The following is a 71122-nucleotide window of genomic DNA, read 5'->3' as shown; positions in this document are numbered from 1 at the left end:
TGAATGTGTTATAAACCATGGTTATTTGACTATGTGTTATATGCACGACGCACGCACCATAAAAGACTAATACATACACAGAGATGTACTATCGGATATACTATAGAGCCCGTCCAGAAACTCGTCGCTGCAAAACGATGCGCTATGAGTGGCACACGACTCTGCCAGGATTTGATATCCTTAAGATATATTTCTACATTTGTGTGGCGTTTTGAGCTGAAATGGACGTATTCAAGATCATTTGGTGCAGTTCACAGCCCTACACTTCTGAAGACCTAAACCTCTCTTGTTTCTGGGCTACACGCCAGCGAAGAGTGCAGAGTATTTCGGGAGACTATTTCAAGGCCGCCCCGGACATCCATGACGGCATATTAACGTCACAGAAGCATGCCATTCTATTACCCTTGCGGTGATCAAGGCGAAGAAAAAACAAAACTGTCAGGTTGTTCTTATATGACGTTCCTGAGCACGATTTCTAGATGTAAAGACCGTCAACTGGCCCTCAATCTATCATGTGCAGGGTGTGATGACGTAGTCAAACAATGACGCATTGAGGAAGATATTTACTAAACAGAGAAATTGTGCTATCTAGAGCAGTTATTTCCACAGAAAAGTATACCAATAGTTATAAATGAACTTTTTATCATATGTGATGCTTGCTCCAATATTTCCAAATATGAAACATTCCCTTCAAAAGACGCGAGTGACAAGGTGCGGAGATGCGTAGGCAATGGTTGTCATCCGTAAAATCAAGAATGGTTGTCATCATCATCATGTCATTGTCGATAATGGCTGTCATCCCTAAAATAAGAATCATGCACCGCACAGAGCGTACTTAAAATGTCACTAGCTCGGAATCGTTGTTTTCCTGATGTCGATTTAACCGAATTGCGAGGCCCGTTATCTAAGACGCGCAGAATTTCAGTCCATTGGTTGTCGGATGCATGTCAGGAAGCCACCCTAGGCTGAAAACGAGCGTTTAACATTTTATCCATCCAGCCACGACAGTAAATCGTACCGCATTCAAATGGACCAGAGCACTTGCGAAGCACACCATGCGCGAGGCGAAGCGTTCCTCATGGAGAGCGTAGGCACCCACGTTGGTAGTCTTCACTGCCAAACACCCCCCGCTGTAGTATAACAGCGGGGGGAGGGGGGGGGGGGGTGATTTCTGCGACCCGCATCACCAACCAGGCGAACGCGAACAGAGGCGAACGCGCCGCCACTTGATCTTTGGAAATGAAAGATATGAAGGTGTCGCAGTTCGTAATGGTCTCTTAAGAACCTCTTTTTCGATAAAAGTTAAGCTGTCTGGGTTATCATGTACATTTTGGATTTAGTATTTCAACTTTGGTGTTTTGTTTTATGGTGGGACTTCGATTTCTTAACTTGTCTTGGTAATGAATTAATGAATCGTCATGACGGTTTGCAGCATTTTAGGAAGTTTTTGCCGACAATTCCATCGGTTGCCATGGGCGTCGGGTTCGCGATGTGTGTGGCCGACACAAGGATGGTTGAGGAATGAATAGTGAGTGTTAATGGCATTTGCTGCTGAAAACATCGAGGTATTGTTGTTTCGAATGTCTGATCGTTCTTTCGTGGCAAAGGCTGTCAGGTGCTACACAATGTATTGCAGGTTTAGTGGGACATTTGTCTCGAAAGAAGCAATAGCAGTGGAACATTTGTTGTGGATGGGCCGGGGGAGAGGGGGGGGGGGGGGGGGAGCGTAATTTGTACCTTGTCCCTCTCCATGCACCGTCATAGAACTAATGCTCAATATTGCCCCAAGCTGAGGGGGGGGGGGGGGTCGTCGGAAATCGCTCGCCTGCTGTGCCAAGTGTGCCCGAACACCCCTGCACAATATTCAGGAACTGCAGCACGCCCAGACCGATGACATCTCCAGCCAGACTAGCCAAGCAACTCAGCCATCATCGACTGGTCCAGGATCGATGGAGGGGCTAGAAGGTGTCGTCAATGCGCTCCATCGGCCGGAAGACCTACCTACTTGTCCAGCACGTCAGGAGCATCCCCTGCCTTCCAACAGAACGCTAACGAGGTGTCGGCGTAGCTTCCAGCCCGATGCCGGCATCACTCATACGGAAATCCGGTTGCTGAAGCCGACGATGGATATGATGGACCCGCTGGAGTGCATCTCCGGATACTGCGATTGCGAGATAGCATTGCACGGTCGACAGCCGCTTGACTTAATCCTTTTGTTAAACGGGGAATGTTATTGTTAATTGATCCGCTGCATCGCATATGGATAGCCGAAAGTTTATGAACATGGCTTGTGGTGCGCTTGCTGACTGCGTTTGGTTTGGGCTTGAGTAAGCCTCATCCGGTATTTGCTGCGCAAGGGTGGAGCAAAGCAGCGGTACTCTTTGTATCACGAAACTAGCAGCTGTCATGGCCCAGCTTTGGTAAACGGCAAGGCCCCAGTGCGCATTGACTTAGCTGTTCTCGTTAAATGGAGCAGCGCGAATGTGCCTGGCAAGGGCGGGTCGGGGCCTCGGCCGAGGAGCTTGGGGCACCTTAGCTTTTCGCGATGTTATGCCCGACCGATCCTCAGCTATTGCTCAGCCAGGAAGGTGAGTAATACGCGCACACTGACTTTGGTAAGCCGCGCAAGACTACGCCGATATCTCACCATTTTTCGGGTAATCTGTCCAACCGGAATCCTATCTAAATGAAAACAGGGGCCTAGAAGTTCGATGGATTCGCTAAGGGTAAGTTCATCCAAAGGGCGGCAGTTGTGATGCGCAGAATAAACTGGTTCTCCGGGATGTAGTCTTGAGTCCATCTGATGCTTCCGAATTCATAAAGAAGTCCTTATGCCGCATTGCAGTATACCGTATATGCCGTTCTGTCTGCGTTACTTCGCTCCAGCGCCTGTTTCTGGTTTCTGGGTCGAGATCGACGTCGCACCATGGTTAGTATGCTCGCTGTCCTAGCTACAATGATTTAAGCACTATTTATGCCTCTCCAACCACTTTGATGTACAATTCCAAATGAACTTAATAATTGCTCCAAAACGGGGTATTTGAATTCAAGCAAACATCTAAAGCTTACGGATAGATATACCAGGCCACCTCGAGAAAGGCCGAAACACGAGCACCTTACCATATTTAGCCCAGCGGCGACTTCAAACCTCGCACTGCTAGTTTGGTCGCACCTCAACTTCATACAGACGTTCTATAACGCAATCGAACAATGGCGTATTGAGGACGATATTCACCAAATAACGAAATGTTGCCGTCTAGAGCAGTTTTTCCGTTTCGAAGTATACCAATAGTTATAAGTGGGATTATTTCATCATATCTGATGATTGCTGTTATGTCTTTGAATGTGGAACATTCCTTCAAGGCCGGCAATTATAGATGAGCCGCCGCACATGCCTACCATACTCGATTTCTTTAGTAAACAATGTAATGGAAAGTGCATGACAAGTTCATGGGAATACTGACGTCGGTGCAGGGCGTACAAAAGCCAAATGCCAAACGGTGGCTTCCTCAATCTAGCAGTCATACCGATTCGCTCCGCTGATTTGAATGACGCTGGAAGAATACTCTCGACGTGCATGAAGCTTCTATATTTGACTGGAAGATGTTAAATAAAAATGAAATATTTGAGCAGTCTGAACGATTCAGTGCGACAGATTTAGCTCGCCGCCTTAAGTGCCGGGAATTGTGTGGATTGCCAGCGCGCATTTGAATGATCTCGGTACCCACGACGGGCCGCTTGCCTCTGACCGCTGTCGGGCCAGAGGTGGTCGCTTAGTCGATCCGTTGTGGCTCTGCACTGACCAGCCCAACACGGGCCTGAGCGACCCGGGCCTAGACCGCATGGCTGCATCAAGTTCTCCAGTGCCTTGGTTGTGGTGGGACCAACGCCAACGGGTCTTGGCAGCGGGCAGTTTCGTCTGCTGGTGACATTGCTTGATGATGGGTCTGGCAGTTTTCCGTCATACATTAACAAAAAGTAACTGCAGTGCTCCGCACTCTTCACTGGTACCTCTGTACTGGCAGCTATAGACCCACGGTGGCTCTCAGTGGGAACATTAAGGTTACATGTTCCCTTGACTAGTGACCCCGGACTTCTGTTTGTGGGCCCTGTTCTTCTTACCGGTGACCTTCCATTTATACGGGTCCCGCACTGTCCATTGATGGCGTGCATAGTTGTGGATCCCGCTGCGTGTTCTGGTGACCCTTCGCTGTCGACAGCTATTGACCAGACGGGGCTGACCGCCAAGGCCGTGGCCGTGTGCCCGTTTACTGGTCGGCGGCTTGCAGGCTGGACAGTGACGACAAGTGCGACCCCGAGAAGGCGTGCAGGTCGTTCTCGTAGATCCACGGGTCCGCCGCCACCTGGTCCATGGTGGCCCTCCGCGTGATGTCTGGCTCCAGCATGTGTCTGTCGGTGGCAACCGTGGCTTTGTGACGTTCATTCCATCGGAAGACATCGGCCATCAACATAAAGCGCACGGAAAAGCTTACAAGCTACCTCATTTCGGTAAGCTATGCTACTACGACGAGCAAGATGGCATTACGTCACCATCTGGACGGGTTTCTGGTTATGCATATGTCTCTTTCGTGTTACAAATACTTGTAATGCATTTCATACACTGGTCGTCAAACTGTCGTTTGTTATCATACCTGTAACGTACACACAGCTGCCTTACCGCTGCAGACACGGACCACGGTCACGATTTCGAACCAGCATGCTTCACGTAAGTAATCAGATGTTACCTGATCGTGTCTTTTCTTCGCTCCAAAGTTGCTGTAAACTGCAATTAGAAGCTGCGGACCCTTCCAAAAGGGCATATTAGCATAAGCAGACGTTGTGGCGGTGCTATTCGCTGGGATGAGCGCATTCCTCCATTCATTCAAACACTATGCATAGCCCGTACGCAGCATAAGGAGACGTTTTTTTTGTAGGGTCTCGACCCGACTCGGTGGCTCGTTTAACGAGGCCCGTACCCTTACCTGATCAACCGTTTTACCCCTGCGGTCAGTGGCTCTGAATTCTTTCCGTTGAAGCCCAGTCTGCGTTCTTGCTGATATCTCAACATCTTCTTTATGTTGGAGTCATCGAAGGGCATGGTGGCCGTCACCATGATGTATAAAATGCAGCCAAGTGACCAGACGTCGTACATTTTCGGGTTGTATGGCTGACCCTGCAATGGCGTTGGAATGACGCCAGGTCACATCGTTAACATTGACATTTTAACATACAGTAGACCATCAAAAGATGCCTTATGTTAATGTGAAGGGGCGCTTCACATAGCTTATTTTTACCAACAAACATAAGCTGCGTACACTGTTCTGCAACAAAAATAGTAACTTGCTTGCTTTCACTTTGTGATGTCCTTCACACCTTATTTGAAATATTCCAGATAATCTTCACTTAAGAATCGATCGGGATATTTTCTCTTCTAATCCTACCTGCAGAATCTCGGGGGCTGCGTATGCGGCACTGCCACAGAACGTTCTGCTAAGAACACGTTTCCCGCCATCATCGCGGCATCGTCGGCAGAATCCAAAATCGGTCAGCTTCACAGATCGATCGGAGACCAGGAGCACGTTCTCACACTTGAGGTCGCGATGGGTGATGTCCAAGGCATGCAGGTATTTCACCGCCGACACCAGCTGACTAGGCGACAAAACAGATACCGGACGTTACTACGTCATTACATAGCACACACGAAAGTTACTTGCAGTCATGAATCTACAATTGACGGCGAAGTCTGCTATGCAGATTGACTGAACCCATCAGGTGACACGGATATGTATATATATATATATATATATATATATATATATATATATATATATATATATGCTGGCATCCTAACCCAGGGGGCAAGTTCATTTCATGTCATGTATATGCTTAAATGTAAGTCTGACAAAAAGCAGCTGGCTGCCTTACCGAAAATAGTGCCGACCTTTGGGTTCTTTCAGCGCACCCTTGCTTCTGATGTGTTCCAGCAGGTCTCCTCTATCACAATATTCCATGAATATGTACACGCAGTCATTGATGTCAATGATGTCGTAGAACTTGACTATGTTCGGATGATCGATGTGGCGTATGATGTCGAGTTCTCGCGGCAAAAATTTCGTGACAAAATCATGAGATGCCTTCTTTCTATTTATAATCTTGCACGCAATTTTGACATGCTCTCCACCGTCCAGTAACTTGCTTGAGAGTCGCACTTTACAGTACGAGCCCTCTCCTATGACTTTTCCCAATTTGTAGCCCTTCTTGCTGAGAATTTGAGCGGCGGCATCGCCGAAAACACCATGGAGTATGCTGATGGAGCTGAAAACAAAGAAATCAGCACAGGGGACGTGTCGTTATTTATGGCTGAATAAAGATACAGAGATCTCAGCACTGCCAAATTCAAGTCCAAAGCCATGGTCACTTTGGATAGTATTGCCCAGCCACAAGTTTCACAACACATGAAATTACACGATGAGTAATTATCATCTTGTACGGAGTTGCCACAAAACCCTATCTAAAACGGCATCAAGCGAAATTTCTGTCGTAAATGGTATGCCGGAGGTTGTCAACTAATGTAAGGCAGCTATCGATGGATATGAGCGTGAAGGTTAGTTCCTCGCCAAATTTGTACCAAAACCATGGTGATTCACCCCTTCAAATTCAAGATTAATATGAGATAACGGACAATTTCTGTCCCACCTGTGTCGGTCTTGCCGAGACGAACTTCGAGCTGAGGAGGCATGCTGTGCCATAAGAAAACGTACAATTTTCTTTTAACTGAAAGCTATGATCGTTGTATTGATACTCAGTGATTTAAAAAGAAAATAAAACAGCAAGGAGCCCAACGGTGTCACTACGGAATTTAACATCTTTCTACCATGCTTTAAAAAATCATTTCAGAGCTCGAGATACTTGCTGGGATCAGGGCACCTCTCGATGAAAACGTTACAGCTCGGTATATCGGATGTTTGAAAACAGAGCCGCTCCTGAAATTTTGTTCCATACCGAAGCGCAATAGATCATCATCACGCAAGGCGCCACAGGCAGAGCCTGTTTTATCAACCTTCTGTAAACTGTGTGGCTTATGCGGCGCGACCAGCACAGCCAACCTCACGTTTGAAGGGCGTATATATTTGCAACGATCGCTCCGAAATAAAGCTACTTTCAACCTGTCCTACAGTGTCTTTAAATTTGTGCTGCGATCTTCGGAGGTGTATGTATTCAATTGGCTTGTAGTGGTCCAATGGTGTGATAAACAATGAGTGGTTAAATCTACTATATCACTACCGTTTTTCTTCTCGCGATTCGATAGGTATCGCTTTCCAAACGGCAAAAAAACCTCAAGAATGCAGTTGAAACTAAGTCCCAGTAACACGAATAACTCGAGGACGCGACGACGGGAAGCCAAGACTGTTTGACAAAGGAAAGAACGGACAGTTGTACAGGCAAAAGTGTGGTTCGATGTATAGCCCGTTACACGCACTCAAGTGTTAGTCATGGGCCCTCTGGCCCTGAGGTGCTCTTAAAGGAAATGTTTTATAGCTAGGGATATTGAAGCAAGCATCATATATGATGGAACAAGCTCACTTATAACTTTTGGAATACTTTTAAGTAGAAAAACTGCTCTGGACAACACAATTTTGCTGCTTAGTAAATTTGCTCCTCGATGCGTCGTTGTTTGATTGCGTTATCGTGCACTGCGTAGGTCTACTGCTCTCTCTACTATCAATGTCGAGCCTTGCATGCCTTTGATTGAGAGCCAATTGACGGCCGTTATATTTGGAAATCGTACACATGAACGCCAGATATGAACGACTCAACCATGAGTTTGCTTTGGTCTTCATCATCGCACGGCTTATATAGAACGGCAGGATTTGAATGACATTTTTATGGCGTCATGAAGGCCAAGGTAACTTTGATATACTCTCCCACATATTTGCGGACTTTATCATACGCCCGGGTGGCCGGTTGGATATCCTTCGCTCGGATGGGGGTAAATTTGATCCGCTGAGCTGTCAGAAACTAAGAGAGCTAGAGACACCAAATCCACACGGTGCATTGGCCTGTACATGAACTCAGTTATAAATTGGAGGCTCGTAGGTCATGACTTTTGGGCCAAACAAGGTCAAGTAAGCCCGAACTCCAAGGTTTGTCTCTAATGTGCCCCCAGAACCTGCTCCTGTTCTAAGCAAAAGGCAACATGTTCATTTAAGGTCAGTGACCTTGTTAGGCCTTTGGAAGGTCATGGTTGCCAAAATTGCACAAGACCGCTTTAAGCCTTGTATCTGAATATGATTACGCTAGGCAATATGTTCTTGAAACCAAAATGGTGACCTGGGTCATTTTAGGTCAGTAACATGTTCTGACCTTTGAAAAGCCCTTAGAAGATGTATAATGCGGATTACGTTGTCAATAAAATCGAAATGAGCACCAGAAAGTACCCAGCACAGCAAACCTTAGAGTAATTTGAAATGCAGGTTGGTTTTGACCTTGGTCTGACCTTCATACATGAGCCTAGGTCAATTAAATTTGTTCGTTCAATTGGTATGTTGCCTAAGAAAGTACCTCAGGGATGTATGACTTCGTCTGACACTCCGTTGTTGCATCAGATTGAACGATTCCTTCGAAACTGACTTCGCTGAATCCATGGCCTGACTTTGACCTGCCGTAGGTCAGCGACCTGACAAGGTACGTTTAAAGTTTTGATACTGCACGGCCCGCTGTTTAATTGTCTATAGATATACAAATTTTCCCGCGGCTACGCCGCGCTGCTCGTAAACTATTTAGGAAAACCTTGGGGAGGGGGGCAAATTGACCCCCACCCGAGCGCGTGTTAAGCTCAGGAACCAGGGGCTTTAGGTCTTAAAGGGGGCATGGTCGTGAGCTACATCGAAGGGTCTTCAACATGACCGTTTCAGTTCAAAACCCCATTTAAATGTGGAACACCCCCGTTAAGGACGTAAGTCACATCGGCAGGCGTAGAAAATGGAGGATTGCATGGCAAATTGTTTTTAAAACAAATGCGCGTATCACGACTGCACATATCACAACTGCGCGTATAACAGCCGCACGTATCACAACTGCACGTACGCAAAAGGTCACAGGCAGATGTTCGTAATCGCAAATGCCCGTAACGCAGATGTTCGTGATCGCAAGTGGTCATAACGCAGATGTTCGCAAACGCTAATACACACATACGCAAATGCCCGTATTGTAAATGTTAGCATCGCAGATGTTTGTAAACACTCTTTGTCCTTTGACTGATGAGTCCTTTGCACTGATGTTTGTAATTGCAGATGTTCGTAACGTAGGTGTTCGCGACCGCTAATGTACATATTCACAAGTGTTCGTATTGCAGATGTTCGCAACCGCACATGTTGGCAATAGCAGATGTCGTAAGCGCAGAATCGTCGTATCTGGTCATGGTGGCTTTGACCATCCGCTATAGGAACATTAGACTTTACAAATGTTAACAGTTCGAACGATAGTGACACGTGTTTTAGTCGTAAAGAGTCGACGAACAATTGCGGTACGAACATTTACACTTACGATCATCTGCTTCACGAAGATCTCCTAAACGTACAAACGCTCGTTCATCAAAACGAAGACGTAAAACTAACTTCAGCATGCAAGTAAATATATCGTATGCGAAACAATGAGAGAACCAGACACTGTTCGGCCGATATTCAACTAAGAAATGGACCAGGAAGAGCCAGGATTAGCTTTTTGAGACTCATCGGCATTGGTGTCGATTTGTATCCTTTTGGGTGGTCTCCTGTTCCTCCCCCAAATGTCCAGTTCGGCCCCCCCCCCAACGGTGAGTTTGGTACCCAAACCTTCTGGAGCCTTCGGACAAGCAGGACATTAAAAGTATAACCTCGAAATTATGTTCATTTTTACGGAGGTTCCTCCAAATTGTTTCACAGGTAAAAGCAACAAGGAAAATCAGAGCTGCGATGTTGCGTCCAGTTGGGTGTAGCTGACTGAACTACCCACGTTTTTACAGCTCCACGCTCATATCATGCTTACTCGATCATTTTCCGAGTTTTTTTTTTCTTGCATGCTGTACGCTTTTAAATACACTGTTGACTCTGGTTGTCTTCTTGACTCCGGTATAGCCTTGTGCTAGTGCCCGAGTGTTTTGGCATTATTCAGCGATGTATCAAGTTTCAGGCGCCAGCGAATTGCGTTGTTTTCTCACGTCTTATCGGAAAATGGAAGCAAAGCAATCGAACATTAGCACCCAAAACGCGATCAAGTTACTGGCCGTCTACGTTCCGAAGGCCCCTTGAACTGCTCCGACCTTAACTTCGACAAGACAGTTCTGTGGAACAGTTACGGAAACCTAACGATGGACACCAGCCGACTAAACCGATAGGCAATCGTCCGACAACGCCCAACAAACCAACACTTGCCGTGGTGAACACGCCTAACGCGGGTGCTACGTTGTAGTCTGCACCTGGCCTCGCTGCTAACAGTCGGGGTAGGCGTGGCAACCTTCGATGGCCACCCACAACTTGCACTTTTTATGCCACGTCCAACATCTGGAGCTAGATTATCCGAAACTGGTTTTGACGATCGACGCCTAGTAATGTGATAATGATGCCCATTGACTATGTCTTTCGCCGAGACAGAGCAAATAAACCCATAAGAGCAGGACCTTTTTCCTATTCATTTGGTTCATGAGAATTCATTTGGTTCATTTTCCTGTTCATTTTGGGATGCTTTTTTTAGTGCGTTTTACACGCACCCAGGTGTCCGGTTGGATACCCTCCGCTCGGGTGGCGGGTGGGTGGGGATGGGTCAATTTGACCCCGCTGAAATCTCAGGAACTAAGAGAGCTAGAGACACCAATTTACGGGGAGTGTTGGCTTGTACGTGAACTCATTTAGGTAAAAGTTTGAGATTCCTAGGTTATGACCTTCGGGCCAAATAAGGTCAAATAGTCAAACTCCAGGTTGGTCTACAAAGTGCTCCCAGAACCTAGATGCCTGAGCTAAGCAAAAGGGCACTTGCTTATTTAAGGTCAGTGATCTTATTTGACATTTCGAAGGTCATTGTGACCAAAATCATGCAAGACTGCTCTGAGTTTTGCATTTGAATAAGTGACAAAGATTACGCTAGGCTGTACATTCTTCAAGCTAAATGTTAACCTGGTTCATTTTTGGCCACTGACGTATTCTTATCTTTCAGAAGCCCATGGAAGATGCGTAATGCGAGTACTGTTTGCAATGAATTCGAAATGCACACCAGAAGCTATCCGATACAACAGGCTCTCGAGCGATTAAACAGGTTGGTTTGGACCTTGGTCTATTCTTTACATCCAACCCTAGGTCAATGGAATTTGTTCATTCAATTGTCGTGTCGCCTGGGAGCATCTCAGAGATGTATCACTTCGTCTAACACCCCGTTCTTGCATCAGATTGAACGATTCCCTAGAAATTCACTTCGCTTAATTCATGGCCTGACTGACCTGCTGTAGGTCAGCAACCTTACAAGGTGTACCTGATTTTTGATACCAAACGATCCGCTAATCAATTGTCCAGTCAAATTCTGGCGTGACCATTTTGTTCGGAAACCGTTCCGGAAAAACCTTCGGGGAGATCAAATTGACTCCTCACTAGAGCGCGTGTTAAGGTTCGGTTTTCCCCACTCGTTCCTCAGGTCCTTTTCTGCAAAGCTACACCCCAGTGACACGCGACGGATTCGCCACCAGATTACTCCAGTCAGGTCTGTGACCTAGGGCCCATTTCCCAAGCGGGGAAACACGACCGAGGCCGGGCATCGAGCTTCGCATTGGTTGGGCCCGGGCCAATAAGAGGCCGCACCGGTTACGGGACCACGGGACCAAGTGTTTTTATTCGTTCACGTGATGTTCATACGGACAATCTGCTCAATGATGGTGTATCTGTTCTACCTCATAGAGCAAAATTCGCATTTCGTTCCGCTATTCATTGTTTCCAAGGTTGGGACTGACCTTCCTTGAAAGGTTGTGAAGACCACCATGAATGACATCTTTACACAATGACAGCATAGCGATATGACAGCAACATGTGTGACAGCGAATAACGTCCGTGCATCAAAGCCGTTGGCTGTGGTATTTGCCTCGCATCGATGGGCGTGCGCGTTGGCGACGGCGCTGGCCGGTTGACAATGCTTCAGGTGTTCGTGTGACGAGGGCTGATGATGGTCGTGTGACAGACTCGCCGCAATGACGGTTGTTCTGACGACTTTTATCCACTCATTCCAGGCCATCTGCTGACAGACTTGACACCATTTCAAGGCATTCTCAACCAAAGTAAGTGAATGACGCATTCGCCTTAGACCGGGAGGCAGCCAGCGCAAATAACGCAATCCTCCCTTCCACTTTGTATTCATTTGCACTCGTGACATTCGGATGTTGAGCTCGACTTTACGCAGCACCACCGCTTGCTCCGCCCCGGCGTTTTTTCCGCTTCATTTTGCCGCGTCGGACGGCGACTGCCGGAGGCGCCACCGCCTCCTCCTCCCCACTCCCGTCCTCGTCGTCGCGTGACGTCACCAACACGTCATCGGTGACGTCGACGCGGACGGTGGCGTCCTTGCCGGGCCGGCGGGCCTTGTGTGCCTGCTGCTGGTCCTTGCGGTGCACGTACTTGTGCGCCAGGGAGAGTTTCAGCATGCGCCGCCGCTGTGGGACGGACACAGGCTCTCGTCAGCTGGCACACCGGCTCCCACCGCGCAGCAGGCAGCGCGCCAGAAGCCGCCGGCGCTTCACACCTCCCGACACGTCACACGGACGCGGGACATCAGCAGCTGTGACGCCGGCTCCCACCGCGCAGCTGGCAGCGCGACAGAAGTCACCGGGGCCTAAGCCCGCCATTCACGTCACAGGCGTGTTCTGACGGAAGCACAGCAGCAGAACCCGAGTGCAGCAGTCGGCGATTACAACCTGAGCTGCGTATCCGCCTGACCGGAACCGACATGCCTCATGAGCCATGGCGCAGGGCAGGACCACACCAAGGCAGGACTTCCAGATTCTCTGCAGACGTGCACCGAGCGACGTGTTGAACAAGCGACGCTGATGAGGTCGCAACAAATATTGAAAACACAAGGATCTGGTACGAGACAATGCTGAAGAGCCATGCGATTGAATAACTACAGCACCAATCATACTTGTGACAGTGCTGCAGCCAGGCAGATGCCGACCATACCTACTCCACTATGGGTGTGCGTGCGCGCGCGCGTGGGTGTAAGCGTACGCGCCTGCGTGCGATTGGACCTTAAGACGCACTCAGTTGCTGAGGCTATATGGCGTTGTCTGCCTCTCACCCCAGCAAGAAGGCGGGTACCGCGGGGAATCACACCCGTACCACCGGTTCCCCAGACACGCGGTGGTTAACACATACACGTTAACCACTACACTGTCGGCACACTTCTTCACTGCGGGACGTAAAGCTCAAACACCGGACTTCCTCCCAATACACCAGACATCCCCCCAATACTTCTCCCCAATTCCCTCCCAATACACCATAACACATAGCCAAAACAGGATAGTGCACACATTTCAACAAGCTCCGTGACTCAGCCCGAACACTATACATCACGCGCGTCCCCGTGACAGCGCACGTACACGGGGAGGGGACCACAGCGCATGGACCTACCGATGCGGGCGAGATAAAGTGAGGGTTCTCCCAGATTTTCTCTCCCTGGAAGCTGCCCGCGAACAGCTTGATGGGGTTCAGCACGAAGCGGGGGCCAATCTCGGCCAGCGCGCCCGTCTCCTGCACGATCTGGTAGTTGCGGAACCAGATGCGCTGGTCTAGCCAACAGAACGTCATCACGTGGTCGATGAATGGCTGCGACTTGGGGTGCAGCTTGGGCGTGCCGAACACCTGCGGGATGAAAACGATCAGAACTGCAAACAGCCAACCATCTCAACAACAGCGGTGCAAGGTAAATCAACCACACATTCATCCCCTTACAATTGTCCTTTGGCGACAAACCGACGAGACCTGAATGACAGAAAGTTAAATTTTTTACTTCCAGTTATGGAACCAAGAGAACTGGAGTGGACGGCAACTTCTGCATGTATGTGAGGGTGTGGTTTTCCATAGCGTCTAGTAAATGCTACAGTATTGTCAGGATAACAGAACCCCGTGACACACAGACATATGAATGCCAAAACACGCTAAAGTTTAAAGGCAGTGTGCCACCCTTTTTGTATTTCCAACTCATTGCTAGACCAGACGCGTCCGCTTTGCTCGATAATACCAGTTTTCTCGAAATCCTCCCGAAAAGCCCATTATTTCAATTTGAAGTAGCCGCTCCTGCGGCACAAGTCTCACTTTATTTCCCGCTCGCCACTATGAAAGTAATGCGTTTCATTTACCTTGCCTTTTCCAACGGATGCGTTCTGTTGTTTGCAACACACTAATTTGTCAAAATGCTTGTGCAATAAATGCCACGAAAATTTGGAACACTTATTAGAGAAAAAGGCACGCCGAAACAAGAATTTTCTCCCGCGAACCCAACAAAACGTAACGCTATGACTTTGACTTCTACCCGTTGAGAGCGACTCTTTTCGAGGCGCACGTTTGCTTTGAGAATGCAAGTGCACTTGCAGACCGCCGTGCAGATAACAAACATTCATTCACACTGCCGTCATCATGACGACGGCGGTCACGACAGCTGAAGCTGCCAAAGTAGAACGTTAGAACGGGCTGTTACAAAGCGACGACAGCGTAATTTGGACCAGAAAATGATTAAAATTTATGTCTTTAAAAAACCTTGATAGCACTTCAGTGACACTACCCAGTGCTAGTGTAAAATGGAACTAGACGTGAGCTTTCACCAGTACATGTTTTCTATATATACCCCAAAGGTGGGACAATCTCTTTAAGGCAGCTTAGTTTTCATTACTCATATTCAAGCGCTCCTCACTACGACTCCGGCTTTTTTACGACAAATTTCCCAATTTTTTTTATAATTGCTCTGAGGCCTTGAATCGCTGCCGCTTTTTGTCTCCGCCCCGCTGTTTCGACCCATGAAACGCGCGCCTCGTACCGAGGCAGCCTACACCTACGCAGACACCGGCAGACCGCCACACCGGTGGCGTTTCTGCATCGCGCCGCAGCCGCCTGGGACAGCCTGTCATCGCACGTGTGTGATACCGCAACACTGGGCGCATTTCAAACCGCCACACGCGATGTAATTTCGACTATTGGCCACTGATCTGACGCAGCCCATAGCGCAAAGACAGATCTGTTTTAACTCTGACCATTGCTCATATCATCATACTGTATCATTGCCCGTATCGTTTTATTGTATACTCTATGTGTACCTTTTTATACTGCACCTGCACATAATTTGAAACATGGCCTTGACCTCAAACCGTAATAGCTACCATGTGGATGGTTTCCAATGCACTGATACTGATATTGGTACCCCGATAATCACCAAACAGCTTAGAGCAAAACAAAAACACTGCGTGACGAATCACCACTTGCCTTAAATGCACGTCAGCAGCAAAAGAAAAGGAAAAACACAACGGATGATAGAATGCAACAAGAAAGGGCTCACATCTGCATTTTAAGTTAACTACAATCTTATCAATTTGCAAAGGAGTTCCATCGTTTGAGTATCACCTGTGTCAGAAGTTCCTTGAATACTTGTTGGTGGGGCAAAGTGAAGTTCGCGTCGAAAGACAGCAGCGGGCGAGAACCCTTCAGCGAGTTGCCGGTCATTTTCAACTCCTGCATCGTGTGCACTGCAACAAAGGACCAATACCGCACATAACACATCAGCAAGAAAGCGTGGATAATGACGGTAAAAACACTGTCCAACAGCCCCAAAACAAACTTGTTCACACAGAGACAGGCTGTATTGCCATACACTGAGTGACGCGACATGGGAGATAATTCAATGTAAATGACACCCATGTCCACCACAATTCTCCAATTCACCAAATCTTATGATTTCTAGGCTGAGCAATGCTGCAAAATCTCGTTTCTTAACAGTTGTGGCAGCCCGTCTGGTTGGCGGGGCGAAAGGTTTGGAAGAGCGAAACAAACTGACCGCTTTCCACTAGGAAGTAGCCCGTGGGGCCATCGGGTACGTTCGTCATCCATAGGTAGAGATGTTCCTTACGGGGTTCGAAAAACAGGCACTTGTTGCAATTCTTCATCTCGCATATCTGAAATATTGGCACAACAGTTTTTCAAGAGGCCAGACTTGAAAAACGTGAATGACACTGGAGTGTTTCCCTTAAGAAAGCTAGCGGAGGCGCATCAACATTTGACAAGGCTACAGCAAACACCCGAAAATGCTGAGCGACACATGATGTAACAGTGTTAACTCATCGGGCATTTCTGAAAAGATGGCCGAATTTCTGAAGTGGGAAACTCTGGGGAAGCAGCTAATACCGAACAGAGATTGCTGACACGATATTAACCGTACTTCCCAGACGCACAGGCGCACGTCTACACACCCGCCACGTCCGCACACAACACACGGCACACCATCCCAGTACGCTTTTACAAGGCCGAAGCAACTTGAATGAAAGCGCTAAAAAGCAAATGTTCTGCACTGAAAATCAATATATTTTGCAGACTACGAGCCGTGAACACACAACCCATAAAAACGAATATGCGTACCTCGTTAATGACCCGTTTCTCGTCCTTCTTATCCATTTTGGACTCAGATTTGGCATGGGGCAGCATGTCCTTCACGTCAGTCATGAGATGTCGGTAGCGATGCGATATGCCGCGTGATGAGAAAACCAGCACGCGCTGTTTGTTGATCCATTTCTTTGCCTGAAACACACGCAACGAACGAATGGTAAACCACACAAATACCTAAAGGGTCGATACATAGCATCGCATAGCCAAATGAACGCGCCAAGAACATGGCAATATCTGTAAACAACGTAATTTGGTCGCCAAATTATGCAATATGTTGCAAATAACCACCAAGGACAGGGCACGGAGCCCGTGGCGCTGACGTGCTGTCGGTGGCTGCAAACAGGCGTTCAGTTCCAGGTAACCCGGTCCGAGGAAGACGAGAGCCTTCACATCGGACATGAAAGTTGCCCGTGAGCGGTGCACAGGCCGGTGGGCTTCTGCACAACTGTGCAGGACACCGCCAGAAATGTGAACAACTGCAAAAACTGAGCACAAACCCGCGGGCTCTGCAACAACGATAAACATGAGCGCACACGTGCCAGCTAACGAGTGATATAACAAACGTACAACAAATGGCATGCATATTGCTACATGCCAATGATATCTTTAAAATGAGTGCCTTCATTTATTTTGCAAAGGAGCTTCCGCCTGACACGTCCTCTGTAATCATGTTCAATTCATAAATTCAGCGTGTACTGTCACACAAGTATGATTACCTATACGCCCCCACTTTAACGCAGCCGAGACTACGGTACTTTCCACCTGTCCCGACACAGAGGATGGAAGGAAGTCCTTTGGTAAGCCAGAATCCAGTTTTCAGATCGAAAAATGTAAAACTTAGTGTCACCATGGGGTTATGTTCAAAACATGACCTTATCGGCCCTGATCTTCTTATAAAGGAATCACTACAGGGAGTGTACTGCATTTGTATGGGGTTTTGCACCGAAAATTGGTTGACATCCACCTTATCCCCCATAATACAAAACATGACCGCGCCGGGTGGTACTCAACCCACATACATGACAATAGAATTGCGGTGTAGCGCGAACCAGCTGATCGTCAAAAAGGCATGGACTTTACACCGTTCATCCGCTTCAATGACACAACCTGCAGACAAGCGTCTTGAAATCACGATCACCTTGGCTAAACACGCAGAGCGGTTGGTGTCAACGTTCTCTCCTGATATATCACCAGTGCTAAGACTGTGAGAGCTGCCCATTTCAGGGGTACATCCCCGGCCACGCTGCGCTCAGGCCGTCACCAAGTCCTTCAACTTCGACTAACAAATCTCCATGCACATCCAAAGCTGCCTCTTAAGAGAGTGCTGCCCCCTGCCTCTTGAGAAGGGCATGAGTGGAAACAGGCGGGGTGCAGTCGGTGCCAGTTCCTTCGTCAATTCCTCGAGGTCCACTTTTCCGTTCAGAGTCTCTCATAAAATTAAACGTCTCCTTTGTCATGCTACGTGAGTGTCATGTTGTTTGGTTGAAGTCGGTCTTAGTACAACGTGCAATGTCCCCTCTGCGGACTTACACCACTTTTAGTTGACGAAGGTAAGCTCGGTGTCTCTTGTTTTGGTGCTGGTTTTCAGCGTTGCTTTACCTGGCACAGAAGCTTCTTGTTTATGCCGTCCTTAATCACATCACTGCCGTACAGGAAGTCATCATGCTTCATCTTCTTGATGCGGATACGGACACTTCCCACCAGACACGTACCTCTTTCCGTTTCTTCAGATATCTGCTGATCACTTGATGATGCACATCGGCGCTCTTACATGTGTGCCTCTTAGTCAGTTATTTGCCAGTGATGGGTTCTGCTGCCAAGTGATCGTGGTGATCAGCTTGCGTGGGAGCTGTTACGCTATCCAGTATTTGTTTTTGGAGCACAAGAATGTCAGCGCAGAAGGCTACTCGATTCTCATCATGGTTGGGTTGACATCGCCGACGTAACCCCCGTGCATAGAAGTCATGCCAGGTCGCTGCAGAGGTAGCGCCACGTCCGTACTCAAAGTTTATCCCGTCGTGTTCGTCATTGGCCAACTTCATGGCAGCCCGGCGTATGTGCAGATGACTCCGCTGAGGTACTGCGGTTGTGCCGATGCCCATATAGGAGACGGCGTAACTGCCCGCGACGGGGTATAGAGGTTTAGGTCCGAGGTGGCCATGGTCCTGCGTTGCCGTCCAGATCCGAGGCTTTTCTCCCAGTGCTCTCCAACCCAGTCACAGCTCTTTCTAGGGAGCCTGCTCTGAGGCGACCCGGTATTTGCGCTAGTGCTGCGTGCTTGTTTCTTCTCAGCTATCCTCGATAGAGCCACACTGTCATGTCAAAAATCTGAGGCGAGCATCACCCTTGCCATGTGTAGTCTAAATGTCACAGCACAAAAAGGAATGAAGTTCTCCATGCAGGACAACCCTATGGTCTCAAACAACCAAAACATTCAAGCAGACATTCTCACCAAATACATTATGGGTATCCAACTGTAAGGTGATACCATATATTTTGGCATCATATGCAAGATCTTCAAACAGCACAATCTTGAAAAAATGCATTGTTGATAGTCAATATGCATTTGTTGAAACATTCACATGCCAAGTTTGGAGTAGGCTTCAGTAATGGCTGGCAAAATACATGCACAACTATGCTAGACAACTCATACTGTTTCTGGAAGTTTAGAGCATGTGTTGTGAGTGAGTAATGTGTTCTCACTTTACAATACATGCTTTGGAGCAAGCAATGCTGTCATTGAACACACCACAAAAGGACATATTAAATAGCATATGTCCTTTGCTGGTGTCACATAATCACTGTAAACCCAACACAAATGGACACATTTGCTTGGCTACATCCTTTTGCCATTATTCAAGTGCACAATGTGCAGAGCATATATCTTTTGAGCCACTTACACCTCTTTGCTTTGCATCACATGTTTCCTTCACATCACATTGAGACAAATCAAATGATACTACAAATCAAGTTCTGGAAAAAAGGTGGCTACATCCTATTAACATGGATGGAAGAGGTTCATGGGGCAGTGGCTCACTGGGACAACCATTTACCTTTCTTTAAGATCAGGACTATCTCACCCAGTCAATCTAGGGCAAATTAAAATCACCTGTGTCATGAAGAAGGAAAACTGAGCTCTGCATCCTTTCTGAATAAGGTGCTCGAGTTGCTGCACTCTGGTGCATTGCCTGATGGACTACAGTACATGCATGTGCCCAAAAAATCAGGGCCCCAGTCAGATGCCAGATAATACTCATACCAAAGCCAAGCCAGAAGACAGAACCTACCTTTGCTGAATGCTGTTCAGTTGTTGATGTGGTATCTGGTGCTGTATTTAACTGAGGCTGTGAAAGCAGTGCCCTTTTGGCCTTCCTCTTGGACTTCAAAGACCCCAACTTCTTGTGATTAGCCTTGACCTTTGTTGAAGCCTTCATGTCCGTCCACAAAGATTCGAAAAGCTTGAACACTACCTAACTGCTCGAAACGTGGGTCTCGGAAACCACGAGCAGTGGGAGAATGTGTCACATATGACGAAAAATGTTGAACTTGATGTCAAGACACAGACACTGATATATGAATATTCCACCCGCCCCCAACTCGCACACCACTCACACTGCCCCGCCACGGAATGCGCCCGGGGACCGCACCACACGCGCGCCGCCCACGTGTGTACGCCTGGTCGTGGTACTTGGAGGCGTATTTATTCCGGCAGAATGATGACGTCACTGGAGTTCACCAGCCCCGCTGCCGCCGCCGCCGCCGCCGCGTCGCCGGCTAGGTCGGCGTTTTTGTCAGTGTATCTAATGGCTTGCAAAAGAGATATGCCACGACATCTGTGGTATGACTGGCGTATGTGCTTCCTGCCGACGGGGCTTCCCGCTGGCTTGAACTGGCATCCCTCTGGCTTAGCGAGGCTCGCCGGCAGCGATTCATTTGCTGTAAACGGCCTTTTTGAGATGCGTGGACCGGACTGTGTGTTTGACCTATAGTCCTATACTACCTGGGAACGCATGAGGTGAGCTTCGCAAGAAGTCCCGTTAGATCACAGCGGCCGCCTTTGAACGCGAGGCCTGGGATGTTTGTGGAATCTGCTGATGTCATAGCCCAGACCGGTCGAGGCCTCACTGGCCGCCTTAGGTTGCCACCTTGGACCGCAGGAACCACCTTGGAACGCCTAGTCCGGGCTCTGTATGGGGGCTGCTGAGATCAAAGTGGGAGTCGCCTCCCAACTATGCACCGGAGGTCTGCTTTGGAAATATAGCGCCAATCACCGCGGTTCACAACTAGTGCATGCCAAGCTGTCCGGCCAAGCTTAGCGGGGACATCCATATCCGGGATGCGGGACGATTTGACCTTCAGCGTGGCCTGGCTCGAGGGCCGTAAGCACCCGCGGGTGGATGACAGAAACCGGCGACGGCAAAGCTGCGAAAACGTTGAAACTGATATGGCCTGACCTGAACGAAATAACATTTGTCTACAGCGTCGGAATCAATACAGAAACGAACGGATACTCGCTGCAAAGTTTTCATGCAATAGCTGACGTGGCTGAAACCAACAGACGAGCAATGATTTCGTTCGAGATCACGCAAAACTCGAAACCACGCGCAGCGCCCGCTGAGGGAAGGATCCAGTGACGTCATGCTAATCTTGAGTGGATGGGACGCTAAAATCGCTCGATGATCCTACCCCTCACAAGGCCTTAACGTTGTTGGAACGTGCGGGGACAGTGGGGTGCCGGTCGGTCTGGACGATATCGCAGAATTTAAGACATGGGAGATAGTGGGGAGAGTACCGTTCCTCCTTTACAAACTGAACAGAAAGGAGAGGACTTGGAATCAATGTGCAAAGAAGTAAGGCTATTGTTGAATTAGTTTTTGGAGGTTTCGCTGTTTGCCCTTCTGCTGTGAAAATGTAAACAATACTGAATAAAACAACTGAATCAGGCACAGTCTGTTGCCGTACATTTGCAGGCTTTGGATCGGGGGCAGCTGAGCAGTTCTAAGAAATGTCTTAAAAATGTTCAATCTGTCCCAATAGCCCAGATGGTTATGCAACACCTGCAACACCTGCAATATCTGCACTAAACCACCTCCCATTAGGTCAGCCTGGTACTACAGCTGCTGGACATGAACAAATCCATGTGTTAAGTTTTAAGTGACAAATGAGATGAGCAGTGACTTGGCTCAGATACTGTGTGAATAATCATAACACTGCGAATGATTGGGCTTTATAACTAGCCAGGCAGCATCTGAAATTTGGTTCTTGAGAGAGAACAGAAGTGTTATCATTATATCCTGTAGTGAGAACAACAAAAACAGGATTTGTGCACAGATCCAGTCAGCATTGGCAGTATCAGGGCATTTTAAGACAGGATGCCTTTGTAAGGCATATTATGTGGGATGTGGTAAAGATTGAAAGAAGAGCTAAGAAATCTTGTATTTGAGCTGAGCCAAGCAACCTGATCTCTACACCTCTGCTGCATTATAACTATTTGCAGCTCACTCAGTTGTGGAAACTGTAACCTGCACTATCCAAAACTCTTGTAATGCCTTGGAAAGATCCTTCTGCAATCCTCCCTGACAAAAGGACTGCATGCAAACTGGTTGGTACCCTCCATGTAGATATCACTTACTTTTCATGATGTGAATTTTGAGTGGTCCTGGGTAGAAGTAAGCAGTTCCACAGAGCAGTTCAACTCTGACACTGCTGAGCTTTGTCCCATCCATGTGAAATATCTGAAGCAAACAATTAGTATCATTAAAACAAAAAAGCATGCATGCCTTTTGCCTATCAACCATTTTTATCCACAGATCCTCCTCCCCAGTGCACTTGGATTAAGGCTATGTGCAGAGTCTTGGAGGCATATACATTTTTTTATAAAATTGCATGTTTCCAGGATAGTTGATGTGCTATTATGTTGCTTATTTAGGCACTTTTTTGCATTTTAAATACACTGAGCTCTTGGTTTCAGGAGCTTATCAACAAGATACGATCAATGGAGCTGCATATCAAGCAGCTGCGAAACATCATTGCAAAGTCAGGCAGCGTCAAACCAAAGGCCACAAAAGGAAAACAGCGAGAATTCAACTATGGCAAGTATGTGTGTTCATTGTGTTGAGGCCAGAAATGATACCAATAACAAGCTTGAAAATATTGCATGTTTTGGTCTTTATTTGGCTTCTGTAACTCACTTCTTCAAGGAAAGTGTTAGGTTTCCTTTTGTCTGCACATATGAAGCATTTCCTTTATATTAATGTTACTGGGTATTTGCATGCTTCCAAACATCTTTAACTTTTCATTTGTATTTGAAGTATGTCTTGAATGATATAACACACTCAGCAGTGGATACTATGCAGCCTTGTCTGCCTCTCACCATGACAGCATTGTCAAAATTGGGGAGGAATCACTGTTCTTTTCTTTAGGGCACTGATAACATGCACCCTTTGAAGCCCACATGGTCATTCATGGAAGCATGGTGAATGTATGTAAATTAGCTTGAATTAGATAGGTTGGGCTACAAGTACTGGCTTTTACAAAAATGCTTCCTGCTTCCAAAGTGGGCCTATAAATTTGCATCCTTGCAAAAGTTAAAGCAATAATTACCTCACAGCTGCAAACTGTTCTCGCACATTACAGCGTTTTCAACTTTCAGTAACTGTGTATAGCACTGCTGTGATGAATGGCCAGCCTATTGATAGGGTTCAAGTGTAAATGCTGAGGATAACGTTTGATTTCGGCCGAATTGGCATGGCCGAAAACGTCGCCAGACTGGATTAGCGGGCTAGAGGTCTGTCATAACGCCATTTCTGAGCGAAATTCGAAGAAGTTGCGACTTGCTGTCTTGGTTTGATGATATAGCTGTGTCTGCTATGAGCTTTCTCACTGCGTCATAATAGTTTTGACTTTTACATGAAACCGATTGGATGAGAAGCAACTGACGGTACTTGCAGTGTTTCAGTGTTTTAGTTCGTAGCATTACTACCGAAAAGTATGGTCAACAGTGGCGACATTTAAAGTGTTGAGGACTGACAAGGTCGAGAACTGTCAAGAAATGCTAGTGGCAACCCACCATGGATATGTCATTACTTTGTCTTTGATTGCGGGGCGCACAATTTTTTTTTTTGTCTTGAAAACCGTTAAATCCGCAGGACAGACATGTTTTGCAAGCGAGGTATGGTGCTGCGTGGTAGCATGTGCTGCTGCAGCGTCATATTTTCGAAATATATGTCTTAGTTTTATTGCCGTAGATGTGGTCTCTATCACTCATAGATCATTTAGATTACATCCTCTACTAGCTAAGCCTGGGTCACAGGTTCACATGTGACTTCAGCTTTAGTCTTTCGGTCATAGCCGCAAGAACAGGGGTGTGTCAACGGTACCCCCACTTCCCAAACAAGTTTCTTGACCGTGGCTTGCGGTCACGGCCGGCAGGTACCGGCGGCGGCACATTCTGCTGCGCTTCTGCTACCTGGGTTGGGACTACCAGGGCTTCGCCAGCCAGGAGGACACGCCCTGCACCATTGAGGCGGAGCTGTTCCGATGTCTGGAGCTGACCCGGCTCGTGCGCGACCGCCAGACGGCCAAATACCACCGCTGCGGCCGCACAGACAAGGTAGCCGTCATCATCCCCCGGCTCTCATACCGGTGGTCGGCCGTCACTATCCCCCAGCTCTTTTACCGGTGGTCGGTCGTCACTGTCCCCCGGCTCTCTTACCGGTGTTCGGCCGTCACTGTCCCCCGGCTCTCTTACCGGTGGTCGGCCGTCACTATCCCCCGGCTCTCTTACCGGTGGTCGGCCGTCACTATCCCCCGGCTCTTACCGGCGTTCGGCCGTCACCATCCCCCGTCTCTCTTACCGGTGGTCGGCCGTCACTATCCCTCGGCTCTCTTACCGGTGTTCGGCCGTCACCATCCCCCGTCTCTCTTACCGGTGGTCGGCCGCCACCATCTCCCGTCTCTCTTACCGGCGTTCGGCCGTCACCATCCCCCGTCTCTTACCGGTGGTCGGCCGTCACCATCCTCCAGCTCTCTTTCCGGCGGTCGGTCGTCACCGCCCTCCAGCTTTCTTACCGACGTTCGGCCGTCACCATCCCCCGTCTCTCTTACCGGTGGTCGGCTGTCATCGTCCCCCAGCTCTCTCACTGGCGGTCGGCCGTCACCGTTACCCGGCTCTCTTACCGGTGGTCGGCCGTCACCATCCCCCGTCTCTCTTACCGGCGTTCGGCCGTCACCATCCCCCGGCTCTTACCGGCGTTCGGCCGTCACCATCCCCCGTCTCTCTTACCGGTGGTCGGCTGTCATCGTCCCCCAGCTCTCTCACTGGCGGTCGGCCGTCACCATCCCCGTCTCTCTTATCGGTGGTTGGCCGTCTCCATCCCCCGTCTCTCTTACCGGTGGTCGGCTGTCACCGTCCCCCAGCTCTCTTACCGGTGGTCGGCCGTCACCGTTCCCCGGCTCTCTTACCGGTGGTCGGCCGTCACCACCCCCCGGCTCTCTTACCGGCCGTCGGTCAGCCAACTGCCGCCCATGATGCTCCGCGATAGCATACCTGCCTCCGCCGTGCCAGGTGTGGCCATTGGTGACCGTGTGGTCAGGTCCGGTCCGTTTTAGCCAGGTGTAATAAATGCGTATATGAGTGTAAATATAAGTTCGTGGTTCCCGTCGCAATCCGTTCTTGCGCGAGTGCCAACCGTTTCTCCCGGGCATTGTACACTGACACGTTATCAGTGATACCCTGTCGGTCGTCTACACGCTGCCGGCTCGCCGTGGGCCGCCTTGACGTGCTCCGAGCTCCGGTTCTCCCAACGGGAGCCGGGTCGCCTCTGACGTGCTCCGAGCTCCGATGCTCCTATCGGGAGCCGGGCCGCCGCTGACGAGCTCCGAGCTCCGATGCTTCCATTGGGAGCCGGACCACCGCTGGCTTGCTCCGAGCTCCGATGCTCCTATCGGGAGCCGGGCCGCCGCTGACGAGCTCCGAGCTCCGGTGCATCCGCCACTGGTGTGCTCCGTGGTCCGGTGCTCCCGCTGGGAGCCAGGCCGCCGCTGACGAGCTCCGAGCTCCGGTGCTCCCGCCACTGGTGCACTCTGGGATCCGGTGCTCCCGCCGGGAGCCAGGCCGCCGCTGACGAGCTCCGGGCTCCGGTGCTCCCGCCACTGGTGTACTGCGGGCTCCGGTACTCCCGCCACGGGTGTACTCCGTGATCCGGTGCTCCCGCTGGGAGCCGGGCTGTCGCTGACGCATCACCGCCCCGCCGTCCCCAGGGCGTGTCGGCATTCAGCCAGGTGATCTCCTTGGACGTGCGAAGCCAGCAGCTGGCTGAGCCGGGCGAACCGGACGCGCCGGCTACCCTGCCGCCCGAACAGGAGATCAACTACGCCTTCATCCTCAACAAAGGTGCGCCGCAGCCGACCGGCGGCCGAAGCACGCTGGACACGTGCCCTGCGGCGGGCGCCGTGTTCACCTTGGCGTGGTTCGCCTGTTTTTGAGCTGCTCGCATCATGTGGAATTTCCGGAAACACCCGTTCACTGAGTTGACCTTAAGACGAGCACATAAAGTGGTAATCGGGACCGTGCGAAGAATCGTCTAAGTGGCGGCACCTACTCGTGGGAAAATCCTGCTCGTGCCGGCAACTGTTCAGTGTTTTAGTTCAGTCCTACTTCTGCCTGGCCGCTATTCGTTTGAGAATGATATGCCCGCTGTGTCCCGCGCTGTCGTCATTTCGCTGTTTGCCGCTCTCGTGCCTCTCACGCCACTCTCACGCTTTCCATACGTCTCTCGCACCGCCATCACGCCTCCCACGCCTCTCTTACACCTCTCGCACTCCACGTCGGCAGTGCTGCCTGCTGAAATCCGCGTGCTGGCCTGGAGCCCAGTCAGTCCAGAGATGAGCGCCCGCTTCGACTGCCGGGGCCGTACTTACAAGTACTTCTTTCCGCGCGGCCCGCTGGATCTGCAGGTGGGCCGGTAGCCAGCGACTCGCGCGCCATCTGTTCGGATGGCGCGCCGGGCCGGGGAGCTAATGGAGGGAGGCAGGGCCGGCGCGCCCTCTGCTCCGAACGGCGCCTGGCCGGGAGAGAGGGCCGGCCGGGCGGCCACACAGGGGCACGGACACGGCCTTCCCAGTCGTGGCTTCTTCGGAGGCGCACCGCCCCTGGGACAATCTGTTCTGAGCGTTCTCCCTCTAGCGTCCCTTCTCCTGGACGCAAAATGGCCGCACCACCAAACAAAAACAGGCGTCCTCTGTTTTTGTGCACGGAACCATTTGATAGGCGTAATGACATTAAACAAGTTGAGTACAGTTGTTAGCTTATAATCTCGAATTGTTGAAAGCAATAGTAGTAACGGCCTGGGTGGGAACCAATGGATGTCATTGAATGTTTTCCGACGGCATCTCGAAATTACGCATAACATAGACTCCTAGTACCTAACTTTGTAACGCAAAGTCCTCGATGCGTTGTCAAAATCACATTGTGTCGCGAATCGAACGATCGCCGCGTTTATGTTTAGAACCATGACCTTGATGGCAGGCAAAATATGATATCGTGGTCGCAACCTGTGGCATGTGAAATCAGGTAATACGGGTCATGCCTCCTACAAAGGCCCCATCCCGTTACCGAAAGAACCGGATATCGCACGAGAACGAAACAGACTGCGCTCGATAGCGCCCTTCAGACGGCACCAAAGTTGGAGTCATGCTGTCTGAAATATTTCATACCAGATCATGACATGTCAAAAAGTGTTGCCACGAACATTCCGTTGTGTGTGTGTGTGTTATGTGCGCGCGTGCGTGCGTGCGTGCGTGCGTGCGTGCGTGCGTGCGTGCGTGCGTGTCATTGGGGCTTTACGACGCACTCAGCTGCTGAGGCTATATGGCGTCGCCTGCCTCTCACCCTGGCGGGAAGGGCGGTCACCGAGGAGAATCGAACCCCGTACCTCTGGTTTCCCAGGCGCGCAGTGGTCAACGTAGACGCGTTAGCCACTACACTGCCGGCGCCACCCACTCCGTTTTGTCACGCTCGACTCGGGTCGGCGTTGGATGACCCAATGACCCAATTACATTTACATGATAATTTCATCATACAGTACGACGGGCAAGATGCAGCAAGTAATGGCGTAAAGCTCTTGAAACGCGTAATCTAGCGACTAATGTAACGACTAGCTTACGTTACTGGGCGTTTTCACGCGAACCGCCAACGACATGGCATCGATGACCGGCTGGTCACTCGTGGCTTGGGGAAGAAAATATCTTCAGACTTTTCACAAAGCGTTTAGAAAGTGCCGAAACGAGTCACTGAAAGTTACAGCGTCATGCACTTGGTAGTACAGACGATATTCTAGAAAGACTGCGGGGCTCTGAGATCCTTCGTGCAATGGCTAACCAACGAGAACCCCGGATATGTCATGCCTGCCTTGCGTAGAGTTAGCGCTGGGCGTTGGTCTGTCCGTCCTTCCGTACATGATTGTACATACTTCCTTGATGTCAATGAAATTGCGGTATGCGGAAGGAAATGTAAAGAGCTCGTAACAAGAGGGTTTGTCGTTAGAAATGGACGCCTCGTGGTATATATCGCACAAATCTAAATAAGCATCCGCTGTTTCACTGGTTGTGTCCCTGGTGGATGACATACATCGTTAAGACATCGGAAGCGGATGCCCCGCAAATCGACTCCCAATAAGTTTGAATCCGCTCTGACCCGCATGGTTGTGTCTCTGATATTGGCGCTGGTAATTTGCACGGATGTGATCGTTTGGGCTGCTCGGATGTGGGCGCACACCCACGGTAACGCTCACGCAGGCGTGACGCGCTGGACGATGATCCGGGTTGGCCGCCGGCGGTAAAGGTCGCGCCGGTCCCGCCGTGCGGTCGCTGACCTTTGACCCGGCCCGCCCGCTCGGCACCGCGCCTGCACAGCTGACGGCGCGTGTCAGCCAATGCGGGCGTCATCTGGTGTCATATGATAGGGTGTGGGTTTTGTCAGCGCTTGATTGGTTTATCGCGTCGGCCGGGTCGGCTCTCGCGCCTCCCGTTGGCGCCGTGTAAAGCTGTCGATGTCGGAGTGGTCCCAGTTTATGGGGTTTCCGGTCGTGAGAAGGGGTCGGTTTGCTCTAAAGCCGCCCAATGTGACGTGGCCATAAATGATCTGGCCTGCTGAGATTGCGATTTATCTGGACATTTGCTGGTGTCGTGGATCCTCGAGGCATACGAATGGGGCTAAGTTATTAAGATCGAGTTAAGCTTCAATGTGCAGGCAAGTGACGCACGCTGCTCGCGCCTTGTCTGGAGAATGGTCTCAAATGTCTCACATCGAGCAAATTACCAACGCTCAACTACGGCCGAAGCCCCGCAACGTCGTGTTCTTGTTTCCACTATCAAAGGGATGTTCGTGCCAAAGTGTTTTACCTGATATCACTGCATTAGCACATTTCCAGCGCAATCGCGTAGCATTTAACGCCCTGCGGCAGTGGGCAACAAATGACCACCGCAGTCGGAGCGCCGTTAAGCCCAAATCACCACCACTGTGCGGCTTCTTCACTTATCAATTGGGCATGCACGGTCAGTCTTGGATAATGATGCTCACCGCATGTGTATTTTAATCCTGTGTTATCCATCCAGAGCACGTCTTTTACCGGCTGAGCAATCACTAACGGTCTGATAACATCTTTGGGTTAATGCGTAATGCAGACAGTTTACTATCCATTATCCATCATTCATGTGTGCTTCGTCCAGCCCGCCGCAGGCCTAATGTTCGCTTCTGATTTATTGCATACATTACACGCCCGGAGATATCTTTTGACATGTCTTGGAGATGCCTTGTGTCTTCATCACAGCTCACCGTTTGCATGTTAAATCCATCCATCCACTTCGCCGGTTTTCTCGGCATCAGGGTCTTTCGTTTGATGACATGTTCTTGATAGCCTCCTGACAGCCTCCTCAGCTGACACACAATTGTCAGACCCAAGTTTTCCGCACACGGCATGTTCTTTTAGTAATAAAATTGCTAAGTTGACAGCAGGTGGAACATTGCCGTATCCGAGAAGGTGTGTAAGATAAGTTAAGATTGTCTGGTGTTCGACAGGTATTGTATATTTTCGTCATGCATGGGTTCCATATCGGTCTCACGATTGCGTGCCGTAAAATAACTCATTCTGTTCATCTGCCAGAATGTACATGAGACCCAGCGGGCTCCCCACTATGCCTGTCGTGAAGTCAAGCTCTTGTGTTAGAACACACCAGTGAATAATCCTCTGCGATTATTACAGCCTTGTAGACTTACGGCATTTGCATGTGAAGCTCAAGAAATGGAGTCTTCTGTTCCAATGTTCAACTGTTTGCTTCAGTGTGGGGGAAGAAATTATGCTGCATGTCCGTATCTGTTAGCCGAGTCCGTGCCGTCTCCTGACCGTGTCTGCCAGCCGGGTCCGTGCCGTCTCTTGACCATGTCTGTCAGCCGAGCCCGTGCGGTCTCCTGACCATGTCTTTCGGCCGAGCCCGTGCCGTCTTCTGACCATGTCTGTTAACCGAGTCCGTGCTGTCTCCTGACCATGTCTGTCAGCCGAGTCCGTGCCGTCTCCTGACCATGTATGTTAGCCGAGTCCGTGCCGTCTCCTGACCATGTCTGTCAGCCGAGTCCGTGTCGTCTCCTGACCATGTCTGTCGGCCGAGCCCGTGCCGTCTCCTGACCCTGTCTGTCAGCCGAGTCCGTGCTGTTTCCTGACCATGTCTGCCAGCCGAGTCCGTGCCGTCTCCTGACCATGTCTGTCAGCCGAGTCCGTGCCGTCTCTTGACCATGTCTGTCAGCTGGCCGAGTCCGTGCCGTCTCCTGACCGTGTCTGCCAGCCGAGTCCGTGCCGTCTCCTGACCGTGTCTGTCAGCCGAGTCCGTGCCGTCTCCTGACCCTGTCTGTCAGCCGAGTCCGTGCTGTCTCCTTACCATGTCTGTCAGCCGAGTCCGTGCCGTCTCCTGACCATGTCTGTCAGCTGGCCGAGTCCGAGCCGTCTCCTGACCATGTATGTCAGCTGGCCGAGTCCGTGCCGTCTTCTGACCATGTCTGTTAACCGAGTCCGTGCCGTCTTCTGACCATGTCTGTTAACCGAGTCCGTGCTGTCTTCTGACCATATCTGTCAGCCGAGCCCGTGCCGTCTCCTGACCATGTCTGTCAGCCGAATCTGTGCCGTCTCCTGACCATGTCTGTCAGCTGGCCGAGTCCGTGCCGTCTTCTGACCATGTCTGGTAATCGAGTCCGTGCCGTCTTCTGACCATGTCTGTTAACCAAGTCCGTGCTGTCTCCTGACCATGTCTGTCAGCTGGCCGAGTCCGTGCCGTCTCCTGACCGTGTCTGCCAGCCGAGTCCGTGCCGTCTCCTGACCGTGTCTGTCAGCCGAGTCCGTGCCGTCTCCTGACCCTGTCTTTCAGCCGAGTCCGTGCTGTCTTCTGACCATATCTGTCAGCCGAGCCCGTGCCGTCTCCTGACCATGTCTGTCAGCCGAATCTGTGCCGTCTCCTGACCCTGTCTTTCAGCCGAGTCCGTGCTGTCTTCTGACCATATCTGTCAGCCGAGCCCGTGCCGTCTCCTGACCATGTCTGTCAGCCGAATCTGTGCCGTCTCCTGACCATGTCTGTCAGCTGGCCGAGTCCGTGCCGTCTTCTGACCATGTCTGGTAATCGAGTCCGCGCCGTCTTCTGACCATGTCTGTTAACCAAGTCCGTGCCGTCTCCTGACCATGTCTATCAGCCGAGTCCGTGCCGTCTCCTGACCACATTGGTCATCGGAGCTCGTTTTGCCTTCAGGCGATGCAGGCCGCCGCTGACCGGCTGTGCGGCCACCACGACTTCCGCAACATCTGCAAGATGGACGTGGGCAACGGCGTGCTGGAGTACCGGCGCCACCTGCGCCAGGTCACCGTCCGCCCGCTGGAGGGCGGTGCCGATGACGGCTACCAGATGTGCCAGCTGGTGGTGCGCGGCAACGCCTTCCTCTGGCACCAGATCAGGTGCGGGCCCGCTGCCATTCTCCGCAGCTGCCGGCTGGTATCTATGCTGCCGAGCGGTGTTTGGTGTAATGGGTGCTGACGCAGAGTCATGCAGTGTTGTGGGTTTCCAAGCTGTCGTTTTGTGAAGTGCGCAGTGGCCCTGATCTCCAGCCTACGCTGTGTCTAGCTGTAGCTGCTCAACTGCCGTGCCTTGCCTGAGTTAGTGCGTACGCGCGCTGTTTTACATGCACGTAGGATCAGGGTGTGACCACTGGCCCGTGCGCGGCAGGTGCATGATGGCCGTGCTCTTCCTGGTGGGAGAGCACCTGGAGGACGCGTCGGTGGTGGACCAGCTACTCGACGTGCAGGCCAACCCGAGGTCAGTCGGCCAGCTGGAGTCTGCCCCGCGGGGGGCCCCCACTCGGTGTGTGGCCCCACGCGGGCCATGCCGCCTCACGACTCGGCGTCGGCCCGGTGCACCGTCCCTGGCGATAGATGACGCGAGCAGACAACGCAAACAGGAATATCGGCCACAGGACGCGATGAATATCGCCCAGGCTACGTGGCCAACAGGCCGAGGGAAAATAACCCACTGTCCGCATCACGGTAGTTAGTGTCCGCGTAACAGGCTCTGTTTAATGAGAAGTCTGCTCTCAGTCCTACTCCAGCGAATGACGGATGCCACGAGATGTATTTGAGAACGGCTGGAGCGCGCCGCTGACGGTCGGCCGCGCCGCAGGAAGCCGCAGTACAGCATGGCCTCGGAGCTGCCGCTGAACCTTTATGACGTGGAGTACGACAGCGTGGCGTGGCACCACGACCCGGCGGTGCTGCTGGAGGTGACGGAGACGCTGCAGCGACTCTGGACGGAGACGGCCGTCAGGTGAGCCGAGCCGACCCAGGCAGGACAGGAGGACGCGGGGCAGAGGACAGGGCAACGGCAGGTGAGCCGGCTCAAGCAGGACAGGAGGACACGGGGCAGAGGACGGGGCGACGGCAGGTGAGCCGGCCGAGGCAGGACGGGAGGACACGGGGCAGAGGGCAAGGTGACGGCAGGTGAGCCGGCCCAGGCAGGACAGAAGGATACGGGGCAGAGGACAGGGCGACAGCAGGTGAGCTGGCCCAGGCAAGATAAGAGGACGCGGGGCAGAGGACAGGGTGACGGCAGGTGAGCCGACCCAGGCAGGGCAAGAGGACGCGGGGCAGAGGACAGGGTGACTGCAGTTGAGCCGACCCAGGCAGGTCAGGAGAACGCGGACAGAGGCCGGGGCAACGGCAGGTGAGCCGACAGAGGGAGGACAGCATCACGCCAGGGACAGAGAGGAGGGCGCACAGGATAGTGTCTGGTGGTTCAGAAGGCAGAGGACAGGATTGCATCGGATGAAATCACCATGATTTCTCCCAAATCTGTGCCCAACGCAGCGTGCTACCCAATGGAAATTGATGCCCATTAGGTCGTCCAGCCCGTGAAGTCTTGAGCGACAGCATGCAATCTTTTATATATATATATATATATATATATATATATATATATATATATATATACGTTTTGTGTGACTGCGGCGTGCCGTGGCGTAGAAACATCGGAGCAGTGCTGATAGTGACAGTGGCAATTATGTGAGGATAGTGCGTGGGGGGGGGGGGGGAGACACAGGAGTGGTTTCCCTGGTGATACATTGTTATGCGGAGCGAGCTTGCCGCAATCTTCGAGGCGCATGTGCGTACCCGAAAAGGTCTTAAGTCTTGGAAAATATCAGTGTGTGTAATGGTAATAGGTAAATACAGATATCCTGGGAGATGCGGCGAACAGATGACATTGTGTCGTGCCGCAAAAAGGGATGGCTGGACACCGCATCGCATAACTATTAAAGGAAGCCAGCAGTGGTGGTGCAATTTGGGAAGGTGGGCATACGTGAATCTGTCTCACCGCCGGTCCCCTAAAGAGGAGCACAGTAACGGTTGCTGTGTGGATGTGGTCAAAGTCATCAGTTACACCCCAGATCCGAAAACGGCAGGCCTTATAAGGCTTCATGGAAATAACTGAGGGTTAAACAGCCCGTCTCACTAGGAGGAGCTCAGGTCCAACTGCGTTGACGACGTTCGACAATGTGGTAGTTGTTCTTGTTTTGCTTTTGTGTTTGTTGACTGGGTACAGCTGACGGACCCTGTATTCTAAAGTTCATATACAGCCAGTTATCAACACAACGAGAATGGGAGGCTGAGAGAACTGTTGTACGACACACAGCACATGTACGTGCCTGATACCGATACAGCGCATACAGCATGTTGCATAACGCGTTGAATAGTATTTTCCACGTGGCTGGCGGCCCATGTGGATGCTTTGGTCGCCAGATGGATTAATTGTAATCTCTAACGACGGTTGAAAATTCCACTTCGGAAACGAACATGGCCGTGACGAGGTTACCGGGGGTTCGTGGTGTGGGTGGAGCAACAAGAGAACAATGTCACTGGTCATGCGTTCTGCCCGTATGGCACCAGCGTGCAGCGAAGTAAGCGTGCCAGCGTTTGTTGAGGGTGGAAAGACAAACATGCCTTGATTTCCCGTACCGATAGCGTACAAATCACCAACTGTAGTGCAAATGTATTCATGCAAAAGATTCGCCCAACCATAAAGATTTATATCTTGCATCGCAAGCACTATATCACCCTCAATCGTTTAAAGCACGTGCTCCAGTTGAGTCCCTTTCGTAAGAGGCAGAGTTGTGGGGAGTTCTGAGTTAAGAGGCAGAGTTGTGAGGAGTTCTGAGTTAAGGGGCAGAGTTGTGAGGAGTTCTGAGTTAAGAGGCACAGCCAGAGTTCTGTGCGCCTTGCCACTTCATCGATAACCTTGCTGCACATACCAGGGGTGGCCTTGGGCATCTCCTGGCTGAAAGCCCTCTTCAGGTCACCGGGCCTCTGAGACTTCCTGTGGACACGGAATTTCAGGAACATCATAGATAAACATCTAGAGGAGTCGGATCCGGCGAGTGGGCCGTCCATATGCCGTCAGTCTTTCGTCTGATGATGCGTGCTCCGAAGTGGTCCTCCAGCCGTGTCAGGACCGTCTTTGACGTGCAGAGGGTGGGCCGTCACGCTTTAGCCATTTGCTCTTTATTTTACCCGTCTCTCAAAAGCTTCTCACGTAAGCGCAAAATCGTGTTGGTCGAGGGGCGTAGCAGGTTTTTAAGCGAGCTTCGGATGCGTTTACGCTGCGACGATGGATCTCGACCAATGTCGATTGACAGCTGTTATCTTTTGTTCTGTGCGAACATCTTCATTGTGGCAAATATGTTTGAGATTCGTCGACTAAATTCCAGAGCGTGTACTACAAACGGAACGGGAGAACACATACTTGTGAGATATTTGGCGCTGCGAAACGCCTATCACATCAGGTCATATTTTGGTACAGTTATTACGGACGTGCATATCAGCCGAAAAATGTGAGGAGGTCCTGATGTGTTCAGCGGTGGGCGATGACGAGCTTTGCGGTCAGATTCCGAACTTTGGGAATCCCGGTGTTCCCTCGTCGGTGACCTCGTATTCTGGTGTTTTCCCCACATGAAAACGGAAATGCTGTCGCGCCCTTGCGGGCCGGCCGCGTTGCGGGATCTTTAGGGCCCAAGGTCATATAAAGGTCATACTCGGGCTGCCCGTGCCAAAGGTTCTCCTCGTCAATGGCAGATGCGGAGGTCTTTGTTGGGATTCAAGCCCACACGGTCGTCTGCCCTGAGCCCACGGCATCTGCAACCGGAGTGAAAGCTGGTTTTCTGCTTTAGTGTTGGGACGACGGTGTCCAAACACGGTGCAAAGTGAGTCGCTTACGGTTGACATACAACAGAAACCTGATGGGCATGTAAAGCACCGGAACAACCTGAGATGAATGTCAAACTCCGGGAATGTGCCGTTTCCGTTGGTCGTGTAAAAGATTACCCAATGTTTGAAATGTCGACGGGATGTCGACGGAAAATGTCTTTTCGAAGCATAGTCCATGTCGGAACCGGATATGAGGCCTCACTGACTCTTACGTTTGGATCTCGGAGATATTTGGTGTTAGGACAACGTCTCCTCGCGATGGAGCAGATGTGTTCGTGGGAGGACAATGTCTCCTCGCGATGGAGCAGATGTGTTCGTGGGAGGACAATGTCTCCTCGCGATGGAGCAGATGTGTTCGTGGGGGGACAATGTCTCCTCGCGATGGAGCAGATGTGTTCGTGGCAGGACAATGTCTCCTCGCGATGGAGCAGATGTGTTCGTGGGAGGACAATGTCTCCTCGCGATGGAGCAGATGTGTTCGTGGCAGGACAATGTCTCCTCGCGATGGAGCAGATGTGTCGTGGGGGGACAATGTCTCCTCGCGATGGAGCAGATGTGTTCGTGGGAGGACAATGTCTCCTCGCGATGGAGCAGATGTGTTCGTGGCAGGACAATGTCTCCTCGCGATGGAACAGATGTGTTCGTGGGAGGACAATGTCTCCTCGCGATGGAACAGATGTGTTCGTGGGTCCACCCCAGACTCCGTGCGCGGTTACCCAAAACGTCAGCGTCTCATATGTTATGGTCTGTTTGTCGTGGCAGTCCAGCTTTCAACACCCGTGTTTGACGATCTGATCCGTTTTCACGAATATTGTCGCCCTATACTGGCACAAGTAGTACGCAGAAAAAGGAACGCTTGTACCAGTGCACAATAACACAGACCGTGGCAAGTTATACTTCACCGCTACCGCTATCATCCAGCGACTCCCAAAGTATCGCCGCACTGAAACCTGTCCCGTGGCCGGCGGAAGCACTGTGTGCAGAAAACGGCGGGCAGCTGAGGCTGGTCCGTGGGCCGCCACCTACGCCATCCCATGAGAACGGAAGCGCGCCAGTTAGCGGACGTGGACTCGACGGTGAAAACGCATCCTGTTCAGGGCATTATAGATTTATAGGCAGGCGCCGGCGCTGGCGGAAATCGGCCCATTTGGGCCAGACGTCCTGAGGGCGTCGTGCCTGCATCAGATGCGCGGACCAAACAGGCGGCGTTTGCTCGGGACGGCCGCCCGCCTTCTGGCGACCAGATGAGGTACAATGCCGTGCCTGTAATAATACACCGGTCAAGCAAGCTTTTAAAGCGGGTCGCTAGCCCGGCCACGCGCTTGTGCACGAAATGACCGGAGCTGTGGTAAGCGGCGTGTTGTGAACGAAATGACCGGAGCTGTGGTAAGCGGCGTATTGTGGACGAAATGACCAGAGCTGTGGTGAGCGGCGTGTTGTGGACGAAATGACCGGAGCTATGGTAAGTGGCGTATTGTGGACGAAATGACCGGAGCTGTGGTAAGCGGCGTGTTGTGGACGAAATAACCGGAAGCCTATGGTAAGCGGCGTATTTTGGATTAAGTGACCGGAGCTGTGGTAAGCGGCGTATTGTGGACGAGATGACCGGGAGCTGGTAAGCGGCGTATTGTGGATGAAGTGACCGGAGCTGTGGTAAGCGCCGTGTTGTGGACGAAATGACCGAAAGCTGCGGTAAGCGGCGTATTGTGGGCAAATTGACTGGAGGCTGTGGTAAGCGGCGTATCATGGACGAAATGTCCAGAAGCTGTGGTAAGCGATGGTTGTGGACGGAATGACCGGAAGCTGTCGTAAGCATTGTATTGTGGACGAACTGAGGGAAGCTGCGGTAAGCGTTGCTTGGAAATTTCTGATGGAGTGCTAGTTTCATACCGACTTAGCTCATGCTTGGTAAATGCCTATTGGGTGCAAAATCTAGCGGCTTGGCTCGTGTTGTGATGTTTAGCGCTGGCCAATTCATTCATTACCTGTTGGCCGTAGAGGATACCAGCTGGTTTTGTGTTGCGATGTCGCTATGCTTCGGGCAGTTCATGAAACCGCACTTCACGCAGCTGGTGGAAAGCCATGTAACATTTCGTCTAGTTTCTCGTGTTGTGATGGCTTTGGCTCGTGTTGTGATGTTTAGCGCTGGCCAATTCATTCATTACCTGTTGGCCGTAGAGGATACCAGCTGGTTTTGTGTTGCGATGTCGCTATGCTTCGGGCAGTTCATGAAACCGCACTTCACGCAACTGGTGGAAAGCCATGTAACATTTCGTCTAGTTTCTCGTGTTGTGATGGCTTTGGCTCGTGTTGTGATGTTTAGCGCTGGCCAATTCATTCATTACCTGTTGGCCGTAGAGGATACCAGCTGGTTTTGTGTTGCGATGTCGCTATACTTCGGGCAGTTCATGAAACCGCACTTCACGCAACTGGTGGAAAGCCATGTAACATTTCGTCTAGTTGCGGACCCCGTACTTCACCGAACCAGTCTGACAGGCTGTCACGCTAGCAGCCATTGCGGTTACATTTATTTTCGTTGGAACATTAATTTTGAGCGATTCGTGCGGGTGGCTTGGGGTTAAGAGCTAACGCTAAATAGAGCTTACTACTGTACACCTTCACCTTTGCCCAGAGATGTTCTACAATCCCATGGAGTTTTGGTCCCACATTTAAGCCGGGTAGGGCTGTGGAAGATCGTCTCCTTCCTTATAGTGCTGCATCACAGTTCCTGGCACCCAGTGGCGAGTTGTGTGTGGTTTAGTGTATGGCCTGAAAATTTATGGTTGAAGTATGTTGGTGTATGCCTGGATTTTACCACTTTAATAAGTCACTGGGAGAAGGGAAGTGCCGGTGGGTTTTCTTTCACACCATTTCTGGTTAGTATGTTTCCTTACTTGATATATTTTGAGTGTAAAAAGGGAAAAAGTGAGTGTCTCGCTTGACGCCGTGCAGGCGAATCTTGGCTTCTGAGTGTCAATACCGGTCGGCAGGCCTGAGCTTTGACGTTTCACGGCTAATTTCTAGCTGTTTCAAGTATTTTCGAACCGTCTGTGCTGTTGAGTACCGAATGCTGTGAAATAACAAGTAATTGACCGAAGGGTCATGACAGGTTGTGTCGGTTTGATTATGTTGCGATGATTATAGCGTGGGCTATGTTCATTTTGCTTGTGCTATTGCCATTTCGATTGCATAGAAGTGAGCTTTTCTTTCTGACAGCACCTCAGGCACCTCATTGAGTATCAAGTGCTTGGCATAAGATGATACAGTTGAGGGATCATCTACTGCGAGTTCATGCCTTAGGACACAAGGTCCTGCCGATAACCAGGAACAGCTGACATGATTGTGCAGATGTTCAAGAAATGCATCATGGCTCAGTGAGCATGAAGGCGGACCAAATTTCTTCAAAATATGGGCAAGTAATGTATTGCCAGGCGTGCGTCATTTTGGTCTCGCCGGATAATTTTGTATTGGCCTTAACAATACCACATGGGCATGTCATCCTTTCTTCTCGTTCGGCGAGGATTTGGTACCAAGTGCTCGACCCGGGGCCACAGAAATACGTAGCTTTATGAATAGGGGCGTACTTCTTGTATAGATGAAGCATGATAGCGGTGTGATGGCTTCATGCTGTGTTTGCCCTTACAACTCCAGCTGTGCAGCATTTTCTTACTTGCTTTCTTTTTGCACCTCAACCTACTCTCATTCACGGCACATTGTGTGTGATCAAAAAAGATTCAACAGCTGATCGTTTCATTAAACTATAGGCTTCGATGTTGCCACATTTTCGGACTGGACGATTCTGCCTGGTATACAATCTTGCTTTGGAGAGCAAGTGCGTAAACTACCTTCCACTGGTACCTTTCATCAGGCTAGGAGCGTCCGCTTCACTATGTGTGTGGACATTGCCCGTGCTTGGTGTACCATCATTTAAAGGCTTACCAGCGAGTGTCGATTGTCGAGCTGAACCTTTTCCCAGAGCGCCACTTTTGCCAAGAACTTCGACGTGGGCTTAACTCGCGTGGTGCGGTACCATCATGGTGTTGCCATGCCAGCGACAAGGGCACGAAAGAAATCCACTGTGGATAGACCGTACAGTCGTAGCGGGGTGAAGTGTCGTTTGTGTGTGCTAGGTGACTTGGTCTGTGTTGTAAGCCAAGCATTAGCCGGCTCGGACCGGCGGTAAAGTTTCGTGGAAAACGACTTTGCCGCTACGAAAATGAGCTGCGTTTTGCAGGGTCAACTACGGTGGGCAATTCTCAACAAATGGACACTCCGATTGCGTGTATGGCCTTGCTGTGGTCGTTGTGGAGAGAAAGTTCGAAACAATTCAGTTCCACAAACAGAAGTGCAGAGGCAAATTGGAGCCGCGTGTTCGCAATCCATAACTATTTTCGGTATAGCACGGTTTAGCCTCTAAACAGTATATTGAAACCCAGATCATGCATACTAAGTACAGCCATCGACGATTTCACCGCCGTAGTCAACGTTTTTCATTTCATCGACCGAAGTCACGTGGGCTCGTGACGTCATCGTTTGACCGCAGTGTTGGCTTGGGAGCTGCGCCAAGAGGTATGCAGGAGCTGTCTGATTAGACAGGAGTTGATGCCGTCGGTAGAATAAGCGGCCCCATGTTCGCAGAGGGGATGACAGAGGTCTGATCGAAAACAAAGGTCACGGCGAAGATTCATTTGTATCTTACCTCACCCTCCATGAAATCCTTACGTTGTTGGGATATCCTCTCATTCATGACAGGCCTCTCGCAGCACGGTCAGCGTTGACCATAGCCTGGCGTTTAAAAGCTGCGATCCTGTCTCTATTATTACACTGCGTTGGACATGGCAGGAGCTATTGGCAGTGTCAGTGCTGCTGAGCATTTGCACCAGACGCTGCCGGCCCTGCTACCCGCTCTAGCAGCGCCAGCCCTGCTTTGGGAAAGCCTCGGGGGGGGGGGGGGGGGGGGGGAGTCACACCACAGTACGGCGTATAATGCGCCTGAATCGCTCCGATTCAGTACATGACCGTAATAGCTATGTCTTCAGTCTGCGGCGTGCACCGGCCATGTCTCATTTGGTCATATTTCCGCTGACGGTCTTCGTTGGTAGCTCCGCAAATCTGCCTAGCTCGGGTTGGTAAGGACGCGGAAATTTTGCCGAAATAGGCAGGTCATGGGTCTGGCACACTTATTACGCATCCAGTATACCGTGTGATCGCATTCCGCGTATCGTGCGACTGCTGCCATTGTCTGCCCACGGGGATGGAGCCATGAGGTCAGCCGGTGACCTCGGCCCCTGAGCCTGCGGGTCGACCGGAGCCGGCCGGTGCGGGTGCAGTGAGTGTGAAGCCCCGGCGCGCGGCGGCCCTGGTCAGGATGCGCTCTGTCAAACACCACTCGTGGCTTCGTTGTGGCTACTGTGGTTTAAGGGCGCATCAACCGCATTGGTGATTTGCGTGCACTCGTGGCTTCCGCTGTCATGCGAGGTTCCCGGCGTTCGTTCGCGTTGCCGACCTCGCGCTGTTGCGTGCACGTGAGATGGCCGACGGCAGCTGGCGGCGTTGCCCGGACGGCGAGTTGATGCTGCAGCAGGACCCGGCATTTCTCGGTGACCGAATCGGTTGTCCAGCGTCCGTGTCCGCCCTCGGGCTACGTGATCGCCCAGCCAGTCAACGGGACTGTGTCTGTGTCAAAGGCCACGGCCGGGAGCCGCGGCCGCCCCTCACTGGGGATGGCGCTTCATGGTGCCGACGGGATTGGACAGAGACCCGATTACCGGCCGGGCGCCCACGCGCGCGCTGGGTGCCGGCGCCGGCAGCCGCCTCCGCCGCATCCAGCCGCCCCCAGCCGCGACGCCCCCGCGGCCGGCGCGCCCACCTCGGCCCGCCGGCGTCCGGTCCCGTCTCAGTCCAGGTGGAAGCCGGGGAGCATGCTGCGCCGTCGCCGCGCGTTCTCGCCGTGGCCTCCGGCTCAGAGAGGTCACAGTACACATGCACTGCTGCCACACAGCATAGGTGTGCTCTGATGTTGGGTGGGCCCTGGTGCGACGTCTCTGTGCCATGGTAGCGGGACGTGCCTCTTTCACATGTGGGCAGGGTGCTCGCTGACGCAGCGAGCCGCAGCAGATCGTATATGTCAGCTGTGGGCCGATGTCGCGCGCCCTGCTGTGGTTCTGTCGGGTGTGGCCCTGACATGTCATGGCCTGCCTTTGTTTGGCAGGTCGGCCATGCTGCGGACGATGCTGGATGACCTGGCGGCTCAGCACGGCGTGCAGCCGGACGCCCAGACGCGCTGCCTGACGACCGGCGTACGAGCCAAAGTCTACACCCCGCTGCTGCGCCGGCCCACCTGCGGTACGCTCCCCTCCCCCCCCCCTTCTCCCATCCCCACCATCCCCCGCTCGTGCAGCCTGACGTCCAGACCCGCCGCCTGACGACCGGTGCACGTGCCAGAGTCTACACCCCGCTGCTGCGCCGGCCCGCCTGCGGTACGCTCCCCCCCCCCCCCCCATTCTCCATCCCCACCATCCCCCGCTCGTGCAGCCTGACGTCCAGACCCGCCGCCTGACGACCGGTACACGAGCCAGAGTCCACACCCCGCTGCTGCGCCGGCCCACCTGCGGTACGCTCCCCTCCCCCCCCCCCCTTCTCCCATCCCCACCATCCCCCGCTCGTGCAGCCTGACGTCCAGACGCGCCGCCTGACGACCGGTACACGAGCCAGAGTCTACACCCCGCTGCTGCGCCGGCCCGCCTGCGGTACGCCCCCCCCCCCCCCTCCCATCCCCCATCCTCCGCTCATCAGTCACGTGTTGGATGGCGGTCAGACGGACTGGTATTGGTTGCCATGGGAAGTTTTCGGCCCTAGCGGGCGTGTGCGCCTTCCGAGAGTGTGAAGTTCATGGTCTGTTTGCTCGCACGGGCGCGTTTTACACTGGCCGGACACGTGTCAAAAACAGATGACAAGAAAAAGTTTTGGGTGTAATATACCTGAGAGCGCTCACCTTAGAATCCAGGATGGCCTGTTGGCCGTTATCTAAAGCTCACAGATGAGGCAGTAGTAATAGCCTTATTCGTCGGAGAAAAAACAGGTGAATGAAGGTATAGGCTGCGATCCGGCTATATCTTCTTTCTCTTGGTCTTTCTCCAAGGAATAAGGCTATGCTTATGGTCTCATCTATGTGCGTAATGTTCCTCGCAAATGTACTGGACAACTTGCGCTATCCAAAGCCCGTTCACACTTAGCAGACGGGCTACGGAATATGTGGCGGATATCGTATGGGACGGCTGGTGTGGATAAGAGACATTACTTTTAAATCCGCAGGTTCGCAAAGGACCTCAAAAGTAGTTCTTCAAGTCCCCAACATCTCACTACTGCAGAATTTGAGCTGTGTATTATCCAGACGCTAGCTGTGGCGGGCTAGAGGTGCCGCTTTGGAGCTCTATTTACCTGCGCTTTCTGCCTCTTGAGAAGTTGACACATCAAGCAAAAGTATGACGTAGACAGCCGCGCGTCCGACGAGCGTAAAAAAGCACTCGTGAGAGCAGGTTGTTACAATACAGGTCATTACGCTATGCGCATGTGCTGCACGTTGGGTATTTTTATAAATATGTTTCATTTCTTGTTAGATGTACGCAATCATACTGCTAGTCACACACGCTCTCCACGTGCACGGCAGAGGTATCATTTTGTGGCACCCTTTCGAGACGGCGTTGACCACATGCTTGCGCTCCGGCTCCCCAGGTGGCACGCCGTGGGTTTACACTGTTGTAATGACGTCATCCGCGGTGGGCGAGCTCATTATTATATAGCACCATTTGGTCTCACTTTGACATTTGTTCCAACCAGTTTGGAAACGTTTTCCCCGCAGGCTGTAATAATCATGCAGTGTTTGGCCTTCATGCGGTTTTGACCTTAACACAGCGTCGTTGGGGGCGAATCCCACCCGTTGGTGTCTTCACTGTAGCAATGCTTTAGTCCATGACTTGACGGCTAAAAATAGAGCACATGAGCGACAATATGTTAACCCGCGCATGGCCGAGGTTGAGGCTGAGTCCCCCCCCCCCCCAACGTTTGTTTTCGGGCAAAGGTCAGAAACAAACACTCGCAGCGACACGAAATTTGCATTGCCTGTCATCGCGTGAATTTGGCATCCATTGAACGAGTATCAAAATTTGATATACCAAGATCAGTGACCTAGGTCGGGTCAAAGAGGTCGACTTCCAAAAAACTTGGACCACACAACTTTTCTGTAGGTTATTTGCCGTTGTTTAAACTTGGCGTCATAATGGAACATGATAGTACGTGCAAGTTGTTTGTTCCAGGGTCTCCGGAAAATTCGGTGTCATTGGCCGGAATTCGGTAAATTTTTGCCTTTTGTGATGCAAAGCTGCAATAATATAAGTGATAATGCAAGTCTGTACATATTTTTGTGTGGTGTTTGGTGTTATATGTGATGAAAATATTATCAAATTATATGTACAAACCATTACACACAACACATAACCATCATATAACCACAGAGCTCATGACCTGGGCCCAGGTCATGACCCATTTGCATGGGTACCTTCTGCAAGGTACATACTGATTTCAAAATAGGCAGTTTTAATTCAGTGATTTTGGGCACAGAATTCGGATACATAACTTAATTTTTTTAGATATAATTGTAAGGCTTGATGAGGTCACAATAGCTCATACAAGACCATATGAGGTCATCCAAGGTCAATGACCTATGTTGCCAATAGCAGAGAGACTAGATGAACGAGTGTGACGCTTGAAATCACCTCCTTGACGTGTTTGTAAAGCTAATGACGTCATATGTCGTGCACCAACGTACCTGTTTTCGATTTGTTACGAATACATTGACAAGCGTCGAAGGGACTACGTATAATGGAGACAACAGCTATACGATCTTGATTGCCTATATATGTTCAATACACTATTTCTGATCCCAGAAAGTGTTGCACTGGCCACATACACCCGGTTAGCACTTCAAAAATTTTCATCTGGAAGGTTTATACATTTTGCCTAAGCTGACCTCAGATGACACCTAAGTCGCCCTGAACTTGAATTTTTGTGTTTGAAATGCTTCTACCCTCAGCTTCATTTAATAATGACAACGTAGTCAGAAGCACAGTTCTTGCGGGCTCCTGGTAGGTCAGTTTTGAACGGTAACATGATCTGACCGTATCCTTGTGGGGAACAGAAATGGCCGGCATGGACTTTCCGCAGTCCTGACGCTTACTTCTTCGTCGTCAATAAGCGTCTTGACGTGTTAACGCATGTTTTAACTGCATTGATCACGACGATCGTCGTCGATCGACCTCCCGTGGTCTCTGGTTACCACACATTTGATCTGAGATGAAAAATTTGGGGGAATTATTTATGATTTCACTAGACCTTCGAAACAATGTCTTTGTTTTTCATGCGGCGTCTTGGAGTTGGAGATCCCAGGTGAGAAGTTAACTATCGTCTCGGCCGGGCGCCACGGTCTCAGGCCCCCCCCCCCCCCACCGGGCGTGGGTCAAGTGCTTCTTGGGGCTGAAAGCAGCTTGGTAAAATCAGATTCGTCTGCTTGTTGTAGAACAAGGCGAGATGTTAAAGTGGCGTGATAGTACCAATGATTTTTTCGAGGAAATATCCTTTTTTCCTTTGTCAGAGTTGTTAATTGAACGAAATATATCAAAGTGCCGAGATTTTAGCGATGACAAAGGCTTTGTAGAAAATGTTTTAGACACGTCATAAGTCGGAAAGTGAATACTTAGGGAACGTAGTTCGCTGAAGTACCCGTTTCAGCCCTACCGGTTTCTTTAAAGGAGTGTCCCATCCGCGGGGCGTACATCGAAATCATACGCTGGTGAAACCTCAGGACTAGTTACGTCTGATAATGACACTGAGTATTGCCACTGCAGATCGTCAACACACGATACAAATGCGTTTTTTTGTGTTGTTTTCCGAGTCCAAATAACGCTGTTCTCGCTCTGTTACAGCATTGCGTAGTGCTACTAGGCAATGCTGCAGTCGTGACCACCTTCGTCATGACAATCACCGCGCGCTTCTGGTGCGAATAAAGGAGCGTTCGTGATTGGCCCAGCGGGCAACGTTCTCTTGCCGGGGAGTTTGTTGTCTGAAGTTTGAACCACTGAGTCACATTGATCATGTGATACTCTCAAACACGAGGCCGAAGTGCGACGCGAAAGTAGCCACTGTGGTTAACGCCATATATATATTTGATATATTTATATATATATATATATATATATATATATATATATATATATATTTGATATATATATATTTGATATATATATATATATATATATATATATATATTGATATCATGCTACCATGTATCGTCATATAAATGCCGTATAACGTTTCATTGAATTCGCGAGATAATGGCTTCGTGTTTGCATATTTTTGCCTAAACATTGATTCAAACTTTCGTAGCATTTATTCGACTAACTTTTTTACTTATTCGCGTTTTGCAAACATTGCAGAGCACATATTGAAAAAGCAGGGCTGATGAAATGTGTTTCTTTTATCGTGGTGAGTCCATGGTAACAATAAGTGAAAGGTGCGGAAAGCGGGATACTCCCTGTACCGTTTTTTCTGACGTCAGGAAGTGTTTTTCGACGATTTCCTGACGTCAGGAAATATTACAGTACCGCATTTTGAAGGTCTTCTAAAGACCTTGTGGTGTTCGAAAACTGTGTTTTCAGTCAGAAGAGTATTAGGTGTGGTGCCAATGTGTGCAGATGTGTCTTAGCATGTGCTCGGGCGGAGGTCAATATAACGACCCTAAAGGCACTGCCCCACATTTTTTAAATAGGTTTTCGATCTGAGATAGCCATTTTTAAGATCAATCCCTGCAGTTCACAGCTGTGCCTTCCATAAGATTTCAGATCCTCTCGTTTCTGAGCTGGACGGATGCGAACTCTTGCAGGTTATTTCGTGCCGCCTAATTTAAAGTCGCCCGGACATGTATGACGTCATAGAAACGTCAAACGAATTTTGCATCTTCAATAGCCACATTATGTCCAAGGTCAAGAAAAACATGACCATTGACTTATTGTGTCTGAAGCACACCACTACAAGTTTTGTGCATCAACGGCCACCAGTTGACTTTCAACCAGATGAACGCGTCAAATGCAAGTTTTGACCACGAACAGCGTTTGTGATGCATATTACAGACATTCAGGCAGTTCTACTAGTTGTGAAGAACATGAGGATGTGGATCAAATTACTTGAGAATAGCGTCGTAACCCAGAATGCAACTGCAACTATAAAAATTACATTTTGAGCAACATATTTACTACGTGTTGAAATGATCTAGAGTAGCCGTTTGAACTTGAACGTTTGAACTTTGAACTCACGCATAAATTGACAAGCCACCTTGCGATGAGCTGAGTGCTTTGAGTTTGCCGGTCCTTTACAATGGCAATTCCGATGTGACCAGTCTAGCAGCGGCTCTGTCGCGGCACAAATGTTTCATGACGAAATCAAACGATGACGCACTGAGCGATATTTTAACTGTATAGTGAAATTGTGTTATCTGGAGCAGTTGTTTGAAGTTAAAAGTATTCCAATACGCGGAAATATCTTCACATGCGAAACATCCCCATAGAGATTTTCCAAATCAAGTTAAGAACGGCGCGGCCTAACGATCCCAAACTTTGAAAAGCTCCAGAGAGTTGAATAGCCGATCTTTTGGTACCACAATAGATATACCGCTTCCAATCCGGTGTGACAATCGAGCGTAGGATTTATCCTACTGCTGCCATCGAAATGCCTGTATGTAGTGAGTGTTTGGTGCTATCTTGTCGCCTCACGGGACTTTTCAGCGAAGGCATCAGCAGTAAGTGTGGTTGCTCGTGCTGAGAACTCCACGAGCGCCTTACATAGCTTCCCTTTTGTGTATTATCTCCTTTCATTCGATGTTTGCAGCCTTTCATTCGATTCATTCGATGTTAGAAACGTCGCAGGGGAGGTACCCGGACATGGGGCAGTTTTACCTGCTGTGCGCGGCCTCACGATAGCACGTATGTACAGTACCATCCAGTAGCATTCGTGATGGGTAGTCATGTTAAACTTTCACTCCTCTGCTGTGGAGAAATGCGACAATGTATCAGCAATGCAACAAAGTTGCAGTGCTGATAATTGGTGTAACGGTGGTGTAAAGAAGCAGTTGAGTTGCTTTACAACGACGAATGAAATTGTCAACGGTAGCCAGTACAGCCGCGAGACATCACGTTCCCTCCCTCCGCGAAAACCCGCACGGCGCATGTGCCCTTCGAGAGAAGCGTGATGCAGTTGGTAGCCAAACTTGACCTGGCAGTTAGGGATTCTCCCGGATCTACACCGGACGGAGATGTGATCAGGGTTCTCCGCCCTTAGCCAATCGGCTTATGCAAGGTGCTGTGAACCGAGTATCTGCATTCACGGCGTTCGCTTGACCGATGTGCGCCATGGCATGCCGCAAAGGTGCTGCCCGTACCGCCCCCGGGAAGCCATATGGGTCATATTGCACACGGCTCCTACGCCTTTATCAGCTGGCAACTCATTGGATCCCGAAGCGAGTGACGCAATCCTCAAGAAGTCGAGGAGTAGCTGGAAATTATAGCGGCACATTTCTCCAATCTTGACTTGTGATGCTTTTCGGGTGATGACGATCAGTCAGAAGGGAGCTCGCCAAGCGCGTTTCTTCAGACCCGTTCTTTATTTGTGTGTGTGCTATTCCGCAAAGGTTTCGAGTCGATCCGCAACGAGGAAGCACTGACTGACCGTCAGGATGTATTTCCACGAGACAGCACGCGGCTATACGCGCTTGAGAGAAGCTAGATGTACTGTACGTCAGGTCGGCACAAACCACCTTAAACACATGCTACGCCGCGCTGGGGCAAGCTCGCTAGCCAGGTCTGGATGGTGGGGTGGTGGCCGAGCGAGACGGCTGGCCTCAGTCTGGTCCTGGGACGTGCCGGGCGGCTGGATCCGTCGACTGACTGACCGTGCTGCTGGGTCCGGAGACTAAGCCCGACTGCGCTGCTGGGCCCGGTAACTGACACCGGCCGCCCTGCGGGGCCCGGCGACTGACCCGGCCGCGCTGCCGGGCCCGGCGACTGACCCTGGCTGCGCTCCGCTCTCGCCCGCAGACAGCCTGGAGCAGCGGCTCGGCCACTACGTCAAGCGCCGCAAGCTGGACCCGTCCGTGCTGGAGGCGGCCGGCGGCGGCAGCGCGGCTGCGGCGCACACCGCCGGCGCCGAGCGGCCGCAGCACGCTGGTGCTGCCGAGACGTATACTGGTGCCACGTAATACACAGACGGAACAGGACCTAGTGGTTTTTGTGGAAGGTGCTGCATAGAAAAGGAGAAGAGAGAGAGAGAGAGAGGAGAGGAGAGAGAGAGAGAGAGATGAGAGAGAGAGAGAGAGAGAGCCAGAGCCAGAGCAGAGCCAGAGCCAGAGCCAGAGCCAGGAGCCAGAGATCCAGAGCCAGATCCGAGCCCAGAGCCAGAGCCCAGAGCCAGAGCCCCAGAGCCAGAGCCAGAGCCAGAGCCAGAGGCAGAGCCAGAGCCAGCGCCGAGCCAGAGGGTCCCGAGCAGGGCCAGGCCGGGCAGGGGCCAGGGCCAGGGCCAGGGCCAGGGCCCAGGTGCCAGGGCCAGGGCCAGGGCCAGGGGCCAGAGCCAGAGCCAGAGCCAGAGCCCAGAGCCAGAGCCAGAGCCAGAGCCCGAGCCAGAGCCAGAGCCAGAAGGCCAGAGCCAGAGCCCAGAGCCAGAGCCAGAGGCCAGAGCCAGAGCCAGAGCCAGAGCCAGAGCCGAGCCAGCCAGAGCAGAGCCCAGAGACAGGAGACATGAGACAGAGACAGAGACCAGAGCAGAACAGAGACAGAGACAGAGACAGAGACAGAGACAGAGACAGAGACAGAGACAGAGACAGAGACAGAGACAGAGACAGAGACAGAGACAGAGACAGAGACAGAGACAGAGACAGAGACAGAGACAGAGACAGAGACAGAGACAGAGACAGAGACAGAGACACACACACACACACACACACACACACACACACACACACACACACACACACACACACACACACACACACACACACACACACACACACACACACCGTTCGGCGTTATCTTTGCGCCGTTAATGCAAAACGGGGGTCTTGTACCGCCAGCTATATTATTAGTGTGAGACCCAGGGGAGACAACGGTTTTATCATTGGGGGTGTGCTCAGGGCTGTGAATCCGGAGGTGTCTGAGTCAGGGGCGAATCCACGTGGCAGGGGAGGGGGAGGGGGGGGGGGGCACAGGGAGCACGTGCTCCCTGATTGGTCATGCTTTCACTATTGTAAAAAGAAGTTAATTTACGTGCATCATGTTGTCTTCGAAAGGACGGCGAGAGTGTTCCCTCGGTCAGCTTCTCTTGTACCTTGAACTTCCCTTGATCCTTGATTTTGCCCTGATCCCTGATCCTTTCTTGATCCTTGATATCCTTGATCTTCTTGATTGATGATCCCTTGATCAGATTCCTTGGCCTTGATCCTTTGTTTCGATACTTCGCTTTCCCAACGAAAATTATTTAGTTTGTCCAAGGCGTTTTCAGGGTATTGCCAATTCCTCATCAAAGTCGCCCTCTCCAGTCACAGCCAACGCAGAACGACAGTTACTTGCGCATTGGTTGTTTTGGCTCATTGAACGTGGGTCTCCGGAGTACTGTTGCGCCGCAGAAATATGCATGATGTGTTTGCATGATGCATGATGTTTGCATGATGCATGATATGTTTGCCGAGTTGCCCATGTCCATGCATACAGCTTTTCATAAACATTTGTGGCGGTTCATTAGATGGATCTGACGGCTCACTAAAAACATTCCGTACCGATAGGAGAATGTCTCGCTGTGTGGTGTAAACGACTTCAAGTCATATGACTCCCAGCAACTTCCTCTAGTCCGATAAATAACCTTCCATTTGTCAAAAAGACACGCGCCGGATGTGGTCCAGGTTGAATTCCACTCATTTCCAAGTCCAGCATTCAAAAATCAACGGCACTGCCTTAGAATTCCAGGTCATGATTCAGTGATCGCTCGTTATATGTTCCGGTTGACCGCATCGGAGGTCTGTTCCTGAGACCGGCCATTGCAGTTACACTCAAGTAGGGTTGAGCATCAGTTGCGCCGGGAGACGGCCCCGCCTTATAGGATTGGACTCCTTGTAAAAAGCAGCAGCAGTCGAAGGTTTACACCATGTTTTCCTTTATTAGGGCTCTGATGTCTTGATGAGCTGTAGTGAAGTGTTGAATTGGACATTCCTTTCTCTCATGGACCAGTTTTAGGTCAGCCTCAGGTTCCCCCTCCCCACGGAAGATTTGAAACCCCTAATTGTTCAAGCTTGACGGGTTCGGAGTCTCAAAATCAAATGAGGCGCACCGGAAACGTCTTACGTCAAACTCCATCCGTGGATTAAGATGGACTCAGATTCTTTGTGAGTCTGGGCCCGAGTGGCCCCATCTTGTTCGCGCCCCTGCATGCAAGGCTGGTGCTAACTTCCTGTGGTGATGCATACAAATTTGCAAGCATTTAATGCGGCTTCCAGGGTGACCATCAGCAATCTAGGCACCGTGAGGGTCTGCTAGGGACTTAACGTACGAACCTGTGCCATCAGCAGCGGCTTGTAAATAATTCCCTTAAGTGTCTGATCTCATCTGCCGATTCCGATGAAACGCGCGTTTTCAAGTCACCGCACTGTAAACCGCCTGGTCAATACTGCGCCGCAATGCGGCACAGTACAGCGTGTTGGGCTCGAACAGGCGACCCAGACCGTGCCGGGTCACTTCATGTGATGATGCACCGAGACTGCCGTTATATCAGGCAGGCTGCTAGAAGACTTGATCGTTGTACACCAAAAACGCATAACGTGGAAATATACGTGCGTTGATGCATGCATGCGCCATGAACGCGTGCGCCATGTGTTACGCAAGTGTTGTGTAACACATGTTATGTGTTACACATTGAGACATCTACACATTCCTACATGTGTCGATGTACGCATGAATAAATGTCGACAATGGCAAACTGTAGGCAGACACGTAAAACTTAACAGACCAATAACATGTGATGCTGTTTTGCACTGCATAAAAAGTTTCGCGTGCTCACGGCGCGCCAACTTGGGTTTTCAGTGACAATTTTGAGGTTTCCTCTCCCCCCCCACACGATCGCAAAATCTCTCATACCTACGTCCATCCCGTTACCCATTACGGCCTGTAGAGGTCCCATTCTGACCCACAGTGGGCCAATTATTGCCTGTAGAGTGATAATTATGGCCCGTAGAGGGTTCATTCTGTCCAGAACAGGCCCTTACTGATTGTGAACGGCCCATTCTGGGCTGGAGAACACCGATTTCCGCCTCTATAGGGCCGTTATTGACATTCAAGTCTTTACTTGGAATGCAAAAAAATACGACTTTGGTACTGTGTGCGGTACGTAAATAGCCCTTTGAACTTATAACTGATACCAATCAACTGTAGATGTGAAGAAAAAATAGCGCTGCGCAGCATTATGTGACCAGGGGATCGACCAGGATATCTTAATGGGACCCGGTTGCAGCTTCCCTAATGGGAACTGCGGGCGCAGTACCAGGGAAAAAACCTTAGTCAAGCAGGAGTGGCGTAACGTAAGGGTGACATGACGTGAGACGTCACTTTCACTCTTTCAAGCGAGAGTGACGCCTTAGTTGGGGCTGGGAGAGCGAGAGGGTTGAGAGAGAGCCTGTCATGCTTGGCTACGTCCGTGACTGGCTACGCCCTGGATTCTGCAAAGGGTCGGGCAAAATTTGGAACCCTAGAGATCTGTAACGGGCCCATCCGGGTTTGTGGGAGCCAACTATCTAATCTTTGGGGGCCCTACTGTCTAATCTTAGAGAGCCCATTTTGGCATTTGTGAGTTTCGCCCCCCCCCCCCCCCCATCAACCTGAACGTAGTTACCGCGCTCCGCTCCCGTTGTGGGCACCGCGATACCTTGAAAAGCTGGCTTGTACTTTCGGAGCATGCCTACAAATCCATGACAATCCCGTTGTGAAATTTACCGGCTAGTACTTTCTCAGGTTAAGTGTAATGAGTTGAGCTAAACTGCACATTTGCTAAACTCGTCGATCCGCTGCGCCGCACCGCAAAAGGCCAGCTGGATGGCATCAGATTGCACTCAAAACCGACGTCCGTGAACCGTTATACTTGTCGGTGCAGTTAAGCGCACCGCGGGCTTCGTCGACTGAGGCACGGTCTCGGCTTCTCCGTATCCGCCAGAGAACTTCCGGTCTGACTTCCACGCGAGCTGTGCGTGGGGATGCAAGTTTTCAGAACCTCATGCATGGGCTTCTGACACTGCCGGCTGCCGTTTGCCGGGGAGCTTCGCAGCGCGTCCAACAGATGGCTCTGATCACGCGTGAAGCCCTCGAACAGCAGAAATGTGCACCGTTCTTCGGAAGATAACGCTCTGGAATATGCCACAGTTCGGCGTCCAACACATGACGTTCATTTAAGTTCAATCACAAAGACTGTAAATGGTGACGGGGCTTAGGAATCGGGGAGAGTGCGGTCAAGTTTGTACAAAACTAACACCAGGAACATCAGGCGGGGGTCTGTCAACACATGCCATTGCACGAAGCTAGGCGAAATAAGGCCGCACTGGCACGCTTCCTGCCACGCTGTCCAAGGCAAATGGACGAACAAAAAGCAACCGCGCTCGCGCCCTCTCAACTCGCACCCCGCTCTCCAACGTGTCCCACGACTGCTCAGGGACAAACGTGCCACTGATGCACACCCTCAGCGTGCGTCAAACCTTGCCTCCCAATTTGGTACGTGTCTCAAACTATCGGCTAATGGGTGCATCATATTTGGGTCTCCCTCGCCATGTACTATGAAGAGCTCGAGAACTTCTCGTGCTTCCGAACGCTACCGCGTCCCTCTTGTGTCCCGCATCCGTGTTTTCAACTTCATATCGCCAGCATCCCAGCTGGGTGTTGATTTGAAAGAATTTAGCCATATGTCTAATATGCCCTCCACAACCGACGATTTTTAAAACGTTTCGCTTCTGACTCTATGGCTTCGACGGCTGGTGTCGATACCAGCCGATCCTTGCCATTCAAGAGTGCAGCTTTGTTCCCCGCACGAGCATTTGAGCGAAGCCAGAAGCACTATATCGACGCGAGCCGGGTAAGGATCCGGGTAAGGCCCCGCCTCACAGCCCGAAGACGCTCGAGACACCTTATCATGCGCTTAACATGATGAGGCGCCCTGCGAGCTGACACACGTGGCGTGCGCTAAGTCGGCTTGGTCGTGGTCGTCGCCCACGTCCTCTTACCGATAACTCTCCTTGTTCCTAAGGCTCCGAAATGGTCCGACGACGTTACAGAATATTTAAGCGATGCAGATGAATGTTCCAGTGCGTAGCGCAGTTCGGTGTTTTGAATTTGGTAACGCCTTACGGCACGCAGCCTTACACATACGGAACGGGACGTCAGTATTGATCGTTACACATCCGGTGCCGCGGGTCGCCTTTTCCGCTAAATTGGTCCGCCGACCGGGAAGCCGGAGCCTGACATTTGGGAGCCATATGCCTCTCGCGAATGACCGTGGCAGGTCAACGCCAACGCATACATGAAGAAGATGAACTCGACCCAGACAACTTGAGAAATCGTGACTGAACGGGCAGTGGTAAAGCTTGCGTGTGCTGCTGGAAATAGACGGATCGGTGGTCGTGCGGTACATCAGCTACCGAGAACTGTCGGAGACAGACAGAGCGGTGGTCATGCGGCACGCTAGCTACCGAGAACTGTCAGGGATAGACAGAGCGGTGTTCGTGCAGCACACCAGCTACCGAGAGCTGCCGGAGATAGACAGAGCGGTGGTCGTGAGGCACACTACCTACCGAGAACTGTCGGAGATAGACAGAACGGTAGTCGTGCGGCACACCAGCTACCGAGAGCTGTCGGAGATAGACAGAGCGGTGGTCGTGCGGCACACCAGCTACCGAGAGCTGTCGGGGATAGACAGAGCGATGGTCGTGCGGCACACCAGCTACCGAGAACTGTCGGAGATAGACAGAGCGGTAGTCGTGCGGCACACCAGCTACCGAGAACTGTCGGAGATAGACAGAGCGGTGGTCGTGCGGCACACCAGCTACCGAGAACTGTCGGAGATAGACAGAGCGGTGGTCGTGCGGCACACCAGCAAGCAAGAACTGTCTGAGCCGTCACGGGTGTTTTTCTATCATTGTATGGAAACATCTGCTGCTGCAAACAAACATCTGCAAACAAACTGAATTGGACCCACCGCTCTACTATTGTTGAGCTTTACATAACGTGTCAGTTAAAAGCTGCCGCATTCCCTTTTAGTTTTTATAGCATCCTGCTTGCCTTTCCACCGTTTGCTCTGTTCAGTGCAGTTCGTCCTCCAATCTTGACTCAAACATGGCACGAACATGGGTATGACAAACCACGGTAGTACTAGCCCGGTACTAAGGAAACTGAAAGTTCGCCTACAATGACATCAACGTGGAGGACGATGGCGAGAAATATCATAAGCATGAGAAGTGTTTCCTGATGTTTACAGATAGCCTGCGACTGGCTCGGTTCATCACAAGCATACACTGGCAATGAAAGGGCAGGACTCGTTTGCACCGGACATCACTCTAAAAGGTGCATCTTTCTTGGCCAAATCATATAGTGTGGTACAAGAATATGTCAACTACACACCAGTATTCATTTTGATTCCATTTCATATATCAAAAAATTGATTAATGCACTATTTCACGCAGCACTTTTCTGCTTCCAGCTTGATGGTGACCGTAGGCGTACTTTCTCAGTCTGAAGTTCCCAGTGCATTTGCGGCATGCGCTGCAGCGTGCCACCGGCGCATCAGACGGCTGGGGAGGCGTAAATTACGCCCCGAGGTCTCATTCGCCAGATCTCCGCCGCAGCGACCTGTTTTGAAAGACCTTTTTGAACAACATCGTTACAGAAATGATAAATAATTGGTATGACCGGAGCGCGCCCACCAAGCCGCGTGTCTTCTGTGGGCGCGGTTACGCGGTGACCCTCTGGACCTACTGTCCTCAGCCGGCGGGGTCACGCGGTGACCTTTGGAGTATTTCCATCCCGGGCGAACTGGACCGGACGGTCGGTCGCCACAGACGGCCTCCAATTCGGTAGTGCGTGGGCGTGACTCGAGAAGGAAAGATCGCTCTGGCAGCAAGGTGCTCGGAGCTGCGGCCGGGCGGATATGAGAAGGGTGTGAGATATGGTCATGTTTGTGCGGTTGGTGGTAGAGCGGGCAAGTAAGGGTAAGACGTTGCTAAACATAGCGGGCGGGAGAAACTATGAGTGCGACGAACGTTAGTCATTGGACGACCCCTGTCTGTTGCGGCTTGTAGGACGTCAGGATGGCTTAAATTTACTCTTCCCTTGCCTTAGGAAGTCGGCGTGTAGTGACGTATTCTACGCCAGTGCAAAAAAATCGAACCTCACACATTTCATTGGCGAAGGCTACTGATAAAATATCTTGACCGCAGATGGTTAGACGAAAGTGAATTGGTGTAAGATGTGATGCGTTTTTCTGATGGTGGAAAAGAAGCCTGAATGTACTTATTCAACATTTCCGCACAGTTTGAATGAATACTTTGACTTGAACAGGCGCCCGGGTGGCGAGCTGAATACCACGCTAGGGTCAATTTGACCCCTGGAAATCGAAACTAAACTAAAAGCCACCAAATTAATGGGCTGGTTTAACCCGTATGTAAAATCTTATGCGTCGAAACTTGAGCTTCCTTAGATATGAATTTGAGGTGAAATGAGGTCAAACAGGGTCAACCTCAACAATGGTGTCCAGAGTTCCCCAGACCTCCTTATGCAACCGCCTTGTACCTAGACGTTTGTTCTAAGCAAGAGGCCACTGGCGTTCATTTCAGGTCAGTTACCTTGTTTGAACTTGATAAGATTAGGGTGAACAGAAACCTAAAATAATTACGCGAGGCGGCATGCTCCTAAAAACAAAATGATCTGGGTCGTTCCAGGTAAGTAACCTACTCTGACCTTTAAGACGTTCATTGAAGATGTTTCCGCGGTCTATCTAATCAAGGAACTCGAAATGAGCATCAAAACTACCCCATACAGCAGGCTGTTCAGTAAGAACAGTTTGGTTTTGACCTCGATCTGACCATCATACCTGACGCAAGGTCAATGTGCTTTGCCGTAATCCTGAATTCCATTGCCTTATTGTCTAAGAAACTATTTCACAGATGTATGGCTTTGTCTGACACTTTGTTGTCGCATCTGATGATTTTGTTGACACAGCTATTCCTTGCCTTTTGGAGACTGTTTCATAAAAACCTTCGGGGGGTCACATCGACCTCCACCCGAGCACGTGTTCATAAAGTTCTTAAGTAGAACTTGCTGGATGGTGAGATCACGTAGTTGAGAGATCCTAACGAAGTCTGGTCATAAAAGTACGGGTAAACGTTGAACACCATACAGATTATTGACTTTTTCTTTGAGCATTTATCTGCATTACTTGGACTTGAGGGCATTTCACGGATGGGATCAATCCACTAATGACGGATTAATCAACGGGACGTACTGTACCGGATCAGAAATTTCCACTTTAACATGGATTAGCACCGGTTCAGATTCTGTACCTTGCCAGCTCAATGGGATTGAACGAATTGAAAACCAGCCATATGTAAATTATCATCAAATGGCCCCTGAAATTCTGAGTGGTGGCATCGACTCGTAGACCGTACCAGCCTATCTCATAAGTATATCATTACCATTACTCCTGAACCTGCTAGCAATTCTTTTTAACCCTAGTAGGTGACATTACATTTCAGGTTTGAAAACAAATAGGTGGGAACAAGTCTTGTTGCTAGGAGGCTCACCAAGCAAGTCACTAGAGTTTCGATATCCAAGCCCTTGTCTGAGAAAATAAAAAGCTTACCTCACGGCAACAATATGATGGTGTCTCTTTGCTTAGTCAGTCGTCCAAATTTGAACTTAACACCAGCTCAACTCAAGTCTGCTGCTTCAACAGATACCTTTTTCAGGTATTTGCCAAACATAGACTGTTGCATCCTCACCGCTTATTTTCTTTATCCCCTCCCTCCCAAATCAAGGTTCTTCAAAGAATGAGCATGTTGTCATCTACAGCCAGGAACCCAAGGCAACTTTCTGGCCTATCAGGTAACTGCTTGATGTAAGCCAGGTACTCTGCATCCTGTAAAAACTTTGGCATTAAGTAGATAGTTAGTGATTGTTCATATGACATTCACGGCGCAGAGAAGCATTGCACAATTTAGCTAAAATATCGTGCCATCTAACGAACTAATTGTGGTGCCTCCGTTAGCGTGATGAAAAAAAACGGATACGGAGTGGCGTACCATTATCAACTTATCCAGAAAAGTCGTTTTAACTGTGTAAATGTGACTTCATGAAGCTGTGCGATGAACAGTTACAACTAGAAATAGATTTCGGTCCCATTCGATCTGTTGTCATCACGATTGCCAACGGGAATGCGTGACTTAACGCGTGCTGATGGAGCGTTTGATGTTTTGACTGACGGAAAGTTGTTTTAGGCTTACTTTCCTTTCTTCTTTTGCCTTTTACTTAAGCTCACACACTAACGCTGGATTACTGCCACACATGACACAAGGTGGTTTTGGACGTGTGGCTTCTGTTCCGGTATTGCTATCATCTGTCCTATCCGTATGTTGAGGGCTTCTTTCCATTTCTAGTTCATTTCAATTCCGTCCCCTCATTTAAAGTGTTGTCTTACAACGCTTTTACTTTACTGAGCAACGAACCACACATCACACCAATCACCATCACTCACGTTTTCATGGCTGCCCTTGGCATCTCAATTCCCTCCTCATCTACCTGACGTTCGCATCTCCTCCCAAAATTGGAGACCGTGTGTGCCCCACCGCATCACCGCACCTAACGGTGTGGTGGGGCGGTAAGTGCCCCACGGTAAGCGGTAAGTGCCCCACCGCACCTAACGTACTCGCCAACGCAAGAGCTACCAAATCAAACTCCTGCTTCAGGCAAAGTGATTCTTAAATCTGGTAGCGCTATCTCCCCATGCCGACAGGCTGACAAAAATCCCGACATCATCGTCAGCCGGCGCATGACGTAACAGGCCACGTGAGTTTTTGGTCACGTGACGTGGCGTAGGGCGAATACTGGGCCGTGATTGGTGCTGACAATGTGCTGACGACGGATCGAACGCGGCCTCCGTATCTTTTTCCGGCATAGGCAAAAAGGGAAATCTGGTAGCATATCACACTTCAGTAATGTGGCTCAAAAATGACGCAGCTGTTCCGTTCTCCTAAATAAAAGAACAGATACTGCAGGCATGTACCAATGGACAGCCGCGCGCTTGGATTCTAATTTTGACACAGCAGGCAATCTAACAGGGAAGAATGGTCGCAGTTGAGGTTGTTTCATTAGTTGGTGTGCCCGGGAGCGGATACACACATGAACTATCATTTATGAGGTGAGATGGTCGTTTTATTAATTCGGAAGGCGTGCTAGATGGGCGTCGTCCTGCGCTTGTGAGCTGGGTAACGCTGGCACTATCAAGTGGCACGCCTAAATATCGTGCACGTTAACTTGAGTCTGATAATGTTAGATGGCGTGCTTAGGTCACTGAAACCAGATACGTAAAGGTCCTTAATGTGAAAACGGATTGGCATCGAATCGTTCGATAATTTTTCTGGTAAGTCGTGCGGGATTAGATTGGATTGCGAAATCAGAGAAAAGTGGATTGGTGGGCGGACTGGATCTGTATTAGTCAGATGGGGTTTGACCGGATCCTGAAAGTTCATTCCGCCAGGTGTTCTACTTGACTTAGTCCCTCAGATAAAATTATTGGCACCCTGTATTTGACTGTCAGCTACAAAAGGACGCAGTTGTGACATTCACACATTCCTTTCATCATGGCACAGCAGCCTCTTTCCATCCGCTGACTAAGAAAAAAGTCGTTTTCCTTTGGTTCCCCGACCCCTGATAGATTTGGCCCAGCATGTACCAAAGACGACACTTAAACACAGATTAGTAATTGCATATATTTTGTGTGATTTTTGAAGAAATACTTATAACTTGCGTTGTGGTGGGTGGTCAATTTCATTCACTGGGAAGTTTTCCAGGGTAGTTTCCTAACGGAGCTTTAGGAACGAGCGGTTCCTGTGTAGGGGAGTTTCTGGTGGTCACTTTGAATTTAGCAATAATAGGGACTGCATCAGACATCGTCCATGGACTTATTACAGGCCAGAGTAGATCACTGACCTAAAATGATTCGGGCTAAAGTTTACGTAAATTGTTAAGTGCATTTACGAGAAACATTATTCACGTAGATAAGACAGCAGTTATAGCCCCATTCCTCCGAGGAAAGCAAAGAGAATGGAGATATAGATGCATTGGTGTTTTGGCAACATGCCTTAATTAAAACTTCTGGCACCTCTTTTTCGGCACTCCTGCTATACGTTTTGATAAAGGCATGCGGCCGAAATATCAACGCATCTATAACTCCATCCTCCTGGGTTTTCTCCGAGGAATAAAGCTATTACTGTAATAGCTTTATCTATCTAATCTAGGTCAAAACTTAGTTTTTAGGAATCAATCGTCTAGCGTAATCCTTTGATTTTTATTTAAATACAAAATACCAAGACAACCTCACAGGAGGTTGCATCATCATGACCTTTTAAAGGTCACGTAAGACCATTGACTTTTACTGCGCGTGAACGATCTTTTGCTTAGAACAGGTTTCTAGGTTCAAGGCGGTTGCGTGAGGAGGAGGACTATTGCATGACTGAAACAGAAGCCAGAGACTACCACGAGATCAATTCGGTGTGAATTTGAAGTAAACAAACTGAAGAAATCAGGCGTTAATCGACTGCATGGAATAAATCACCGACGCTCTGTATTTCACGACGGTTCATTGGGCTCTTTCTATACCGGCGTAACTCAGAAGCTCTGCCAGAACCTTGATCTGGGGACTAGAGAGAAATTGAGGGCGCTGTGAACGTAGATTGTAGATCGAATTGGGTAAGCAATTTGTGTTTACGTGGCCAGCCCATGTTTGCCTGCAAATGCTCAACATTTAGTCAGAATCGATTAGTGAGCAGATTAATGCATCGTAGTTGTGAACATGCGCGCCCGCAAACCTAAGCAACAAAATCTCAACGTCAAGCGGTGCAGCCTCCATAGGCCGCGGAGCGTCGGCTTTGTGGCTAATACTTATCTGAGGCCAATGGATGAACACCATCTGGTGTTGGACCTGGCATACAAAAGAAGAATGTTTTTCGTGTATTTGTCACTGTTCATCAGTCCAGAGGATATCCTGGAAATCAAACTTCAAATATTGAATTAAAAAGATTTGATTGGGGGGTAAAAGATGCTCCCGAGTCTAATCTTTGAAAGGTACAGATTCATTTTGAAAGACTTTCGGAAGCATTGTTTCACGGCGGTCGTTATCACTCGTATAGTGTCCACCGCCGAATGTTACTTGCAGTGGTCAACGCCTTTCTGTTTTACAGTAATTGTAATCCTCGCCATCGCCGCTCTTGCTCCTGAGATTGAAAGCACGCAAACTCAGAAGTTTTTGATATAATTTGTTCCTCCAATGGCTTTTCTAAAGAATGAATGTTCCCAGGCAAACACAGGTTAGCGTTTCTTATTTTTGAACTCATTTCGACGCACTCCATTCAACAGTAATGGGACCAACCTAACGCACGCCCTAGAACACCGTGGCATCGTGTCCGAGACTTCTTTATCAGTAATTGGTCTTAAACGCCATATACTCTGCTTGTGCTGTTCTTCTATATTCCAGACCCCACGTCATGCGGAAATATACAAGCGTTGTGCGCCACCGAACGCCAACGATGTAAAAGGGAAGCCGTCACTAAAATATAGGACGGCTACCGTACGTGGAAGTACATGGCAAACACTAAGGCGCACATTATTCCCGGTCGTTCCGTCCTAGTACGGAGTGCTTCCGGTTGCTTTTTGGCGACACGGGAGGGGGTCCCTGGACGATCTGGAGTTCCTTAGAAGAATGCATCATGCATTGGTCCCTTCCTTGACGGGGGAGGCCTTCTGATCCGCGCAGTTGACCCCGGATAAAGGCAGGAACCCTCATGAACGCAGCAAGATCGCCGATTGTCGCAGGTGGTCCAATAATTGGCACATAGACATAGTTCGATTGAGCGGGTCCATGGATGAAATTGGGTTGAATGGCTCGTCGTTCGGTACTGGGGGCCCTGACTGACGCAGAGCCCTTCAACTGTCTCAAAATGGGCTATTATCATAAGTTCTTGGGTTTCCTTTCATTGTCAGCAGACCCCGACTAACACAAAAGTCGTCCGACTTTTGTGGCTCTGGCTAACTTTGGACTCCGACCGGCCGTTCGTATCCTGAGGCGCCACAATCGGGTTTCACGCGTCGTTTTCAAGAAGCCTGAAAGGCCCCTCGAAACGTAGGAAGGAGGGGGGGGGAGGCGTAACCCCCTTTTACCCCCTGCCCGCGCCGCTGGATATGGTCAAATCTTTTCCATAATAGTGCAGGTCATTAGGTCATACCACGTAGATCATTATTGTAACTCTTCAATTTAGAAAACTTTATAGCTGTAAAATATGGCATAGTTTTGACTGCAACAAAGGTTCTATTGCCAGTGGTTTAGACGTCTTTAGTGCGTTTGTGCCTAGTGCCTAATGTTTGTATTATTGCCAGCAGGGATATAGTTCACTATTAAGCTGAGCGGTAGGGCTGCATCCTCCCGTCAACTTTAAAATAACAGTAGGCCAGATTTCGGGGAGAAGCCCGTTTTAGGCTGCTTTTTTAGGTTAGACCCGTTTTGGCTTTAGACATTTTCCCACTCTCTCTGTCCCCAATTTATGGTGCACAGTTACGTTCATGATCGCAGCCCAGACTGTGAAGTGCTTAAGACTAAACGCCTTTCGTACCAAAGTTAAAGGCGAAGCGGAAAAATGACAGCACTTACTTTGTTGACATTGCTGGAGCTGACAAAATTGTCGTTTTGGTAGGTGGCATCGCACAAACCAATCTGAAGACGGTTTGCAGGACGTGCTGTTAACTGCAGGATCTGCCTGCGACGACTATTCGTGTTTTTTAATATTGTAAGTAAGACCTAGTTGCAAGACATTGCAATCAAAAAGTACTTTAAACTTGAAACCGGGTGACTCACGTGCTGAAAGCGATGCGTGCAAATACCAGCTGCATACTTATGGTGGTGTTAAACACGCAGTGTATGGCAGACAACCATTGCAGCATACAGCATTTGACGGAAGGTCAATGGCTAGAAAGAATATTACTCCGGAGTCGAAAGATTATGCCGCAACGGCTTGTGTGAGTTGATCTCCAAGGCAGTGTGGCCAGCCATCTGACGCCCATCTGACCCGGCCAGAGCACGCGCCTGTCTGACCCGGCCTGAGCACGAACCCATGTGACCCGGCCTGAGTGCACGGCCGTCTGACCCGGCCTGGGCGCACGTCCGTCTGACCCGGCCTGAGCGTGTGGCCGTCTGACCCGGCCTGAGCTCACGCCCGTCTGACCCGGCCTGAGCGTGCGGCCGTCTGACCCGGCCTGAGCACGAGCCCATGTAACCCGGCCTGAGCACGAGCCCGTGTGACCGGGCCTGAGTACAAGCCCGTGTGACCGGGCCTGAGCGCGCATCCGTCTGACCCGGCCCGAGCGCACGCCCGTCTGACCCGGCTTGAGCGTGCGGCCGTCTGACCCGGCCTGAGCGCACGCCCGTGTGACCCGGCCTGAGCACGAGCCCGTGTGACCGGGCCTGGGTGCACGTCCGTCTGACCCGGCCTGAGCGCACGTCCGTCTGACCCGGCCGTGAGCCCGTCTGACCGGACCTGAGCGCGCAGCCGCCTGTCAGACTGCGAGGCAGCCATACTTAGCTTTCACGGTTCACGAATTTTAAGATTTTGATTGATATTTCTTACGCATCACTTGGACAGCCATAAAATGCAAATGTTTACAAGGAAAGCTTGGACAAATTCTGCGTTTCCTCAAGCACGCAGCATGCAAGCAATTAGCCATCTGCGGATCTGACAGGTCCTAGGAAGCAGCAGAAATGGAAAAGCCATCTCCTGATGAGCGATGGCTGACATGCATACAGCAAAACGTAAGACAATCGCTTCAGTCTTTATAGTGGCTAAGCATTTCCATTAACTTATAGGGAGACTGCAGGATGTGTTTGATGTATAGATCTTATCACAATAAGGTGCAGGAGGAGCCTCAGCGGTAACATTTCTTATCACTGAAGTTGGAGTCTTTTATCCCGATCGTTTTTTAACCCTTCACTGGCTGCCCCCAACTGGTGCATGGGCATCTCATCAGAACTGCCACTAATAAAAGTCATGCTTAAAACATGTTTTTAAAACATGTCTTGCAATAAAAAGGTTCTGGGTGGATTGTGTGTGAAGCGTAAACCAACTGTCTGGCCGGACGGTAGGCCCACGCGCTCTTGCCGCTTTGCAGCAGCTTTCGAAATTGCCACTTCCCCCATCAACCGACAGTGGCTAATAACACCTTGGTATTCTCGCCACCCGAGACGATACCCTTCCGGCACACATACACGCGCACGCACGCACGCACACACGCACGCACACGCAAATGCGCATGCGCGCACGCACACACGCACACGTGCACACGCGCGCGCACGCACACATGCACGCGCGCGTTCAAACAGCATCTTGGTGCAGGGCCACCCCCTGAAAACCCCGCTTGCTAGATACCTCAGTGAAAGCGAAATCCATCCATATGGTTCTTGATTGCCGATATCCGCAACATTTTCAGCCCGCCCAGCCGCCCCCGCCGGTTGGTCCCCTGCCACGGGGCGAGCCGGGACGGTCCCCGGCTTCCCCACCCCCACCTATCTTATCAGCCATCCGGCTGGGACCGGGCGGCCGCCGACCTCCGCTGTGTGCGGCCGTGGGCCGGGCCGCCTGCCATTGGCCCACCAGGCCGGCGTGGCTCCGGGTTATGAATGGGGAGCAGTGACGTCACGTGTCCCGACGCCGATCGATGCCGACTTCCGGCCCTGGCGCACCAGCGACCCGACGACGGCCGACACTGCTCGGCCCCCTGGCGGCAACAGCAATCCTCAACGGTGGGAGTTGTTTGGGAGGGTGTGGGGGGGGGGGGGGGCCTTAGGAGTTTTATTGGCATAGGCAAAGGGGTCCGTAGTGCCCCTATGTAATTCTCCCGAGCCCTTAGAATCGAAAATTTTCCCCACCAGTACATTATACTTACATGATATCCCATCAACTTTTCGAATGCTCCGTGGTCACATTTGAACATCTCTGCTCTATCGAAGAAGGGTTGTAGGGTTTGCCGGGCTGTTCCGAAGGCTGCCGACCCCAAAAGTTAGATATGTGACCGAACGGGAATTTCTTTAGACGCATGAGAAGTAAGTCGTAGTTCGCACCAACACGAGGCATACTTTTTTCATAGTATGAATAGCAGCGTGGTAGACATAATTGTTGCAGATGCTTTCAGCGGTTTGCCACGCATGTCTGGGTTTGCCAGGATAGTAGATACCGGGTAGAACAAAGTTCAGTACAACAAACTGCAGTATTCAACTAGAAGCACACGAGATGTGCGATATTTGGTAGATTTCTAGTTTATACTCGATAATTGGAAGCCGGCAACTGAAGGTAGCGTGGTGCATGTGCTACGACAGTAAATGCATTTATGATTGGAACGAATGTTGTGCCCGGACTTTTGTACCCACCTACCAGACCTATCAGACTTGCCCAGACTTTTTGGAAGAAACGTTCAAGGAATTGTACGCTACTATACGCTGACAGCTGCTGTCAGCGTGCCTGCTGCAGGCAGTGGCTGATGGCAAATAATTTAGCGTATTCAATAGAAAACTGGCAGAAAAGTTCTAGAAGGCCCCAGACATCGAGCATGCCCCTTTAGATTCTGAATCCCACACGTTACTGATTAAGCTACTGAGGCCACTAAAAGTGCCGCGAAACTCGGAGAGCTCATGGTGCACCATGCACGAAAACTTTTACCCAGTACGCTGGTGTGCCTATCTTTTTGATAGGTGTACCAATAAACAAGGGCGCAGTCAGAGCATTGTTCAAGGGAATGTTTTACATTTAGAGATATTAACGCAAGCATCAGATGTCATGAAACGAACATCCTTATAGCTCATCGTCTTCCTTTAAGACGAAAAACTGCTCTAGACACCACAGTTATATGCTCCTACTAGTAAATATGCTCCTTGATACGTTACTGTTTGTTTACGTCATCGTACTTTGCAGAACATTGAGAGCCAATGGACGGCCGTTGTATCTGGAAATCGTGCTCACGAATGCTAGATATGAACGACTCGATCATTATAGTTTTCTCGGCATTGATCGCTGCATGGCTTATGAAATTGCAGGATTTTAATGACGTTATTATGACGTCATGAATACTAAAATGACTTTGAAATACTCCCCCGAACTACTCTTCCCATATTTGCCGGCATGTAGCCCAGAAACTAGAGGAGTTTAAATCTTATCAAGGGCACGGCTGTGAACTGTACCGACGGGTCTTCAAAATGAATATTTCAGCTCAGAACCCCACATAAAGGCGGAACACTCTTTGAGAGGCGAGACACAGGCTTGGCAAAGGGCCCTCTGATGGGGACAGGCCTCCTGATGTTGGCAAGCCCTCCCCCAAAGAAAAAAGAAATGTTGGATATCGCCCACTTTTTTCGAGGAGAACGATTTTCTCCGTTTTTTTTATCTTTACCTCCTTTAACTTTAAAGGAAACGAGAAGCCACCGGAAAATGGTATTCAGCTTATGTTTTGAAATAAATGAACTGAGGGCAGCCGGTGTTAAGTGACTGCATGGATAATCCGACGGCGTTTTCATTTTACAACGGTGCAATGGGCTCTTTCTTAGCTAATAAAACTCTGAGGCTTCGGTAGAATTGTTCTGGGTTCCACATATATACTGAGGATCCCATGATCGTAAATTACGGATCGAAATGGGATCACAAACCTGTATCAAAATAGTTTGTTAGTGAGGGATAGCTTGCTCTAGCTACAATAGCTTGTTCGTCCCTTGTTTATAATGAATTGTTCAACGTTCAGCAAAATCGATGAGTGCGACAAATTAAGTATCATTGCTTTCAACATCCCGCTCGTAAGATTTGGAAACAAAAACCCGACGCCGACGTCGCGGGCTCCAAAGGTGGCACGGCGCAGCGGTGTTAAACGTACCGACTTGATCGAAAGGGTCAACGACAAAAAATGTATATTTTTCCCGCGAAGCTTTGCGCCAAAAATGTTTTTGGCTGAATATTTCGACGATGGTCGGGACAAAACAGTACAGACAATACTGCACAATCTGAGACCTCCACGGTAATGCATTTCATGAAATATCAGCAACCCTGTCGGTTTTTACCAGGCGACTCTCAGTGTCCTAAACTAGGCAGTATAAAGTGCTGAAAAATATCCATATATGGGGTATCTATATATTCATTTCGCCACGTGGACATCTTTCAAGCGATGCGATGCGAACGTTATAAGGTAGGCGGTGACTTTCAATGCACTGCGACTTCGGGACGGACATTCGCATGACAGTGTCATGAATACCAGTACTGAAAGCCTTCTCACGCTGGCATATGAACTCGTCAGCTGTACGTTCTGGAAGGAGTAAACCACAAGCGTTTTTTGCTCTCAAACCATGGGTGCAGTTAACCTCTCACTAGCAGTAAAGTACCCTTCTCTTCTCTAGTCTTAATCCATCTACGTTGCTCTCGTCAGGGAGGCTTACCCATTCCATTTCCATTGACGCCAGTAGTTACTCTTAGCGCTATCCATCGCGGAAAAGGTGCCCTCTACGTAGGTTATATCCAACGAAGGGGGGAATTTTCCTGGATTCCTTTAGGTGGGAAACGAATGTTACTCCCAGAACTCAGGTAAACGCATTACGCGCACCTCCTGGCGCTTGATTAAGAAAAGAAGATGCCCCGACTCGAAGCGTTATTATTCTATCCCGAAATAGCTTCTGCTGCAAGGTTTTTGTCTGTTTCCAGCAGCTCGAGGATGTGAGACGGTACAGCCCATTCAGAACATTTTCAGCTCGAATAGTCATGTTTCCAAATAGGCTATTTACGGCTCTTGTACGGCAAACGGCAGACAAAACTATTTACGGCATACTGCGAATCATCAATGGCATTGGTGCGGATGTCGACAGACGAGCAAATACGCGCCATCATCTTTGTGCGCATGACTATGTAACAAATGATCGTTTGCACCAAGGAAAATTTATGTTTTTAATTCCTGTGCATCAACTCAACATACGCAAAGTTTTGCACTACCACACGAATGATAATAACTACAGCGTGGACAAATGAAATTGTGTACTATACTTCAGTGTTTTGGCATAATTTGTTGACATTCATTTTCCACACCAACATGCGTAACAAGAGCGTTTATGGGCGAGCTTCGTTTCCAGAGCAATTCACAATAGCTTAGACACTCAGGCTTCGTAAAAGGCACCAAACCATGGCGACAATATCATAATATTTTCCCGGATTCTGCTTTGAAAATGACTGGCAGCAGTAACATGACCTGAAGATAAGTATTCATTGCTAAACCAACCGCAAATTCGCTATTGCCAGTTCACGGGTGCCAGATCATGTGACCGTTCCTTACAAACCCTCGTTAGCGAGGCGCAGCAACTAAACGCCCTCGTATCTTTTTTACCACCGAGAAATTTCGGGAAACTTTGGGTGTGGCGATAGCTACAGCGCAGTCAGATTTGAGTGTGATCACTTTGATTCGACAGGTGGTGTTGACGAACTTCTCATTAGACGGTTTCTAGGCGAACGCCGATGCAACGCTCCCCACGAGAGGGGCCGGTCGCACTCGTTGATCTGCTTGATGAACGTGTGCATCTCTTCCTCCTCGATGATGAGATTTCCGTCCGTCAGACTCGGCGGCTGCGTGGGTAGAGGCGGGCTGAACATCGCTCAAGTTATCGGAACCCATACAGGAGATGCCCCAGAGGTTGGTCTGGAGAGCACCAAAAACAACATGCGGGTTACACACCGGTCACTTACATTTGTACGTTTGGCAAGCATTCCCCTTGTGGACGTGCACTGCGTAGCAAATAACGGCGATTTACATACTGGTCAACTAAAATTGCTTCATTGTTTATTAAGCACAGCCCTTGGTGAGGGCTCTCTGCCAAGTGTGGGGTTTGAGTTTTAAGTTCGGAAGCAGGAGAGTTGGTGTCCATTTAACTTGCACGTAGTTAGATTACCACTCTGGTACTTATTGCTGCTCTCATGTCAGTTAGGGTGTCTACGCCTCCTAGACTAGCATCACTATGTGATAAAAGCGTTCTATATTGATATATGGCATGGCAATTGATGATTAAATCGTCAAGTCCTGAAAGGTATACTTTAACGGGCTGTAACATTGAGCGATGAGTATGACACTGAATCATAATTTCAGTTATCGGTGCCGGCCGCGGGACTGCTCGAAAATTTCGATTTGTCCGTGCCTGGGTAAGAAAACAAGCTATTCTTTTTCAGGTCTTGTCATTCGTTACCATTACCTGCCACATCACTGAAAATAGGAATGAACCCGAAATTGTGCGTGCTTGCTCTCAAATACTTTTACTTTTTGCTAGTTTCTTATCACACTCTGGGCAAAAGATGTTGAAATTTCCTGAGTGTTTCTCTAGCACAGCATGACCAGTCAAGTTCTGTTTAAGTTGTTGGTGAGGCATGGCACATCTAAATTTGCCCAAGGAGTCATGCATGTGAATTCGAAATGACATGACTCATACGTATCCACAATAAACTAAAACAAACTTAGTCATTTTTTAGGCTGGCATGCGTAAGGAAATTGGGAAATCACAAATCAAGAAACATTCCAAAGAAGCAACCAAATGCCCCTGCAGATTACTGACAACGGATGTTCACAGCAACACCTATCCCGCTGTGCGACTAATGTCTCCCTTACCATCAGCATTGGTCATCGCCACTACCACCACACCCAAGCTATGCAGTGGTTTTTGTAGGTACCTGAAGAGCTGCTTTGTCATCAGCACGTCCCGCGCTTCTTGGAAAGTGAAAACGTCATCGTCACAGGAGCAGGCCCCTGGTATTCTTGTCCCTTTTTGTACCTAACACAAGGTGGGTGTCAGATCCTTGTTTCCCGTAGCATTAGATGGGTATTACAAATATCTTATACTGCGCGAGAAAATACTACTCTATTTGAACGGCTGCAAGTACTGCATGTAGACATGCAGTATCTTAAAAGGATGTTCCCGTCCTCACCCTGATGGTAGGACTCGTGTGTGCGCGGGGGCGTGCGATGACCCACAAAACGAGAAACAGTGATACCGGTGTTTTTGCAGAAACCATGTACGTTCTAAAACATCATTACTCATCAGGCTCTCTTTTGGTCGGGCGTGGTGAACAACGGGCAGGGAGTTGGTTCGCAGAAATAAAAGAACACGAGATAAAAATCACGTTTGTCGCCCAATCTTCACCCATTTCGTTGTCAATGATCAAGGTTGCATTATGTTTTCTAGGTTACGCCATTGCAATAGAAAATTATGCATATATATATATATATATATATATATATATATATATATATATATATATATATATATTATACATACATATATATATATATATATATGTATACATTAATATATATGTATACATATATATGTATGTATATATATATATGTATATATATATATATATATATATATATATATATATATATGGACATATGGTTGTTTCATCGAAGATGACCACATATCTTTACATGTCTTACTTGGTTTGTGTTTCTTGAAACCGCTTGTGTACGCTTTTTGTGGGAACACAGTGTGGTAATGCTAGCGGCTTTATCAGGCAAATTCAATTGTTTTCTACCCTGTTGAGAAAAAATGAGGCCAGCTAATCTTGCACCGCTATGGTTTAACACAGCCTCGCGTTGATGCCCTCTCATCGTGTCGCTCCCGATTAACGCAAAGATTTCTCTTACACAACCCTGTTGATGACCTTGCACAGATTTAGGCTTTACTCATATATCACCGTAGTTTTCATTTTAAACGTCAAGATAATAAACTTTTCAGGAGACACCCCTTTGTTGTGCCACCGCTTTTTACTTTTCTCCTTACTCAAATCAGTTCACGGCACTAAGTGATATATATATATATATATATATATATATATATATATATATATATATTACTACATATTCTACCCTCCTAACTGGCTGGGCAGGTCACATCATTCCATGGTCACATCTGTTCCAGTGTGGTTCCGCCCGGGCATCTATGTTGTATGTGTAATGTTAAAGAGTATACATTTTGCATGTACCTCGTGACGTCATAATCCATATTAGCCGAAGGCTGCACTACACCAGCCAGCATTAGCTTTTGCGCCGACCTGGGTCGTCGAACGCCGCCGAGCATGCAGAATTTCCGTCGTTTTATCTGTGAATGGTGAAGTTACTTTGGCCGTATGGCACCTACGTGTGGGCCCAATGGTCATAACAATTTACTATTATGGCGTCTGGTGCGCGACATGTTTCGATACCACCAATGCACGGGGTTTTAAGTGGCCATGTAGAC

General features: G+C 50.0%; 3 protein-coding genes across 3 annotated transcripts; 1 reads left to right on the top strand and 2 right to left on the bottom strand.

Moving 5' to 3' along the window:
- Positions 1 to 3589: 3589 nt before the first annotated feature.
- On the bottom strand, positions 3590 to 6858 carry LOC119112487 (testis-specific serine/threonine-protein kinase 1-like). Its single transcript, XM_037236684.1, has 5 exons — positions 6697 to 6858; positions 5926 to 6315; positions 5442 to 5649; positions 4983 to 5173; positions 3590 to 4410 (listed from the first exon to the last, which is right to left on the bottom strand). Exons 1-5 carry the CDS (start codon positions 6747 to 6749, stop codon positions 4269 to 4271), a joined length of 984 nt encoding a protein of 327 aa, XP_037092579.1. The 5' UTR covers positions 6750 to 6858; the 3' UTR covers positions 3590 to 4268.
- Positions 6859 to 12353: 5495 nt separating this feature from the next.
- On the bottom strand, positions 12354 to 20307 carry LOC119112975 (ribosome biogenesis protein BRX1 homolog). The gene is made up of 6 exons (XM_037237279.1): positions 19946 to 20307; positions 16632 to 16790; positions 16054 to 16171; positions 15624 to 15745; positions 13641 to 13871; positions 12354 to 12667 (listed from the first exon to the last, which is right to left on the bottom strand). Exons 1-6 carry the CDS (start codon positions 20090 to 20092, stop codon positions 12410 to 12412), a joined length of 1035 nt encoding a protein of 344 aa, XP_037093174.1. The 5' UTR covers positions 20093 to 20307; the 3' UTR covers positions 12354 to 12409.
- Positions 20308 to 21378: 1071 nt separating this feature from the next.
- LOC119111180 (tRNA pseudouridine(38/39) synthase) lies at positions 21379 to 50593 on the top strand. The gene is made up of 11 exons (XM_037235004.1): positions 21379 to 21395; positions 22630 to 22754; positions 24090 to 24270; positions 25920 to 26052; positions 26494 to 26615; positions 31449 to 31651; positions 31920 to 32009; positions 32370 to 32513; positions 41655 to 41788; positions 48586 to 48687; positions 50580 to 50593. The coding sequence occupies exons 2-11, from the start codon at positions 22654 to 22656 to the stop codon at positions 50591 to 50593; spliced, it is 1224 nt and encodes a 407-aa protein (XP_037090899.1). The 5' UTR covers positions 21379 to 21395; positions 22630 to 22653.
- The last annotated feature ends 20529 nt before the right edge of the window (positions 50594 to 71122 follow it).

Source organism: Pollicipes pollicipes, unplaced genomic scaffold (assembly GCF_011947565.3).
Source record: "Pollicipes pollicipes isolate AB1234 unplaced genomic scaffold, Ppol_2.1 Scaffold_7261;HRSCAF=8764_pilon_pilon_pilon, whole genome shotgun sequence".
In the NCBI taxonomy this organism is placed as follows: Eukaryota; Metazoa; Arthropoda; class Thecostraca; order Pollicipedomorpha; family Pollicipedidae; genus Pollicipes; species Pollicipes pollicipes.
This window is presented reverse-complemented; position numbering and strand designations above follow the sequence as displayed.

What these genes read in the sequence shown, in the direction of transcription:
- LOC119112487 (XM_037236684.1), bottom strand. Translation starts at nt 6,749, where the DNA reads ATGGCACAGCATGCCTCCTCAGCTCGAAGTTCGTCTCGGCAAGACCGA. An exon ending in TCTCGGCAAGACCGACACAG is followed by an intron (nt 6,316 to 6,696) that starts GTGGGACAGAAA and finishes CTTTGTTTTCAG; the next exon opens with CTCCATCAGCATACTCCATG. An exon ending in GGGGTAAAACGGTTGATCAG is followed by an intron (nt 4,411 to 4,982) that starts GTAAGGGTACGG and finishes TGCCACCGACAG; the next exon opens with ACACATGCTGGAGCCAGACA.
- LOC119112975 (XM_037237279.1), bottom strand. Translation starts at nt 20,092, where the DNA reads ATGAAGGCTTCAACAAAGGTCAAGGCTAATCACAAGAAGTTGGGGTCT. An exon ending in CTACTTCCTAGTGGAAAGCG is followed by an intron (nt 15,746 to 16,053) that starts GTCAGTTTGTTT and finishes CCTTTGTTGCAG; the next exon opens with TGCACACGATGCAGGAGTTG. An exon ending in ACTTTATCTCGCCCGCATCG is followed by an intron (nt 12,668 to 13,640) that starts GTAGGTCCATGC and finishes TCCGTCCCACAG; the next exon opens with CGGCGGCGCATGCTGAAACT.
- LOC119111180 (XM_037235004.1), top strand. Translation starts at nt 22,654, where the DNA reads ATGGAGCTGCATATCAAGCAGCTGCGAAACATCATTGCAAAGTCAGGC. An exon ending in CGCCTTCATCCTCAACAAAG is followed by an intron (nt 26,053 to 26,493) that starts GTGCGCCGCAGC and finishes CCACGTCGGCAG; the next exon opens with TGCTGCCTGCTGAAATCCGC. An exon ending in GCGGCCCGCTGGATCTGCAG is followed by an intron (nt 26,616 to 31,448) that starts GTGGGCCGGTAG and finishes TTTTGCCTTCAG; the next exon opens with GCGATGCAGGCCGCCGCTGA.